Source organism: Notamacropus eugenii, chromosome 3, assembly GCF_028372415.1.
Source record: "Notamacropus eugenii isolate mMacEug1 chromosome 3, mMacEug1.pri_v2, whole genome shotgun sequence".
Lineage (NCBI taxonomy): Eukaryota > Metazoa > Chordata > Mammalia > Diprotodontia > Macropodidae > Notamacropus > Notamacropus eugenii.
The window spans coordinates 101,780,130-101,852,218 of record NC_092874.1 but is presented as its reverse complement, the minus strand read 5'-3'; the positions used below and the strand labels follow the sequence as shown (position 1 = coordinate 101,852,218).

The 72,089-nt window shown below is 37.8% G+C and overlaps 1 pseudogene; it reads left to right on the top strand.

The window, feature by feature from the left end:
- The first annotated feature begins 33,901 nt into the window (after positions 1-33,901).
- LOC140533094 (NEDD4 family-interacting protein 2 pseudogene) lies at positions 33,902-35,266 on the top strand (annotated as a pseudogene).
- The last annotated feature ends 36,823 nt before the right edge of the window (positions 35,267-72,089 follow it).

The window sequence follows — 72,089 nt, the reverse complement described above, 5'->3', positions numbered from 1 at the left end:
TGATAGTTCTATAAGAAAGAAAAAAGAAGGAAAGGATAATGGTTTGATGTCTACCCCTAATATAACTGGTGGCTTATGAATGTTCCATTATCATATATTTTAGGGGTGCAGGTTATGTTCAGGGAGGACCAGTACCTTTGGTGTGATGGCTGCCAAGCACTTTTCAGGGCTCTTTCTACCCTTGGTGTCCACTTGTTCTGCCTCCAAGAAGCTGCAGCATGTTCAGTGGCCACATACTGATAAATCATTTAGGCAGATGGGCCAAACCAGATTGAGGATAACCAAGGGTTCTCAAATGCATTGGTAAATTAGGGGGGTGTCTACCCCAAACATGTGAAGACTTCACCTGGTGGAATGGGTGGATGAAAAAAATTTGTTCTAACATCCATGAAGGTAGATGAAGCAGCTGATGTAGAGCGTTTAGAGCTTGATTAGATACTGAAGATGCCAAGGTCATCTACTGTATCCTGAGCCACCCCAGCCATCTTGACTCTGTCCTGCCACTGTACTATGATGACTCTGGAGGAGAGATTGAGGCTGATGACTTCATGCAACTCTGCCTCACTTAAATCCAATTTATTCACTTAAATCCAATTTACGAACGAATCAAAATACATCACCATTTCACTATTATACCTCAAAGTCCTGTGGCGACAGGCAAGTGATGAAGCAGCAGGTGCAGATACACTGGGAGTTGTAGTCACAGTTCTGCACACAGGCAGCCCATACCATAGGATTGTTTCTCAATGGAAGCAGCAGGGGAACTCAGCAGCCCTCTGGGTGTCTGAGCAGCCTTTTAAGGATCATGCTGCTTACCTCCTGGTGTGAGGAAGGGGCTAGAAAAGGTGCCCTAAACATTGCCTGCTTACCCAATTCTGGCCTGATTACCAAAGCAGGTGGGGAATCCCACTATGTGGTTGAAACACAAAAAAAATGTACAAAACATCTGCAAAGATGATTCCACTCACCATTGTCACATGGAACATGTGCACACTAATAGACAACATAAAATCCAGTAGACCTGAAAGAAGGTCTCTTATTGAAAAAGAATTCAACAAGGTATCACATCCAAATAGCAGCCCTGAGTGAAACAAGGTTAGAAAATGAAGGCCAGCTTACTGAAGCTGGAGCTGGATACACCTTTTTCTGGAGGGGGCACAGTGAAGTGGAGCACCATGAAGCTGGTGTGGGTTTTGCAATCAAGACTAATCTAATCAGCAAGCTGGTATGCCTGCCAAAAGGAGTGAATGACAGGCTCATGACAATGCGATTGCCACTCACAGGAAAATGCCATGCCACCATCATCAGTGCCTATGCTTCCACCATGACAAACCCTGATGAAGTCAAATAAAAATTTTATGAAGACCTAGAGACCCTTATCATCAATGTGCCAAAAGAGGACAAGCTTATCATTTTGGGTGACTTTAATGCTAGAGTACGTTCAGACTACCAGATGTGGCAGGGAGTCCTAGGGAGGAATGGAGTTGGAAACAGCAATAGCAATGGCCATTTACTACTGAAGACTTGTGCATCGCATGACCTTCTCATCACCAACACTGTTTTCCATTTACCTAAACGCAATAACATTTCATAGATGCACCCTGGCAGCAAACACTGGCATCTAAAAGACTATGTGATTTTAAGAAGAAGAGATAGATAAGATGTGAGAATGACAAAGGCAATGTGTGGTGTAGAATGCTGCACTGATCATAGACATCATTTCCAAGATAAATATTCGCATTCATCAAAAGTGCTACCCCCAAGGCAAAATGACTACCAGAAGAATTAATGTCAACAAATTAGAGCTCTTTGAGTGTGAACAGTTTGTTGCTAACTTGGAGGGAAAGTTGAGCCAACACACAGTTGTCAACAGTAGAGCAGAAAAGGAGTGAGCAGCTTTCAGAGATTTGGTGTACAACACTGCATTTGCTCATCTGGGTCAGAACACTCAGAAACACCAAGACTGCTTTGATGAAAATGATGGAGAAATTCAGAAGCTGCTGAATGAAAAAACAGAACTCCACAGGATTGTCCAGCAGGATAGTTCATCCACCTCTAAGAAGGCAGCATTTAATTCCATCAAAAGCAAAGTACAAGCAAAGTTAGAAAGATGCAGGATTCCTGGCTCAGTAAGAAGGCAGATGAAATTAAGTTTTATGCTGATAGTAACAATCCAAAGCTTTTTTATGATTCCCTGAAAGGTACTTATGTACCAGAAACTTATAGTGCTTCACAACTACTCAGTGCTGATGGAGCCACATTGATTAGTGATAAGGACATGATCTTAGAGAGATGGGGTGAACACTTCCATAGTGTTGTCAATAGACCATCATCAATCAATGCTGAGGCCATTGACTGTTTACCTCAGGTTGAAGTCAATCTCTCCTTAGCTGAACTTTCAAATGAAGAAGAGTTTTGAGGGCCATTAGGCTCCTTTCATGTGGCAAAACACCTGGTACTGATTCTATTCCATCTGAGATTTGCAAGATAGGGGGAACTGTTCAGACAAAAGCTGACTGAAATTTTCCAGGTTACATGGCAAGGGGAGGTTATTCCCCAGGAGTTCAAGGATGCCTCCATTGTCCATCTTTATAGGGGTAAAGGGAATAGATTGTCCTGCGACAATCACAGGGGTATCTCTCTCTTACTCACTGCTGGCAAAATTCTTGCTAGAGTCCTCCTTAAGAGACTGATCCTGTACCTGGAAGATGGGCATATACCTGAGAGCCAGTGTGGCTTCAGAAAGGGCCAAAGAATAGTCAACAAGGTGTTTGCTTCCCGACAACTCCAGGAGAAATTCCAGGATCAGAATAGAGGTCTGTACACAATGTTTGTGGATCTGACAAAGGTCTTTGACACTGTTAGTCATGAGGGCTTATGGAAAATTATGTCAATATTTGGTTGACCAGAGAAGTTCATCAATATTGTATGTCAATTTCATGATGGCATGTTTGCCTGGGTTCTGGATAATGGACAAAGCTCTTGTGTCTTCCCAGTCACCAATGGAGTGAAACAGGTCTGTGTGCTTGCTCCCATGCTTTTTAGCATGATGTTTTCAGCTATGCTGACAAATGCTTTCAGTGAGGATGAACATGGCATCAAGGTCAATTGCCATACTGATGGTAAGTTCTTCAATTTGAAAAAATTACAAACCAAGACCAAAGTGGAGGGAGTATTGGTGCATGATTTTCTGTTTGCATATGATTGTGCACTCAATGCAGCCTCTGAAGCTGAGATGTAACAAAGTATGGATCAATTGTCTGCTGCCTGTGCTAATTTTGGCCTAACAATTAACTCCCAAAAAAACACAGGTGCTCCATCAGCCACCACCACACCATCCATATGTATAATCATTGGTTACAACAAATGGAGAAGTTTTGAATGCTGTGATAAGTTCACTTACCTTGGTAGTATACTTTCCAGAGATGTACACATTGACAATGAGGTAGATGCATACATTGCCAGAGGTAGTTCAGTGTTTGGGAGGCTCCGAAGAAAAGTTTGGGAGAGAAGAGGTATTAGATTCACTACCAAACTGAAGGTCTACAGACCTGTTGTGCTAACCTCATTGTTATATTCTTGTGAAACATGGACAGTCTACCAGCACCATGACAGGAAACTGAATCACTTCCATTTGAACTGACTTAGGAAGATTCTGAGGATAACCTGGCATTATAAGGTACCAGACACTGAAGTCCTTACTCAAGCTGAACTGCCAAGTATTCAAACAATGCTTCAGAGAGTGCAACTCCGATGGATTGGACACATTGTTCGAATGCAAAATGTATGCTTGCCAAAAAGACTATTTTATGGAGAACTTGCATGGGGTAGGTGATCATATGGTGGTCAGAAGAAGCAATACAAAGATACTCTCAAGGTCTCTCCCAAGAACTTTGGATTTCACTGCGCAACATGGGAGACATTGGCACAGAACTGCTCAGCATGGCATGCCCACATAAGAAAAGGTGCTGTGCTCTTTGAGCAAAGCAGGGTTGAGACAGCATAAAGTAAATGCAGGATGCTCAGTTTTGGAATATCCACCCCAAATATTCAAATGGACTATTTGTGCTCAACCTGTGGTAGAGCATTCCAAGCTCATATTGGTCTGATCAACTGCAGCTGGACAGTTGATTTCACTTTACAATGTGAAATTTCACTTTACAATGGTGATATCATTTTGGTCCTCTTCAAAGACGCAGGACAAACAACCATTTTAGGGTTCTGAGACTTCCTGTTGCGGCTTTAGAGAAGTTATTGGGACACAGAATATAGCTTACAGAGATAAGGGAAGGGAAAAACAGGGGATTACAAAACGGGACTCCAGTCAAAAGCCTGCCTCACACTCAATATGCATCTACTACTTACAAAAAAAATGAACTACTTTATTAATAAATCCCTAAGTATGAAATGACTGCCCAGCATGTGTTCAACATTGTACATAGATCTGTAAGAGGTACAGAAATAGAAGAAATGACTCCTGACTTCAAGCATTGTACATCTTGTTGGGGAATAAAAGCTAACATGTAAGTAACAAAAAGTGAAGGTATTAATATGCAATTAAAGGCTAAATTATATAGTCTTCTTCCTATCTCTCATACAGGACTCTGCATCTTTCTACTGTCTATCCCACAGGCCTAGAAAGTACTTCCTCTCCTTACTTCCATTGCTCAGAATCCCTACTTCCCTTCTAAGTTCAGTTCAAGCTCTACCTTCTTTATGAGACCTTTCCTGATTCCTCTGAACTGCCAGTACCCCATTCCATCCACTATTGTGTTTCCATTTTACACATTACTGCACGAGTGAAAGCTTTCTCTCCTGCCTAGTCTATAAGCTCTTTGAGAACAGTGACTATTTTCACTTGTCTTTGTTCACCCACTACTTCCTACAGTGCCTGGCCCATAGTAGGTATTTAGTAAATACTTGTTAATTGATAGATTCAATATAGACTGTAAATAATGAAGCAAAGAGAATTGTGCCCATTGCTGAGGTAGTCAGGGAAAGCTTCACAAAGAAAAGAAATAGAAATTAAGTCTCAAAGAAAAGTCTAGATCAATATAGATGGAAGGGCAGATTTCCTTATCTAAAAAATAAAGCAAGAAGAAGACCTCAAAATACACCCTAGATCTCTGATTCTATAGAATTAAATATATATTATATATATATATATACACACACCATATATATATATATATGTGTATATATATATATATATATATATATATATATATATATATATATATACCAGTAGAACTAACTGGTTCTATATATATATATATATGTATATATATATATATATATATATATATATATATATATATATATATATATACCAGTAGAACTAACTGGTTCTATATATATATATATATATATATATATATATATATATATATATCTCTTAAGTTTGGGAAATAGTGTACAATGGTATAAGGAGCTGACATGTTCAGTAAGAAGATGGCATTGAGAAGATGAAATTGACTCTTGTAGGAAATAAGGTTGGAGCAGCCTACCATTTCCTTAATCAGAAGATGACACTAAAAGAGGAAAAGAAAAAAAGAAGCATTTATTTTTAAGAAATAAACAAACTTTAATAATTTAATTAATAAAATAAGTAATAATAAATTTAAAATAATTAATTTAACAAATTATACACCTACTTATTTGTGTGCCAGGTATTGTGCTAAGTGCTTTACAAATATTATCTCGTGTGATCCTCAACAAAAATCCTGGGAGTTAGGTAAATAAAATTATCCTTGTTTTACAGATGGAGAAACTGAGGAAATGGAGGTTAAGTGACTTGCCTAGTGTCACACAACTATTAAGTATTTGAGACCAAATTTGAACTCGTGTTCCTGACTATGGACCCAGCTCTGCCACCTAGTTGCACTTTCTGAATACTTTCAGAATTAGATCCAAAGACTACTCTTAACTAAGAAAATACAGGGCAAAAAGCATCAGGCATAGGATGGGACACATTTATTCTTACTTGTTAGTGATCATAAGTATTCACATGGGCTGGGTGCATGTGGTTAGCAAGTATAGCCCAAAGATCCTGCTTTGCATCCTAATTGGAGAAAAATGGCAATGAGTGTTAAGGCAGATGTTATAGAAAAGGGATTGCTTGTTTACCAGCCCTCGGAGTATGACTGCCTTCTATGGGAGAATGTACCTCTATTCAGGGTACAAGGACAGGTAAATAGGCTGACAGGCTCTGATTGTTTTGTGTTTTTTCTTTTTTCTTTTTCATCTCTTTATGAGCTTCTCAGTCTTCTGTACCTCATACATTTTCTGTGTGATGAAATAAATGTTGTCCCATTTTATATCCATGTAATATCTTGCAAGTCTGTAAAACATTTGGGGATTTTATTTTCCTCATTTGTGGAAACCTGGACAAATTATATTTGGTAATTTTTTTTTAATTTAGGTATTTTCATGTTTTTTTTTTTTGTCTTAGTATTCCAGGTGGAATGTCATAAGGCAAAGAGAGCAAAATGACTCTTTGGAGACAACATCAAGATCAAATCCCCTGTTCATGAGCATACGGTCTTTGGGATGCCCTGGATTGCCAATAATATAATAAATAATACAATAAACTCACTTAAAATATCAATTATGTAATTCATCAAATCCTAAAAAGATTTTCTCATAAATTCATTGATTTTAAATATTTTTAGAAATGTTATATTCTCAATGGAATGAATTCTACTTGCCTGGCAAGAGAAGTGGCATATCTTAGGGGATAGAGAAGTGCCTCAGAGTCAGAAAGACCTGGATTCAGATATCAAATATCTGCTTTCAAATCTCAACATATTTTCCTAATGACCTCAGCAAATCAGTACTCAGCCCCCTTCCCCTACTCTCTAGGACTCTAAGATTAGAAATGATGCTTATGTAGATATGTTAGCACAGTTGTTTTCAACCAGAATTGTTTATGAAATTACTACTTTGGTCCAAAATACATAAAAGTTTACATTTTCTTACAGCTGGCATGATGTTAGTTCTACTGTTAAGAATTAATCATTTGGGGCTCTGTTATTTTGCATTATATTTTTACTTACTTTTAAGAAATGTCTAGTGATAGGGAAACACACATACACACCCCTAGTTTTGCATCAGGCATGAATAAGGCAAGTTAGCAACTAAATATTTTCCCTTGGAACATCTAAAATATACAACCTCCTATGTTCAGATTGTTAGTTATAGCACTTATAAATCAGAAAGATTACTTACTATTTGCTGACATGTATTTTTCTGACATCCAAGTACTTCACAAATCAACTTGCTGTATACAAATCAAAAATTATTGAATTACCATAAAAATATCAGATGCCATACAAAATGTCACTTAATGTCAGTGGGATGAGGAAATAATTTGCCTCATCAATTTAATTAAGGAAGCAGGTAACCAAATCATTTGAATATACTTAGTTCAGTGCTATTTTTAATAATAATTCCATTGGATTTAATGAGAATTCCATCCTCCCAAAAAGAGACGTTTGGGTAATTTTATATCAAATAATGATATCTTTTGCTTTTCACAAATAATTTTTAAAATAAAAGCTTTTATATTTTTTGTCTTTTAGATAACCAGAATTTCTTTGAATATCTCTGCTTCTCCCCTATCTAAGGGCCATCCCATATAGTAAAGAATACTTGTTTAAAAAGAAAAAGAGAAAAGAAAAAAAAGCAAAACTGATCAAAATGTCAAAAAGTCTGAAAACGTAATGTGCCATACCTTTGGACCTCCCACATCTGCAAATGAATGAGAAATGGGTGTCTTCTCTTATATAGACAGTTCTGCTTTATGTACATTTACATTTTGCAAATACTACTTTATGTAAAGAATTCTGAAATAAATCTACATTCCAAAAAATCACCTACGTCAACTTTACTGTAAAGTATTGTGCTTGCTCTCTTTCTCTCTGTCTCTCTGCCTCTCTCTCTGTCTCTGTCTGTCTCTGTCTGTCTCTGTCTGTCTCTCTCTCTCTGTGTCTGTCTCTCTCTGTTTCTCTCTGTGTCTGTCTCTGTCTCCCCCCGCCTTTCTCTCTCTCTCTCTCTCTCTCTCTCTCTCTCTCTCTCTCTCTCTCTCTGTCTCTCTCTGTTCTTGCCTCTCAGTTCAGCTCTAGGACCCTCCCAAACACTACCAAAACCCTAAACATTTTCCTCTAAATTAAAGCAATGTACTCTCTCTGCTGTGGGATACTATGTGTTTGTTTGTCCCTGTCCCCAAAGGTCCTTGAACCCTGTGCGAGGAAACTCTCCCATCGCTTCATGAGACCCCCTTCCTCCCTCCCTCCCTCTTTCCCTTCCCCACTTCCACAGGCAAATCTGCATTACATAAAAATTACTTTAAATACAAGTCTGCAGAATGGTCCACTTAAAGAAAGCAAGAACTGTCTACCTATACTTGGGAGCCATGCTGATTCTTTCCATTTACATTGTTCTGATCATCATGTATAGTTTTTCTTGGGTCTACTTATTTTGTTCTGTATTAGATCACTTAAATCTTTCTTGCTGTAAGATATTTGTCATATCTTACCACAGAGTAGTAATCCATCATCGAGTGATACACCCCAAGTTGTTTAGCTATGCTTTAATCAATGGGCATTTAATTTCCTTTGAATTCTTTGCGACCACAAAAAGTGCCACTATTTTATATATATGTATATATATATATATATATATATATATATATATATATATATATATATATATATATATATATATACACACACACGTGTGGATATGTATATGCATGTATATGCATGTGTACGTGTATATATAATGTATGTATGTACATCTGCAAATGGCTATTACTAAGAGCCATGCACATATACACACACACAGATGCATACACACACACATATATATGTATGCATACATACACATACACATGCATACACACTCACATATACAAACTCTCTTCTTAGTAGTAGCCATTTAGAGATATAAGCTTAGTAATGAAATCATAATGTCTAAGGATATGGGTATTATAGTCATTTTATTTGTATAATACCAAATAGCTTTCCAAACTGATCGCACTGCTGCATAATGCCATTACCAATGTACTAGTGTGCCTATCATCCCTTGACCCATTAACATTGATTACTTGCATCTTTTGTCACCTTTGCTTATTATTAGTGATTTAGAGCATTCTTCCATATGATTGTTAATAGGTTGTAATTCCTTTTTTTGAAAACTCTTTGTTCCTGTCCTTTAACAACTTGTGTATCTACTGGGTTTTGGCTTTTGAGGTGTGTATGTGTCTACACATATGTACATATACATGTACATACATATGTATAGATATATGTTTCTGTCTAAGATTTGTTAATATATCTTGGATTTTAAAATCCTCAGGTGAGAAATGTGATGTAGAAAAAATGCATTTTTTTCCCATTTTGACCACTTCCTTTCTATCCTAGATACATTAATATAGTTTGTGCAGAAGCTTTTGAGTTTCACATAACCAAGATTCTCTATGTTCTTTTTCCTAATTACTTCTATCCCTTGTTTGGTTAAGAATTCAACTCCTATCTATAGCTGTGAAAGGTATGCAATTTGTTTTTCTTCTAAGTTTTTATAGTATGATCTTTAACATTAAGATCAAATATACATGTTTTCTAGTTTATTGAAAATTATGTTAAGTTCCACTGTTTCTGATTCTGTTCTATTCATTTGTTCTATTTTCAGATCAATAGAGAATGGTTTTAATGACTACTGTTTCATTATAGTTTGAAGTCTGAAAGTGCCATTGACCTTTCTTTCCTATCTTTTTTCATCATAGACAATCTTTTGTTTCTCCAGACAAACTTGGTGATTATTTTATCAAGTTCTGGAAAGTAGCACTTGGATAGTTTCTTTGGTATGACACTGAAAGTATAACTTTGAAAATGATTTAATTTTTATAATATTGGCATGTTTCAGCCACTGTTACTGAATATTCCCCAAACAATTTAATTTTTTTTCTTTTTTCCTTAAGTAGGAGTTTCAATTAAATCTGTTCAAACCTTTTGTATGTTTTAGCAGGTGGAATGCCAAATAACATGAATTTTGTACATATTTTGAATGGAAGTTCCTTTTCTATTATTGCCTTTTGATTTTTTTCATTATTACATAGATATACTGTTGATTTTGGGGGTTTATTTTGTAGCCTGTGATGCTGCTGAAGCTATTGTCTCGTTGGTGTCTTTGTTGATTGTCTAGGATTGTATAAATAAGCCAAGCTGTCATCAGTGAATAGTAGTTTTATCTTGTCTTTGCTTTTATTCATACCTCTCATTTCTTTCTCTTGCCTGATTGCTACTGCTATCATTTCTATATTTATATCTATTAATAGGAAGGAGAGTGGGCATCCTTGCTTTAAATGGGAACATTTTACTTTATCTAAATTGAATATGATACTTTTATTTTTTAATGAGATTTTCTATGTTATTACAAAAGGTTATACTTTAAAACATAAATGTTGTATTTTTCCAAAGGTTTTTTTTTTCTGCATCTATTGAAATGATCATGTGCTTTAGATGTTTTTGTCTTTAATATGATTATGCTAATTTTACTCCTAATGTTAGATTATCCTTAAATTTCTCACAAATTCAACTTTGTCGTAATGATTGAATTCTTGCATAAACTATTATGGTTCTTTTAAAAGGATTTTATTTAAATTTTGTTTAATCTATATTCATTAACAATATTGGTCTACAATTCTCTTTCTGGACTTTATCCTTCCTTAATTTTCTGTGTTAGGTCCTCAAAAAAGTAGTAAATAATCTGATAGAATGTTTTCTTTATTTCTGAGATTAATTTATGTCATATTGTTACTAATTATTTTTTTGAAAGTTTAATAAAATTCTTGTGATTTGATCAGAGTGTGGTAGGTGGGGTTTGTTTTTTTCTTTACATACAGCTAGTTCTTTTTCTGAAATTAGATGATTCAAGGAGTTTATTTAGTCTTTTGTGAGCTTGGGTATTTTATATTTTTGAACTCACACTTTCATTCTGTTTTGTGTTCTCACTTCTATTTGGATATACTTGTACATATTAGGTTCTAATAATTCTTTTTTATTTCTTTTTTCTGACTTCATTTTGTTCATGTACTACTTTGTTCATTTGATTTTCTGCTCAATTTTTAATCATGTTGGCTAAAGTTTTATTAATTTCATTAGTCTTCTTAAAGAATTGCCTTTTAGTTTTATCATCTCCATCGTCTTTCTCATTTTTAGGTTATTAATTTCTCCTCTAAATTTCAGCATACCTTATTTTGTACTTCTTTGAATTTGTTTATACGTTATGTTGTTTTTCTACAGTATGGTATTATTGTGTGTTATATTTTGCTCATGTAGGTTATCTGTGTCCACATGGGTCTAACTAGATAAGTAGTTCATAGAAGGGTATGAATAGATATCTCTAGATTCTCCTTTACCTGTGCTTCTCTAAGGCCAGCTTAGGGGATGCATAAGATGATTGTTAAAGATTGGTTACTCTGCTCTCCTCAGACAAAGGATGTCAAGCTGGAATTATATTTGCTGACTTCTCTCCCCAATATTGTGACTGTAAGGAAAAAAAGTCTTGGTTCAAGTTGTGCTCCTGATTGCTATCGCTTAACAGAGGAGTGCCCCCACGATATATATCCAAGACATGAGTCTCTTTCCACAAAATGCCATTTCCACAAAAACATATTTAGCAGATGCCAAATAAACCCTTTATGTCAGTAAAGAGCAAACTGAAATCAGGGAAAATAGAGAGTATAGAACACATTACATAGAGTGAATGACTTCTCCCATTGGGAGCAAGATATTTCAGCTAAATCAAGAAAGAGAATATCTGATTCACCCAAAGGGAAACTCCCATGAATTTCTAGTATAATAAGCTAGGTATAGATACGTGATCAAGTTACTGAGGCTGCTCTACATGTTGGTTTCTCAGAGTCTTTCTCTCCCTGCAGGGCTTCTTCCTAGTCTTTTTCTCCCTCCTGGGTCCTGAAAAGAATCTGAAGCTACATGTTATCACTTCTGAAGACTGATGACCAAGATCTTCTCCCAAGCTCTTGGCAACTCTCCCCTTTTTGTAGGTTAAGAGTAATTAGTAATTAAACTCTATCAATGAAAATAATTGTATGCAAATCTTCTCTGAGCCAAGGATTACACTAATTTTATAAAATGCATACTTGGTTTATTAATTCTTTCCTTTTCTATTTTATTAATGCATATTTTTAGAAATATAATTTCCCCCCAAGTGCTCCTTTAACTACATTCCAAAAATTTTATCTTGTTTCAATATTATCATTTTCTTTCCTCCAGTTTTTTTCTGCTATAATTTGGTCTTTGACATACACACACAATTTTTAGTATGTCGTTAATAAGTTTTCATTTTGTTTGTCTCTCCTATTTGTATTTTCTGAACTGGTGACTGTTTTTATTATATCTTAAAGAAGAATATGTTTTATATTATATAAAACTATCTATTATCTCTGCTATTTTACATTTATTTGCAATATATCTGTCTTTTAATACATAGGAAGTTTTTAAAAGTTCATGTGGATCTGAGAAATTATATGATAATTCTATTTAGAGTAACCCATAAGTCTTTATCTCTAATTTCTCCAGTATTTTAAAAATTTTATATTTTCCATATTGATTTGTCCCTATAGACTCCCTATAAATTTGTCCAAAACTGAAAGAGGTTTATTAAAATCCCTACTATTATTATGTTAGTGTATGTCTTCTTGTTTCAACTGCTTTTTATGAATTTAAATACTAAAGTATTTGGATGATATAAATATAATATTCACATTGATATAGTTATATGGTATATAATATATGGTTCTTGATGTCCTAATTGCAGCTACAGCTTTTTTGGACTCAGCTGCTGAATAGTAAATTTTGTTCCTGCCCCTAATTTTTATCCTGTGTATTTCTTTTTTAGTTGTGCGTTTTTTGCTTGTTTTCAGTAAGCAAAATATGGTAAGGTATTTTTCTTATTCAGTTTGCCACTCTTGGTTTTTTTTATCAAATCGCTTAAACTCTTCACTTTAAATTTTATTTATTAAATGTTATGTTAAGTTTATATTTTCTCCATTTGTTTCCAATTTTTTTTCTGAATTATTACATTTTTTAGTTGACTTACTGACTAAAGAAGACTAGATTGATTCTTGCTAACCTCATCTAGAGAGTTCCAAATGCATATGAAAATTATAAAGTGGGAAAAGAATGTGCCTTGTTCCTATCCTTGCCATCCTGTTTGTCCATTCTTATGGTCATATTAGTGGGGGAGATAGTGAGGAAGAGTACTATTAGGGATGAGTATATTTCTTTGAAACTCTCCTGTTTACTTGACTATTTTTTTTTTCATTTTTCTTTGTATATAACTTCTTTTTATCTACTTTCAAATTCTCTTTAGGACAGCGTAGGGAGTGAAAGACTTGGGGAAGAAGCCAACATGTAAAGGAGTCAGCACCTTGACCGTGTACCTAAATTGTGCCCTTTTTTCCCAACCTCTAATTTAAGTAATTAAGTAAAACTCTCCTTTCTTTCCTCTGCTTTACTGCTTCAACATCTTTTGCGTACTTTTTAAAATTTCCCTTTACCTCAAACTCCTCTGGAGTTGGTAGTAGAAGGAAGAAGTAGAGCATTCTGTGCTTGTTGCAATGTAATGGGGGGTGATGGGATAGGGACAGCAGCTAAAGTTGTGCTATCAAAGACTGCAGCAGTTGCAGGGGACTCTGGTTTCCATTATACAGTATGGGGGTTAGTGTTGCATGTTAGAGATTAGAGATTCCTGTTCTCTGCTCTCAATTCACATTGTATTCTTGGTGTCAGTCTATTAAAACATCTGCAGTTGTTTTAACTCTTTTGAAAAATTAAATTTTGGAGAATTTTGAGAGGATGTGAGAAATGGAGAAAAGGTCTAGTCCACTCCCTACTTGGTTATGTGACCTAGATGTTCTCTGACTCATTGATTAAGGAAGGCTGGATTGCTTCTTGCTAACCCCATCTAGAGAGTTCCGAATGCATATGAAAAATATGAAGTGGGAAAAGAATGTACCTTATTATCGGGGAGATAGGGAAGAGTACAGTCTGAGAGGAGTATATTTCCTTTGAAACTCTCCTGTTGTATGTCGAACCCCAATTTTAATCATGAATCCACAAACCAGAGTTTGTTCTAAGAAAGAGACAAACGATTAGGTGGGGTCTATGTTTTTATTTCTCTCACAAACTGGTGACATGCATTACATGGGAGTTACTGTCCAGAACTAGGTTCCCCCCAAAGGGGCCAGTCCAGACAGCTCAATTTGGGATTTGGGGTTACAGGATTACATGCCCTTTGAAGAGTAGATATTCTGAAGGGGTGCAAATCAACACTGACTGGTCAACACACTGGAAGGTGAGCTGTTTTAAAATGAGGTCTTGAGTATGTGATTTAGGCCACTTAATACCTTTTCAACAGGTCCTGATATCACCTACTCTCCTTCTATTTTCAGAGGAAATACTTATTCTATCAGACCAGCCTCCCCCCCCCCAACATGCTAGACCACTCTCGGTCTTGGGCTATATCTAGGCAGAAGTACCTGTCTCCACCTAAACTTGAGCAGATTAAATCAGTTCAGGCCTGGCTTGGAGTCTGACAGGAATAAGAAGATTCAATACGATCTCATCAGTAATGTCCTTCTAAAGGAGAGATTGAATTTGTAAGGGGGAAAGAGTTGGGGGTAGGGAAACTCTGAGTCTCCAAGACAGTGATTGCTAAGATTTAAAATTGTTTTTCACACTTGTGTCAGACTTATTTTGCTTTTTATAAAGAAATAAAACATATTAATGTCAGACAAAAAAGTTTATATAGGTCAGTTCCAGGGTCAATTGTTGTTGCACCAATGTGATACCCACAGCAGCTGCTATGGATATGCAGGCATATTTCCAGGGTAAATTCACAAAATATATAAACTCTCTTCCTCAAAGATGGAACCAAGATATTTATTCAGATACCAGAAAGCCAATTCCATCAGGGCAACAATGAAGTTTGTACACATTACCAATAAAGGGAGCACTGCCATCTCCAAGCTTTCCCTCTATCAGGCCTCCCCCCAAACAAGCTCCCTTAGGCAAAATACCCCTCTCTCACCTAGGCTAGCTGCTCTGCTCTGCTCTGCCTGCTGCCTCTTGCAAAGTTCCACCTCACTGTCTCTCAGCTGCAACCTTACTGCTCCACCCTTTCAGCAAGCTCTTGTGACTCAGGCTGTAGACTGGGCCAAAACTCAAAGCAGATTACATGGGCCTATTAAGGGGCAAGGAAGATCTTCAAATTACCTTAACATTGCACTTGTCCTAGTTAACATATAATTCATTTTAATAGTTACTTTCTGGGCAATAATATCCCCACCTGTGTTATTTCAAAGTAGTGAATGTCTAATGGTGAAAAATTGATAACAAGTTTCATTATTCCTATAGTAATAGTAGTCCCAATAGTGGATCAGTGGTGTAGATAAAATTGCCAGTACCAGAAAGGAATCAGGGGGTTTATTGAGTTAGTCAGCAAGGAGGCCTTGTCTGCAGGGGCAAAGATTCCTAGAAGGAACAAAAGGGCAAGGATTATACAGGTTTTATTTAGGTATGCAGGTAAATTAGTTACTGAGCACTTCTTGATTGAACTGGCTACTTAATAGGGGATTGGGGATAAAACTGGGGTGAGTAACAGAAAAGGCAATTGTTTGGGTCAGCTATCTCTCATAACCCTGCCAGATAGGATTGTTTGAGTACTTGCTGTTTCAGCATCAAGGAAGATTCCAGATAGGATAGGGATGCAATACAAACACCATGGGAGACAAGATAGAACTTCAGCAAAAATAGATTTGCTTCAGTTTTCTTGGTTAGCTGTAGTAACATAGAATTTTTAAAAGCAGGATGTGCCATATAATTTCTTCAAATTATATCATTTATACATATGGCTTTCTACCCTTCCTACATAAGGAATTATCATTGAACAGATAAATCTACAATGTGGCAGTTGCTTTCCACTTTGATTTGGAATAGTAAGGGGACACTACCCCTTACCCCAAAATAATTTGAATCCCATTTTTCCACAGACTCTGTAAAACCCTACCTTGAACTCTCCTTGAATCTTCCCAGTTGATCTGGATTTTCATGCCCAAATCTACCCTCAATCTAGCCTAGTTCTCCATTGTCTGTTACTTCCAGATTGCCTACTGCTACCTCCCACCCTTGACCCTATCAAAATCCCACTCTCTTGGTTCCTGGAGTCTGACCTCTAGTCACTCCAGTCCCATCAAGATCCTCTTTAGGCTCCTCCTCCAGACCCTCCCTAAACCCCTCCTCTAGTCCCCTCTTTGCAACTCCTAGATCCTTCCCACAGTCTTCCTGTATATAAGATCCATTTTGCCTCCTCCATGAAGGTGCTCAGATTCAATCTAGCTCAGATTCAGTCTGACCTACTGGCATTAGCAATACAAATGCTGAAACTCCTTAAGAGTCAATCCAATATGGTGAATCTTTAATGAACTTTATTTTTCTTTGACTGAAAGGAGGCTTGGATTGAATTCATTTGAGTAGGACTTGATGTGTCACCATTTTGGGGTCCTGAGCACCCCTAAACCTCAACAATAGCACTTTACTATGATTCAGAAGGAAAGATAGTAGCTTTCTTTGTAATCTTGGGAAAGTCATGTTCACTGAGCCAGTTTTCTTTACCCACAGAAAGATCTCTAAGATACTTTCCAGATTTTAAAGATAGAAATGTCTATAGGGGGAATTTCATTTTTATTCTTCTAACCTTAAAGATTTTTGGCAGAATACTTATTAACCTGCTTAATAACCCAAAACTTGCCTTCTCACTTGTTTTCCAATCTGATGCTTCTGACAACCTTTAGGACATCTGAATTTGAGTATCTGGCACTTATCTCAAGCTCAATATGCTGGAAACATTCATCTTTCCTCTCAAACTAGTTCTCTTCCCAAGTATTTTATTTCTCTTAAGTGGCACTGAAAATACCTAATACTAGGAATTTTGTAATCATCTTATATTCTGATCACTCTCCTATATTTGTTTATTGATTTCTCTGTCATTTATCTGTCAATTTATTGAAAAGTTTTTATTAATGCATTTTGTTTTTCATCATAGTCATTTCTAGATTTCGCAGTTTTAACAAAGGAAAAAAAAGTTAAGCAAAAATAACAAATCACAAATAACATATGCATCATTCCATGCCCATAGTTTTCCATCTCTATTAAAACATGGGGTGAATTCTTTAATTTGTTCTTCAAAACCAAGATGGTTCATTACAACTGTTCAAACCTCACAAAATTTAGGTGTTTTCGTTTTTAGTGTTCTTTCCATTTACAGGATTTTAATTGCTATATATGTTTCTCTATATATACAAAGATATCTACATCAATGTATAAAGATACATCTGCATCTATCTCTCTAGTTTTCCTGGCGCTGTTTATTTCACTCTGAAAGTCTATTTATGTTTCTCTGGTTCACTTTTTCATTCATTTTCTTCTTAGCTGCGTTTATCTTTCTCATGTTTCTCTTGGAGCAATTTTAAGTAGGACATCCTGTTTCTTTGATTTCGTTTGGGCAGGTGACCCAAATGCTTTTTTTCTGAAAGAACAATCTTTTCAAATAATAGGCTTAGTTTGATTGGATTGCTATATTCTGATTTTTCCTTTGATTTCTTACAATTATTTATAGTATTAGGCTATTAAAAAGTATTTTTCTTCTTAACCAAAAGTCTTTTCCTTGAATATTTAAAATACATGAACTGAGAAGGGAGACACTGAAATTCTGCACATTGAAACACCATACATTTTGGAGTTTTAAACTGGGGAGTGTCTTTCTCCTAGTGATCTGTGAAGTATATCAATACTTCTGGGTGAATTTCTTCCAATATTTGCTATAGCTTAATTTTCAGGCTTTTTAAATTCATGATTTTTTCTTCCCCAAGACATATGATACTTAAATTATCTTGGTGCATCCTGTCTTTAATATCAGTTGCTTAAACTTATATAGAATTCATATGTTCATCCAGAGCTATTTCCTTTGATGTGTTCGCTACTTTTTTTGTCTTTGTATGTTTTACAGAACTATTAAACTTCTTTTACAAAGTTTCAAATATTTCAGAAAGATTCTGTCATGTATTCTAAATTGTTTACTCTTTTCTTAGTGTCTTCTTTTAAATTTCTCATTCTGAACCTAAGTTGCCTCATAATTTTTGCTTTTAGAAGTTTGGCTTCCTTTTTAAATCATCCCAGAATTGTTTGCCATTATTTAACTATTTCTGGGGAAACTGCAGAATTGATTATCTGTCTTGCACATTACAGGGTTTTGATTCACTTTAAAAAAAAAATGCTTTATATGTTTGTTTTGTAGTGACCTGTTCTAGAATGCCTGCTGATTTACCTATTTGAGCATTAGGATTATACCCTATCTGTCTTGGTCTTTTGTCTTTGAACTTTTCTATCCTTAGTAGCATGGGTAGCATGTACCCAGCCTACTCTCAGTTTGACAACTCCTCTTTCTACTGCCCACTGGTTGGAATGGTTTCCCTCCCTGTTCTTCACACAACATTCCAGCCCTTTGTTTTCTCCCATGGAGGAGTTGATCTCAGAAAAGTAAACAAACAGCAAATAAACAAACAAACAAACAAACAAACCAGAGGAAGACTGGCCCAGCTGCTTTTATAATTCACATTCCCTTAGGCATAGAAACATCTGCCCCCTCTTTCTGTCTTTGCCTCTCTGTGCCTTTATCTTCTGAGAGTTGTTACCCTCTTTCTGTCATATGACTGGGAAGAATCAATGTGTTCTCCCATGTTATGGGTCCTGGGGAATTCTAAGTCAGTACCTTGAAGGTAAAGGATAGGTGACACTCTCTGCCTGAAACCTGAAACACAAGCTTACTGGGTTATTTGCTCTAAGTTCAGAGCATGAAGGAGAACATTAGGCAAGTATATAGGGTAGGATCTTGTTAAGGGCGAAATTTATTCCAGAGCTTTCAGCCTTGTGTTCTAGGCTAGTTCTTTTCCTTAAAATGTATTGAAACTATCCCAGACACTTAATTGAATCCAGGCTAAAAGTTCAATTGGTGCACTCCTGAGTAAAAATGGATGAGGAAGAAGATTCTTAGCTAACGCTAAGTAAGTCTTTTGTTAAATTTTCTACAAGTCTTTCATTTCATTCCAATTATTTAACTTAAGCTGCCAGGGGAGTGGCCTGAATCAGACCTGGCCTGCAACATAGCACTGGGACTCAAGCCTCTTCTATTAGTTTAGAAGTCTTTAATACTCATATTAATGATAACAACTAGCATTGGTGTAGAACTTCTATGTTTGCAAAGCACTTTAGCTATTACCTCATTTAATCTAGGGATGTACACTTACATGATGAGGTTGACTCATTCATTGACAGAGCTAGCTCAGTGATTGGTTGGCTCCAAAGCAAAATGCGGGTGAGAAGAGTTATTAGGCTACCTACCAAACTGAAGGTCTACAGAGGCATGGTGCTGACCTCACTGTATGCCTGTGAAACCTGGACAATCTACTAGTAGCATGGCTGAACTGCTTTCATTTGAGTTGTCTTAGGAAGATTCTGAGGATCACCTGGCAAGATAAGATACCTGACACTGAGGTCCTTTTTTAAGCTAAACTGCCAAGCATTCAAACTCCACTACAGGGAACACAACTCCGATGGGCTGGCTATGGTATATGAATGCCAAATGTACATTTGTCTAAAAGACTATTTTTACAAAGAACTCATACAAGGTAGGTGCTTACATGGTGGTCAGAAGTGACACAAGGACACTCTCAAGGTCACTCTGAAGGATGTTGAAATTGGTGTGCCCACATTAAAGAAGGTGCTGTTGTTCTCTATGAGTGAAGCAGAATTGCAGTAGTTCAGAAGAAATATGAGATGAGCAAATTTAGAGACATCTCCACTCCAAATGTTCATATGGACGATGCCTGACCTGTGGTGGAGCCCTCCAAGCTCATATTACACTGATCAGTCACAGCTGGATACACTATACCTTCAGTCCAACATAGTAATTTCATTTTTGATCCTGTTTGAGAATGGACACTAACCAACCAATGTATAAAACAACTTGGTGAGTTAGGCACTATTATAATTCCCTTTTTACAAATGAGGAAACTGGGGCTAAAAGAGGTTAATTTACCTGCCCAGGGTAACCCTGATATTAAAGATCTGAGGCAAGATTCAAATTCATATCTTTTTTACTTTAAGTTCAACATTCATGCAGACTAGTTGTCTTTGTAGTGTGTGGCTTCTTTTTTTTTCCCTTGTTTTGTTGTGTGTAGTTTGATTTGTCATAGATTTGGTACCCCTACTGATATCTAGAGGTTGTAGGGTGAGGTATTTATGCAGGAAAAATAAAGCAAGCTACTTTTTTCCTAATGTTTTCTATATTTAACTTGTTCCATATTTAGGTGCTCCTATTTTGTCTTATTCATTCTTTTCTCCTTAAATTTGTAGTTACAATATGACTCAGAGGTATATACATTACTGTTTAGTGAAAATAGATTTGAATAGAGAAAACCTGAGGTGGAATTCTGGTTCTTGTATTCTCTACCTGTATGACCTTGGGCAAGCCATTTAACTTCTCTGGACCTCAATTTCCTCACCTGTAAAACAAAAAGACAGACTAGATTGTCTCTAAGGCCTCTTCATCTTTAACTCCTGACTCCTTCTTCCAATCACTCTCTCTCCCCCCCTTCTCTCTCCCCACCTTTCTCTCTCCCCCACTTTCTCTCTCTCTCTCTCTCTCTCTCTCTCTCTCTCTCTCTCTCTCTCTCTCTCTCTCTCTCTTTCTCTCTCTCTCTCTCTCTCCTCCTCTCTCTCTCTTTCATTCTGTCTCTTCCCTCAAATAAAGCCATACAAATCTTCAAGACACCCCATTTTGTGCCTTACTCTAGTACTTTAAGGACCTATAGTGACTCTCATTGCCTATTTCATCAAGTCCAGCATCCTCTCCCTCATAGTAAAGGCCTTCATAATCTAGCTTTCACTTTCTTCTGAACACACTGATCATTTCACTTTTGCATTTTATTCATGTTATTTCTTATGAATGTAACAACCTCCATTCTTGAACCCATTTAAATAAATCTAACTCATCCTTCAATACTGAAATAAAGTCACATTTACTTCCTGAGGCCTTCTTCTGCTATTCTGGTCTATTGCTACCAGTTAAAATAGGGGCAGAGGAATATGGATGAGGCCATTTACCAAAGGTAAGTTCTAAAACTTCTACCCATACATGGGTCAAAGAAGGAAAAATCTTTAAATCAGCAATTTAATAAATACTACTATTATGATGCTCAATCTGACCCAACATGTGGGAAAGTTATGATGTGATGCATGGCAGAATAGAGAGGCAAATGATCAGATAAGATCCTACTGAGATTTTAAGGGCTAAGCCTAAGTGATATGCTACCCCTTTGTATCGTTACTTTTGGAGTTTGACCAGTGTGACTCAAGCTAATGTCCTTAGATTGGGAGGCAAGAGCTGTGTGTCATGCAGTATTTCCCTCAATGCCAAATGAAAATTCCAGTCAGATTCTATGATGCTCCAGACATAAAATAAGCAAAGACTATATGAGTGATAATGATATGTCCCACAGAGTCAGTCTAGAACCATGAATATAATTTATGGACTGAATTCAATCTACCATCCCCAGGAAGATAGATACTAAAGAAGGGCTTATGGAGCTTTGACTTTTCTGAATTCCTTTTATACTATAAGTCATTATCACATAGTTTATCACTTATCTTCTTTCATATTTTCTTGATGCCAAGAAGTATATAGGCTTATTTTGTTTACTCCATAGTATCCAGAAGAATTTGAAATGTACATTGTTGATAATGATTCCCACAGCAATTTGATATTCCTTTTGGTTGACTGATTAAAGATCAAAATTCTAAGCTGTTTTTGTGAAGAGATGCATCTTCTTTCTAGGGATCACTGTCAGAAAAGCCTCAAAGCTTAAATTACTTTCTATAAAAATTATTTATTAGGATATTTTCCCAGGTTCCTATTTTGCCTTGATGGCTTTGGTTTGAGTAGTACTTTTTTAATCCCACTTCTAGTTATTTTACCAGCAGAGATATAGTTTGTATTTAATTAACTCTATATAGTTCCCTATCATGTTAAATATTAAAAATTACGATGTAATTATAGATTTCAGAAGACTACCCTAAAGTGGCAATGAATTACTCTTTATTTAGACTAACAGGGATGTCCACATTGAGCTCCAGTGAAGGTTAATTTAGTGAATATACTTTGTATTTGATAAATATTTGTTGAATTGGAATGCAAGATCCCTGAGCACAAAAACAACGTTGTGTTTATACTTAACCAAGCTTACAAGGGTCTAGGCAGTGCTTTTCACATAGATGGTGCTCAAAAAACTTGCTAAATTACATAGGTATATTTTGAACTTCATGGATGATCATCCTTGTCAAGAGATTCACCAAGTATTCCTTGGAATGTTACCTGCAGAATTAAGGAAGGCAAATGCTAAAGTTAAGTGGAATGCAGGTCCCCGTTGAAATTACACACTCATCCTGTTTCATTGAATGTCACTAAGTCACTGAGGTAGAAAATGAAAACATCTCACTCTAGACCACCTTAGGAGGCCAGGTCTTCAGAATACTGAATTTCCCAGTTGATGTATTTCCAAATATACTATGGTTTAGAGGGAGAAACTGAAAAAAAAGATGAATGCTTGCTGTGGATTCTGAAATTTCCCCCAGTCCTTTAGATGCATCCAATGAGCATGCAGCATGCCTCACTAAGCAGCAAAGTGCTTGTAGGTTAGTGAATAATTCATTCCTTACAGAGAAAAGGTCACAAAGCAGTGGAAATAAACTTGTCAGATTTTCCTTGACTGAATATCAGTCAAATAAACTTCAGAAGAAAATATAGGCTAAATAGTGGCACTAAAAGAAACTGCAACGATGCCATCACATCATCTAAATAATAAATAGGGAAAAGACAAGTAAAATCTTCAAGGAGCAGAAAGTCTCCAGGTGTGCGAATGTCTTAATTGATCTTCCATTTTATTCTTTAGAATTCTGCACAGAGTGGAAAAGAGCATCCAGTTTACACTTGCACTAGTAGCAGTTTGGCAAAGAAACATGTTGTTGACAAGAGAAAAGATTTTACATATAGAAATCTAAAATCACTGAAATAGGTCAATATCCAAACAGGTTCTTACCTATTTTCCCAAGTATCATTGGAAACATTCCTTCAAATCCGGCAAGGCAAGGCTGATTTGTCACTAAATCTAGTTCTGACATATAGATAGCACAAAGTAGTGGGAAGAGTGCTAGGGTTGAATTTGGAAAGCCTAAATCAAATCCTAATATTATCACTTAAGAGATTTATGACTTGGAACTAATCATTTAACCTCTCTAGGCCTCATTTTCTTCACCTGAAAATTGTGAGGGGCGAGTTAGATGAACTTTTATGTTCCCTCATAGCCTATGATCTATATTTTTTTAGCATTACAGATAGCATACAAGAGGAAACACAATATAGCTGTTTGAAAATCTCTTTATACCAAGTCCCCACCCAAAATACAATCAGAATCACAAACCTTCTCTTGTAGTTGTTGCGTAACTAACATTCCTTTTAATAATTTTGTTGCTTCATAACTCCTTACCTTAAATGAAACAAATGGAAATACTACATTTCTTTTCAGTTATGTATGAATAATCAATAAAAAAGTGCTAGGATGACAAAAAGTCAGGCATCTCCTAGCTAATATGGTTCAAAACACCTGGTCAACCAATCATGCCTTGAGTCAGTATTTTGAATCAACATAGTAGTAATAGATTATCAGTTGAGACAAAGGATTTAATCTGAAATTAAGGACTGTCATAAGAAAATAACAGACAAAAACTATGATAACACAGCTGTCAATATCACATGAATTTAAGCTTATGTAGGACAAATTGAAACCCTGGAAAAATTATATGTGAAAAAGTCTAATATATTTAGTTTGTAATGTAGAGTTAGTGCTATCCCCCACCACACTTACTTGAATGGATCTGTTATTTTATGCATGTGGCTATGCACTCTACCAATAAAGATTATAGACCCTTGTAGCACCAATGTGATATTCACAGTGCCTATGGCAGTCATGAATATCCCAACACAATTCTCAATCTCAAAATATAACAGACTCTGCACACTGAAGACAGAACCAAAACATTTATTCAGATACCAGAAAGCCAAATCCATCATAGTAACAAAAATTTATATACAAAAACAATGCAGAGAATAACACCATCCCCAAGCCTTCCCCCTGCTAGGTTTCCCACAAACCAATATCTTCAAATAAATCACAAGCAGGCCCCCTTAAGTAAAATCACCATACAAATCAGCTCTTTCACTCATGCCAGCCAGCTGCCTGCTTGCCGGCATCCTTCCTAGCTCTGACTGCTCTCTAACTAATGTCCTTTCAGCTCTGCTCTAGCTCCACCTCTTTCTGTTCCACCCTTCTGTTCTACCCATGCAGCAAATTCCACCCACCACAACTTCCATATGACAGAGACTCATATGACTCAGGCTTCTGTATGACTCAAGCTTCTGTGTGACCCAGGCAAGTCACATGGACCTATTAATGAATGGGAAAGATCTTCCCATTTAAGTTACTATTTCAACTTTCCACCCTGTCTCCTGTGCAATTCATGTTCATGGTAAGTCCTCTATAGACAATTCATCTACCTAACACAGTGTACACCTTGCAATTGTATTTCTTGATTTCTAATAAGGTATTGAAGGTATCCATCTGCTACCCTACTTCCTTTTCTGGTCATACACATCCTTGGTCATTGATTTCATGTCACTCCTTCCATGTAAGTCATCACTGATAATATGCTTTGTCCAACCTATATCCACCATGCATTGTTTCATTGCTTTTAATCTGTATTATTCTGAGATAATTGTGTTTCATGATTACTACCATTGAATATCACCAGGAGAGTAGATGTTTAAAAAAATTAGTTTTGTCCCATCTTAAACCAACTGTCATGGCTGTACCAGAGGGAGTAAATCGAACTCAGACTGAAGCCCCTAAGGCATACTAATACAAAGAAAAATGTAAGGAGTCCCCCAAAAGATGTAAGCTTTGGCAAGGCGGATCTATTCAATTCTTCTGACAATATATAGTGTAGTGGATTAAGTAGGGGACACAAGTAGGATGACCACTTCATCATATCTCTTAAATTTACTAGCAAAGTGAGTCATTTACTCTCTTCTCAATTTCAGTTTCCTTATATGTAAAATGGGGCTAATACCTTACTTATTAGGGTTGCTGAGAAGCTTACACTAATCTATCAGTGTTATTATGAAGCTAAAATTATATAATCAATGTAAAGAGTTCTGTAAAACATCAAGCTGGATATAACTGTGAGTTGTTATGATGTTTTACTCCTTGCTTCCTAATAGAGAATCAACCAAAACCTTTACTGGGGCAACTGATTTTCCCATTTATCTCTCCCTGATCTTCTTTGACTTCAGGGTTCTGAAGATGCCCAAACCAATTTTTACTAAAGAGGTTATCAAGTATTCTGGGAATTTATGTGATATCAATAATATAAAGTGGTTGTGTGTGTGTGTGTGTGTGTGTGTGTATGGCACCATATATATATATATATATATATATATATATATATATATATATATATATATATATATATATATATATATATATATATATATATATATATATATATATATATATGTTATTATTCACATCAGATTGCCGAATAATCACTATCTGGCAATCTGATGTGAACAATAACAATAACAAGAAATATCAAGAGGATAGTATCTTTTGGATCCAATTATGAATAGTTGCTGGGGATGGAAGCTCAATTCCAGGTGGACAGTCTCGGGCGGGTAAAGGTGGGAACTTCTAAATCTTAGAGTTCTCACGAGACCCCCCCAGGAAACGACTGGGAATCGAGGTGAACCGAGCTATCTCGTGTATTTCCGCCTCTTCCCGTGAGAGACGTGATGGGAGAGAGCTCTCCCCGCCCTCGAGATTGTCCCGGATCTGGGCACACTATTGTTATCTACAGCACGGTATTCAGATGCAAACTATGCTGCTGGAGAGTTTAAGTAGGATCAGGAAAGCCTGAAAGCTCTCTTGGGCAGAGGGGCGTGGAGCGGACAGGACAACAAGGCTCCGCTTTTCCTCTCTCCTCTCTCCCCTCCCCTTCTCTCCCCACTTACACTTCTACTTCCAATCTCTTATTGTAAGATCTTTGCCTCCTTGGGAGATTCTTCGCTCCCTCCTAAGGAAGAATTCCCCTGCACTTGTAACTAGACCCTGAAATAAAGCTCAACCCTTGTTCGACTCTGGAACGTCCTTTCTCTCATACGAGCATCCGGTTTGGCCAACCGAAGACCTCCGATAGAGGTAAGGGAAGACTCGGGTAGCCCTCAGGCCTCTAGGCCTGGCAAATAGTAGCTCTATAATTCAAAATCTCACTTAGGTGCCAAGTTATAACTACTGATAAGATATTATCCAGTGAGATTTAAGGGTAGACTATTCATTTTTTTTCTTGTTAAATGAACTATATGTTCTTTTATTTACAAGGTTCAAAAACCTCTCTTTTGCCCTCTAATAGTAACAGACTTGGATTCCTTGATAGCAAATTTAGGCTTTGACTACATGGCATGTAGCAAATTTGAACCTATCTAGAGGTTTGGAGTCTTCCAGATAAAACAGCTAGTGACTTTGACTTTCATTTGTTTGATTTTGATGTTACAGTCAAGTATCATGACTGGAAAAATAATATTTTACCTTGAGGAAAGGAAGAGGTGAAGGTGGTACCTCAGTATTTGAATGTATATTGTTTGTTAATGTCTAGATAGTGCTTTCCTCCAGTTGACTCTGATCCATGGGCTATTTACTGATGTCCTCCTGGACAGGTGGAACAATGCACATAACCCCTTATCTAAAACTCTAAAGGAATGAAGTATCAGTGGAGGAAACAGGAGCAGAAACACCCAGAAAGGTCAAGCTCCTGAGGAAATTTCCCTACACAAGGTTAATGTGAAGATAATGAACATGACAGATTTGCCTTGCAAGCTATTCCACTACTACTAATTTATAATTAGTTTTCTCTGTGTGAAAATTTTGTGTCCAGTCAACTCATCTGTATCTATGTAGCTTACATGGTTTGGGGTAATTTATTTTTGTTTTCTTTTGTTTTTCTTCTAATTTTTACTAAAATTATTACTATTATTTTAAAATTCAAATTGTTTCTTGGCTGAACAAATGAGAAAAGAGACTTGCTCATATGCTAGGCCAAGACAGGAAGATCAGAATGACTCCGCAGACCATACAAAGTGATGACTATCGTTGTTCCATTTCTGTTGACAGATCAGGTGCAAATGGGCAGAGAGAGAGAGGTATAAACAATAGATAGGGTCAGGAAACAGTAATGATTGTTGGTAATAATGGAGATTTCTATAGTTCTTGGAAGTTTGCAAAGTGCAACTTTATTCATCATTTCATTTGTCCTATATAACAGTTCTATGAGAGGAATGTGCTAACAGCTGTTATCATTCTAGTTTTACAGATGGAGAAGCTGAGGCTCAGGCTAGTTAAGTGACTTGTCCTTGTTCACAAAACTAGGAAGGGATCAGAGGAGGGGCATGAACCCCTAACTCCAGGTCTTATACTCTTTCCACAATACCATATGGCCCCAATACACGTGGAGAGATAAGGCCATGAACACTGTCCCTTCTTAAAATAAATTCATTATTGATTTTAGAAAAAAAAAAATCAAATATTTTGTGTTTTTCAGTTGTAAGTGAAAAAAGCATTCCAATGCCATCTCACAAAAGTGACAGAAGAATAATGCAAATCATACATAAATGTACTGAGGACTTGTGGCATTGTCAATAGTCTATTAACTCAGGTCAGGAAGAAATTAGTTCAAATCCTGCCTCATACATTAGCTCTGTGATCTTGGACAAGTCAAAACTTCTCTCAGCCTTAGTTTTATCATTTGTAAAATGGTGAAAATAAATAACAGCATGTACCTCACAGGGTTTTCATGATCATCAAATAAGATAACATATATAAGAATTTTGCAAACTCTGATGTGCTTTTATTACTAAAGTTTATTAATTGAATATCTGAAGATCCTTTTGAGCTTAAATCATTCTGAGAGGCACCTCTTTATTCTGAAGCAAAATAAAACATTTCCCTCTGTCTACAAGCATAAGGTCATTTGTCCCAGGGCTTATCAGTTATGTAATTATGTATGTATTAGAATGGGGGTCCTTGTGTGATTTTCATTATCATTTATAAAATTTTAAGCATCTAGTGATGCCAGTTCTATAAAGCCAAGCATGACTGATCCAGACCAAGATTTTATTTTCTCAGTTTCCATAAAGGGTTGCCATTGAATTGCAATGTACTAAAACTTGATCTCTTTCAGAACAGCAGGTGAACACTTTCCCCATCTTATTCTTGTGAAATTGATTTTTGTTTGACTACATTTATTCTTACTGAATTTCTTCTTAATAGATTCTGTCCAATGACCTAGTTGTCAAGATTTTTTATATCCTTACTATCATCCAATGTATGCAATAGTCTTCCTAGTTTGGGCTATCTGAAAATTTTATGAGCATAACATCTATACCTTTATAAAGGTTTCTGGTAAAAAATACTAAACAGCACAGTGCCAATAACAGCTTGTTGGGATACTGCAGTCCTCCCGTCACTTTGAAACTTGAATCATTAACAGCTACTCTTTGAGTCTGACCAGCCAACCAGTTTTCACTCCACCCGATTACACTGTCTAATCCATATCTCTCCATAATCTCTACTAGAATGAGGTATTTTATCAAAAGTTTTTCTAAAATATTGGTAAATTCTCTCAATAGTATTCCCTTCATTTATTAATTTAGTAATCCTATTTTTTAAAAAGGAAATTAAATTAGTTTAGCATATCTTCTTTTCAGTGAAGCCATACTGGCTCTTTGTAATCACTACATGTTCACCATCACTTCAATGATTCAAGCATGAACCTCTCCAGTAACAGAAGTCAAGCTCATTGGCGTGGCGCATTATTCTTTCCTCTTTTGAAAACTGATCGTGTGGTACCTCTCCAATTTTCCACTATCTTTCATATATCACTGACAATGGCTCAGCAAGTACATCGGCCATCTTTTAGGACTTAAGGATATAGTTTATCTGGGCCAGGTGATTTTAATTTATCAAGGACACCTAGGTGCTAGCTTCCTATCTCCTTATTTATCTTGGGTATTAACTCCTTGTTAGTCGTTTTGTCTGTGATTTTCACTGCAAAGAACTTTCAATAGAGAAAAAATAAAAATAAAACTATCTCTACCTCTTCTTATGTTATCTTTTTGCAAAACATAACTGAGCATTCTAAGCAAAAGTCCTGCCACTTCTTTCTCATTTTTTTCTTGCAATATAGCTCTAAAAATCTACTCTTTTGGTTGCTCTTGGCTTGTTCATTCTGAGCCTTAATGGTCCTGATGTTAAAATTTCAGAACTCTGTAACACTCTTATATTCATCTTTGGTACTTGGCCTTGCTTCCCTTTCTGTACCTTTCTTTTTAACATATAAGTTGGCTGATGAATTCCCTGTGCATCCTCATCGATCTCTTTAGACATATCCCATTTTTTTCTCCCCATTAGAACTGTTTCTCTTGGTGTCCTCAGAAGTTCATTCTTGAATATCTTCCATCCCTAGTTGTCTGATTTCTCCTGAGGCATTTTGCTCCTTGAAATACATCCTATCATACCTCTGAACTCTGAAATCTGCTCTTCCATAGTCTTGTGGGAATGTCATACTATGTGCGGGTTTCCTTCCCTTCTCTATGACAAATTCTTGAATGAAGCCATCACTTTCCCTTCAAGGTTAACATCATCTTCTCCTTTCCCCACAGCAGCTACTTAATTCCTTTGTAATTCTTGGGTTTCTCTGAATTCCATATATCCCTTTTTTCTTACCTTACAATAATATTCCATTAGAAAATTCATATAGACCATCCCAAAAAATAGGTGCTCACTCTTTCAAATTATGTTACCACAAAAAACAGACACTTTTCTTAATAACTTCACTAATCTGACAGTTGTTCCTCTATTAACCTATTTCCCATCTCTTGCTACCATCCTGAATGATAGGCCTCCATACTAATAACCCATCTAAAAGCCTGATGAAAAGGCTTTTATCTTTCTTATATTTTTCTGCATCTCCATTCCATGTTATCATCATAGTCACACTATAGAAGTCTTGATTAGTTACATTTGACCTCTAAGATCAATTTGCTGTGCCCCATCTCTGAACATGGCCTTTTTACGTGGTAGGCCTTCCACTTCCACATTCATTAAACCATCTATTTGCCTTTATTAGGATTTCTAATTGCGTAGCATCTATTAATTATTTGCCTTCTGACTACACTGGATTCCCTGTAAGGCTTGGATTCCAGAGTAAGTCATTCAGTTCTTCCCTCACTAACATTCCAGATTCCACAGGAGTTCTATGGCACACATCCCCAAGCTCAGATCCTCCTGACATTACTTTTATCATTGCTTTTTACAGGAAGAAGACAATTTGAAATTAGGTTATCTCCAGTCTCCTCCAACTCTGATGGTAACACTTTAGTAAATCACTGAGCCACACAGATTTGGCCCTCTAAATTCATGCTTCCCAATTATTTATTGTTTTCTTGTGATTCTCTAGCACAACTTGTACACCATTGTTCCAAATATTCACTCTTTTTCTAAAAAGAATGCCTCTACTCTTTACTGAGAAATCATAGGATCATGGATTTAGAGTGATAAAGCAACTCAGAGGTAATCTGGTCAGAAACGCTCACACATACCCAATTTATGGATGAAGACTGTCTCTTCTTGACTTCAATGAATTGCACCATCAATAATGCTGCATTTCATTCTCTCCCATCTCTGGCCTCTCTCTAAAGGACACAATCTCTATAGATTATAAACTTGATTGAAGGGAGGGGTCATGATTTATTAATCCTTGTACTTACCTGATAGAAAAATGCCTGGAGTGGTAAGTACTCAGTAAATGTTGTTTAATTGAAGTGATCCCAACATCCTTTCCTCCTCAATCATCACCTAATCACAGTTAATCTTCCCTGTTCCATAAGATCCTCCTCTTTGCTTTCAAACCTTCCTCCACACAAAAAACACTACTATATGATATTATGTAGCTATCAGAATACTTATTTTCATCTTTCCATTTCACTTCCAAACTCATCAAACATGGGTTGTACATCCATACAAACTGCATTTTCTAAGTCTACCTGCTAAGGCTGAGGGGTGCTCAGGACTCCAAAATACCAAAATGCTAGATCCTGCCTGAATGAATTCAACTCAAGTCTTCTTTCAGCCAAAGAAAAACAAAGTTTATGTAAGATTCACCATATTGGCCAGACTCTTAAGAAATCTGAGCATATGTATTGACAAGCTGGCCAGAAAGAATTTGAGTTAGATTGAATCTGAGTATTTTCATGGAGGCAAGATGGATCTTACACAGGGAAAGATTGTGGGGGGGATCTAGGGTTGGCTAAGTAGTCTGGGGTAACTAGAGGAGGGGTTTAGGGAGAGTCTTGATGGGAGTGGCCAGTAGCTGAGGGGACTAGAGGTCAGATACGAGGAACCAAGAAAATGTGATTTTGATGGGATCAAGGGTGGGAAACAACCAGAGGCAATCAGCATGTAACAGACAATGCAAGGCTAAGCTAGGTTAAGGTAACAGATTTGGGTATGAAAAGTCAAATCAAGTGGGAAGATTCAAGGAGAGTTCAAGGTGGGGTTTTCCAGGGTCTGTACCCCATAATAATCTTTTTATTATGAAGCAACTTAGCTTCTAGCCTCATTAAAGTGAATAAATTGCACTTACACAATCATCAATGATTTTTTCAACAACTTGCCTAATATAGTGGTCATTCTTTTTGCACCCATCCCTTGAATCCTTTAAATTCTTACTATCACATCCTAGATAGTTTGACACAGTGGTTCTCAAATTTTTCCAGTGATAAAACTCTTTTAAAAAAACTTTGACAGAACTCTTGTAGTAAAATCTTCTATTCTTTTTCCTCAAGTTTAGTGGCTATTAACAAATAATATAAAGTTCACTGAAACAAATAAACCTTGGGGTGTGTCAGGGTTTCTCGCAGTGCAGTTCAAGAAAATTGGTCTAGCCTCTGCCTAGACAGTAGTTAATAGTCTCTTCACTAATCTCCCCACCTTGGATATCTCTTTTTCTTTTCCAAATCATTTCCCAATTGCTCATGTTCACCACATCTTGCATTATTACATGATGATTGTGTTATTTTATAACTTTGCATGCATGTCTTTTCTGCGTAATTATACTTTAAGGTCCTTATAGAAGAGAGATATCGTGCTTATTTTTAATTGACTTAACAATAGGTGACAAAGTAGTTCTCTGAATTCTGAGGTTGGTAGTCTACTACTACCTTCATTTGACAGAAGAAAACAAGGCCGAGAGTAATGACATAATTGTATAACCTGTGTGACTAAACTGAGGATCAAAAGCAGTTTCCTCATTTATAAAAGAGATAGTAGTTCTCCCTTAAGATGGTAGTTTTAAGGATGAAATAATGGTAACATTTGTAAAATCCCTTGCAAAATTTAGCTAAATGTCAGCTTTGTTGTTGTCAATTATGTAACTTGTTCAGTCACACAGACTGAAGTGATACAGTTGGGGAAGGACAAGCATTTTGTACCTTTCGACTAAAATTCAAGGTTTTTCTTTCCACTAAACTATACTGCAACACTAGGAGAATCCTCAATATGTCAATCAATCAACTGACCCCAAAGCATTTTGTCATGCCATATGCCAGGGCTCTGTCCTAAGCTCTGGGGATACTGATACTAAAATGTCAAAAACTTCTACTTTCAAGAAACCTTATATTCTCTCAAGAACAAAACGTTGGAAAAATCTTCTCATAGGTTTTTTGAGTTGTAGCCTGAAAGCACCAATATTGCTTCCTGGGCTGTCTCCAGTCATCCTGATGAATATTAGGCCGCTGGACCCAGATGGCTCAGGAGAAGAAAGGGAGGTTGGTGACCTTGCACAGCCCTCCCTCACTCACATCAAAGTCAACTGCAAGTCATGTCCTCATCTTGATGTCATGGTCTTCTTTGAGAAGGAAGGACAAACACAACTAAAACAGCCTTAGAGATCACATGAACCAACTTTCTCCTTTCACAAGGGAGGACAGAGAATAGGAAAAGTGACTTCTTCTAGGTCCCTTGGCCACTTCTGGTCTTGGACAGCACAGGTATAGTGAAAAACGCCCTGGTTTTTCCAGAAGACTAAGGTTCAGGTCCCCTCTCTTAGAGCTCACCATCTGTGTGACCCTGCTGCAAGTCACTTCACGCCTGGCTCTGTTTCCCCCAACGTAACTTTAGGACGTTGGACCACATGGCTTTGTGGCGCGTTTGGGGTCATTCTTCTATGCCAGAATTTTTTTTTAAGCTAGATACCTGTCTTTCGGAGTAACTGGGTTCCTCTGAAATCCTCTTTATTTTATGCATTTCCCAATATTATTCTGAAAAGGAATCCATGGGCTTCAGAAGTCCAATAAACACATACACCAAGCCTCACCATCTAAATTTATGCTTTAAAACTGATTTAAAAAACGCGCCCACGTCTGAGAAGTCTTCCAACATCCCCTCTCCTCTCATGCGGAGCGCACTGAACGTGGCATTATCATTACGCTCACGTGGGGCCGCATTAAATAGTTCTGGTGCGGAAGGACCGCCGCCCGGGTCTCTGCACGCCTCTCGGACAAAGGGCGCCCACGTGACGGCCTCGTAGTTCACCAGAGCGCTGGGCGTGGGCTGCGCGGAGGGATCCGCAGAGGGAGCGGCGGAGGGTGAGGCGTCCATCCCCCGGCGGCAGCATCCACCGAGGCGAGGCTGGGCGCTGAGAAGCGTGAGGCGCCCGAGGTGTAACCGGCGCTGAGCGCCCCGGGAGAAGGCCCCTCGGGCTCCTGCCTCGCCGCCTACCGCGGAGCCTCGCGGGCCGGGCAGGATGGACCTTCACCATCCCGTGACCAGCCGCTACCAAGTGCTTCGCAACGAAGAGAATGACGGGGGTCCTCCCGCGGTGGAGCCGCCCTCCACGGCCACGCAGATCGACGCCCCGACGGCCCCTCCGACGCCCAGCGCTTCGCCTCCTGCCCCCGGGCTGGCCTTCCCGGAATGGAGCCCCTCCCCTCCACCCTACTGCCCGATGCCCGCCGAGGCCGAGACCACGTCGGAAGCCGAAGGCCCCCGCGAGGCCCTCCCGGGGCCGCCCCCCTACAGCGTGGCCACGTCCCTTCCCACGTACGACGAGGCGGAGAGGGCCAAAGCTGCGGCCCTGGCCGCGGCCTCCGGGCAGCCCGCCCCGGGGGACGACGACCTTCCCCCGAGAGAGGCCTCCACCGCCTCGGACCCTGACCCGCTGCTGGTGGGCAACGACGGCATCTTCTTGATGGCCTTCGTCATGGCCTTCATCTTCAACTGGCTTGGGTTCTGCTTGTCCTTCTGCACCACCAGCTCCATCGCGGGGAGGTGCGGTGCCCTCTGTGGCTTTGGCCTGTCCCTGACCAAGTGGATCCTCATCGTCCGCTTCTCGGATTACTTCACTGGATACTTCAACGGACAGTACTGGCTTTGGTGGATGTTTCTGTTGCTCGGCCTCCTGCTTTTCTTCAGGGGATTTTACAGTTACCTTAAAGTCAGGAACATGTCCGAAAGGTTGGCCACTGCCAATAGAACAAGATATATCTTCCGGAATTAAGAGATGCATGGGGCCAGTCGTTTGTTTCCTCTACCACTGAAATCTCCAGATGATCTGTAATTCTCCAACTTAATGGGATGAAAGACTACTAATAATAGAAGATGGAAGAAGTAGAGGATTCAAAATAAATGACAGGGTGGTTTATGCTTAAATTTCAGTTTAGTTAATTGCCTTAAACAGATGTTTTCGTTTTTGCTTTGTTTGGCATATTTGCCTAGTTTAAAGGGACACCTGATGTTTAATACCATGCTATAAATGATGGAGGAAAAAAATGCAGTAAGGCTTTGTTAACGAAGTCTTTCAGTTATACTAAAATGAATGTTAAGCCCTTGTGATATGTATAATTAGTTAGTCTTATAAAGGAATGATAATCATATCTATAATATAAAATACTTATTAATGCAAAACTTGTCATTTTTTTCCTAAATTACCAGATGAATTAAGATTAGTTAGGTCAACTAAATATGCTCATTTTGATGGCTAGTGGTAAGTATGCATATTTTAAAAATGGTTTAAAGAAACCTGCAATACTAATTAAAGGAAGGTTTTTGGGTTTTCAAATTTAATCCAGGGTGTTGTCATTCTCCAAAATCACTTCCATGCAGAATTCCTCTACTTGTTTTCCAAAGAATTTTATCTAGTTCTCAATTTCAAATTTGATTCATGTTTTTAATAAAAAGGCATATAGCTATATTTGTATCGCTAAAAATTGGGTTATTTAAAGATTGTTTTGAGCAAATTTTGTGAGATAATAAAGGTACTATCAAATGGTCTTTGGAGGAAAATTTCTTTTGTGTTACAGTGTTCTGTAAAAGAGGAACTTGGGTTCTAACTTGGCCCATCTTATTTAAAGAAAGGGTTTTTGAGAGTAACACCAAATGTTTAATGAATTCTTTGCAAAATTATTTTTCCAAGTTTGCTTTTTAAAAGTTTTAACATTTTTTGTTTAAAGTTTTGAGTTGTAAATTCTATCCTCCCCTTACCTCTCCCAACTCTGAGACTGTAAGCAACTACGTATAGGTTACACTTGTGCAATTTTGTAAAACACACGGATCATTTTGTACAAGAAGACTCGAAAGAAAGTGAAGAATAGCATGCTTCATTCTGTATTCAAACAGTATCAGTTATTTCTCTGGAGTCTGATAGTTTGCTTCATTAATGGTCCTTTGGGATTGTCTTGGATTATTGTATTTCTGAGAATAGCTAAGTCCTTCACAATTTTTCATCAAACAATATGGCTGTTACTGTATACAACTTTCTCCTGGTTCTGTTCACTTCACTATGCATCAGTTCATATAAGTCTTGGTTTTCCTGAAATCATCCTGCTTGTCATTTTTTATAGCACAATAATATTCCATTAAAATCGTGTACCACAGCTTGTTTAGTCATTCTCCAGTTTTTGAGCATCTCTTCATTTCCAGTTCTTAGCCATCACAAAAAGAGCTGCTATAAGTTAATTCTCTCTTAAGAATTTTTTTTTTTTTAAAAAACAGCCTCTTGGATAGACTTTACTACAGACTTTTCTTCTGCTTTGGTAGTTTAGATTTTTTTTTTAAGTTAGCCAGGAACAGCGTTGTTAATATCTTATTGCTTTACAGTGATGCAGTTTTACACGCACACGCACACATGCACATATGTGCACGAAAGCTATCTCAAGAAGTGTGAAATTTCTGGGTTTGGTATGATTTACTCATAGACTGCCACATTTTAAACATAAATCCCTTCAACCACTGTTTTTGTAAATGAAATTAAGAAACTAATGCGCTTTGTAGCTTCTTCATGGACTTCATATTTCTAACCAATAAACCAATTTTTTGCTCTCCATACTTGGTCTTCTATCATGAATTTCTTTTAAAATGACATTTTTACCTGACATTAAAAAAAAATTAAGTGATCTAGTTTGAGTCTTTTAAAATTGACTACATAAAATGGTAACAAAATGGTAAAATTTGGCCACAGTTTATTTGCTGAAGAAAAATACTAATTAACCATAGACAAATGCTGTATGAAAAAAATAAAACTTTTACATATTTTTGTGAGTTAAATCTTTTTCTAGTTTTTTTCCCTATCTTTATAAATGAAGAGTATCATTGTAAGAGTTGGAAAGCATCAAATTTTTAGAACCTACATTTATGAGACTTGGGGTACCTTTTAACATTATGCCTTCTGGGGAGAGAAAAGTTTTAGAAGGTTTTGCTAGAAATACCATTTCCAGACAAACAACATCCTTGAAAGTTTGATGTTTGCTTTGTTTCCACAACCGTGTGAGCTTTAATCACACATACCCAGGATAGTCCAGAGGTGATGACAGATATATGAGCATTCAAAGGCATAAGTCCTGAAAGCTTGATAAATTTCTGAGATGGTCAGGAGCTTATCTTTTTGTGATTGACATGGAATGACTACTGGTGTTAAGGTTTGGGAGGGGGTTTGGCAGCTGAGGTGTCAGCTTATGAGATACAACTTGATCAATCACAGCATCTTTCTTCTGTAGATAATCAGTGTTACCTGGATTAGTTGGCAACCCTAAATGCCAATTAGGCCTTTAGATGGGCCTAGTTTAATTAACCGTTCCATGAGTGGAGTTGAACAATTCAATAAATATAAATGCCCACTGAAATTTGAAGGCAAAAGTGAAACTGTGCCTGCCTTCAAGGAGTTTAGGTGGTTGGGAGTAAGGGATGAGAAGAATGAAGTACATCACAAAATGATTTGAGGAAGGATAAAGCAGTAGCAAAGAAGGGATAGGGGGAGAAAGTATTCATAAAAGTTTGGAGAAATAGGTGACATCTGGGTTTATTGAGACTTTAAGGGGCAAAAGTGAAGAAGGAATAGCATTCCAGGCACATGTAAGGGCCATGTCACCTCTTGAAGGTAAAGAGAGGTGAGATGGAAGCCTAAGTACGGAGAGCAAGAAATAGGTTTATTGGTTAGAAATATATATTTTATTCAAAAGTCATTAGGGAACTTCTGAACATTTCTGCTTAGAAGACCTGGGGTTTAAGAAAATTGTTTTGCAGCTGTATGGAGCAGGAATTGCAGAGGCAAAAGATTGTAATGGGGGCAAGGCCAATTAGGCAATAATAATAATCTAGTAGGAGGAGATGAAGAAATGAGCTAAAGGCATGGCCATGTAAGGGAAGAGAAGGATTTGGATAAGGTATGTTATTAGGGTAGGTTACTTACTAAATATGCAACCAAAAAGAATGACTATGCATGTAAAAACTTGGAAGATGGTGTTCTTAACACAAATCAGAAAGTTTTGAGGAGGGAAAGGTTTGAGTTCCATTTTGTACATGTGAGGTAAAAAGTGCTAGATTGGGAATAGGAGTATATGAATTCAAATCTTCGCTCTACCACTTGACACCCGTATTAATCTGAGCAAGCCTCATTTTCATCATCTATAAAATGAGAGTAAGATTAGTTTATGTCTAAGGCACCTTCCCACTCAAAATCTAAATTTGATATCTTGTGTTGTTTGAGATACTCAGCAAATAAATTGGTAATACTTTTTGTGGAGTTCAAGAAATCAGGACTGACCATATAAATAAATTTGGAAGACAGTTGGTGTGGAGAAAATAAGCTGATGAAAGGACAGAAAGAGAAAACAGAAAGAGGATCTTTGAGAAAGCAGTTTCAGAGAAACACTGGGTCTAGACGTTATAAGTTTCAAGCAGTTGAAAAAAGAGTGGGTGTTGAAGAAGTAGAAATTAATCTTTCTAAGAGCTTGGCAGTAAAATGAATATAAATTATAGGATAATGGCTTGAGGGGGTGACAAGGTCTAGTGAAAAAATTTTAAAGACAAGTGAGACCTGAACATTTTTGCAGACAGTAGAGAAGAATCATGGGGTGTTGTCTTGACTCATGCATAAATTGGATTTAAGTGAGGCAGAGTTGCATGAAGTCATCAGCCTCACTCTCCACTAGTCCTTAAAGTCCTGTGGCAAGACAAAAGTCAGAGCAACTTGGAAAGACTTGGAATATAGTGGATGACCTTGGCATCTTCAGTGTCTGACCAGGCTTTAAGCATTCTGCATCACCTGCTTGCTGTTGGAACAAATTGTTCTAATTTGCCCATTCTGCCAGGGAATGTCTTCATATGCTTGAGGTTAACACCCTCCCCCCACCCAACTCACTGAGGCTTTGAGGCCTGTCAGTTGTCCTCAACCTGCCAGTCTGGCAAATTTACTAGGATGTGACCACTGCATGTGCTACAATTTATTGGAACCAAAGGTGAGAGTTGGGTGAAAGGTAGACGCCAAAGGTGGATGAGCAGCCTTGAAAAGGCCTTGGCAGGCCCTCACAGAAGTGCTTATTCTCCCTGAACACCCCATATACCACAAGAAAAATCCAGTAGAGAATAGGTTGAAAATGAAAGAGAGAGAAGGAATAATTGAAGGGACAGTATTCAGCAGTGAAGAAGAGAGAATATAACCAATCAATAGCACGAGTTGACCAGTAGTGAAAAACTTCCATTTTGGTTGGATGAGTCATCTTTTAGAGTCTCTTCCAGGGATTTGCTGGAGTCCGTTTGTACTAGCATTCAAAAAAGAGTTGTTAAAATTTCAATGCAAGCATTTACACCTTAGAAATGAGCAGTTCCTGCAACTCAGGACCTGATTTATCATTTTGTAAATTATCTAGACTTAAGAAGTGATGGAAAAAATGTTAATAAGGCAAATTAAACTTAAAAGTATGTATTTTTTCCTATATGGATTTTTAAGTCTACCCATGGATTTCATGGAATAAGCCATAAAATATTTAGGTGCATGTTGTAAGCAGCATTGCCCACAAACAAGATTATCTAGAGAATCTCATAGTCTATAGAGCTATGTTGTTTTCATTTGGATATTATTTAGAACATCCTCCATGACAGTGGTCTTTATGAACATATATCCCTCTATTTCTGAAGTTGATGATCTGAGGGTTGTATAAGACAGGAATTGATTACATTTAGTAAAGAATTGTTAGGGTATTTAAATGCTATTTTCTTACCAATAAAATATAAACACATTGGAATCTTATGTTCTCTGTATCTATCATTTAATTGTGATTATAAATGTATAGATTATTATTTAAAATCATTAGGAAAATCTGCCTGTTCCCTTCTACATTTTTCATTTCAGAGATTATGTCATTATCATAAAGTTAAGTAGATACATAGGTTAGTAGTACTTGAATTTCCTGCAATTCCCCCCCCTTTTTTTTTTTTTAGAAATTATCAGTCATGATTTTTTTCCCTATTTTTTTTTAACATCTCTTCTATGAGCTCTCTCACAAAAGAACATCTCAATTCTTTCAAGTGTGCATCATTTTCAGTATGGCTTTCTTGGTATGTCCTCAGTCTTGTCCATTTGCTGTTCCTGATTAAATCTTTTTAGCTGTAGTTTTGACTTCTTATAACATATGAAAGACTGAGATATTCAGATTCAAATATAGTAGTTCCTCATATCACTTTCACTCATAAAAATAAAGCATCATAGAAATATCAGAAAATTTGTTTCATTTTTTTTTTTCGCTTCATTTTGTTCTGCAACCATTTTCATTGAGGAATTTTCATGGAATGAGGTGACTTAGTGTAGTACCAATGTGATATTCACAGTGCCTCCGCAGCCATGAATTTGCCAGGCATAATTCTGAATTGAGAAATACAACAGACTCTCCACTTGGAAGACAGAACCAAAACTTTTATTCAGATGCCAGAAAGCCAAATCCATCATAGTAACAAAGAAATCAATGCACAATAACAATGCAGAAGGCAACACCATCCTTAAGCCTGTCCTCTCCTAGGGCCTTCCCACCAACCAGCTCCCTTAAAGAAATCCCAAACAAGCTCTCTCACCCACAGTAGCCAGATGCCTGCTTTCTCTCTCTCCCCCTCTGATAAATTTCCTCTAAGCTCTACTCTAGATTTGCCTTTTCTTATTCCATGTGATTTTACTCATGTGACTCAGGCGTCCATGTGTAAACAGATCACATGGGACTATTAATAGATAGGAAACATCTTCACATTAAGAAGCATTATTCTATTAACAATAAGCAAAAATATATTATCAATACAGTTAGATCTCAGACTAGGTTTCTGCCAATTTCATTTCATTTACCACCACTTCTTTATTTTATATGCATACATACATGCATACATATATGTGTATATACATATATATATATTTTTGACACTCATAATCTCCCCATATTACTTCTATTACATTCTAAAATAGAATTTGTTTCTTAAGTCATTGTTGTCATTGACTGCCTTGTCTCTCAGCCTGTCAAGAAAATGTCATGTTTGCTGGTTAAGTTTCTAGGCTTGTTTATTCTCTTTCTTGTGCTGATAGGTTAACAGCAGTTAGTAATTGTAGTCAGTCAAGGTCTTTTTAAAAGCCTGAAGTTTAACTGGGGTCAGTGTTCTCAATTTTCTGCAAGTTTTAGAATCTGTTTGATGAATACACTCAGATACTTTAAGATATGTAAATTTTTGAAGGTAAAACACTAGCAACAATGCCTTTTTAGTTCCTAGAGAGATTGTATAATGTTTGATGAACTATATGAGTACCTCTTTGGAGACTTGTGCTTTCATGCCTTACTTTTTTTGGCTTATTTCTGGAAAACTCCATCATTAAACTCTATGTACTTTCAAGCTTCTTTTTTGTTCTTCAAATTCTGCACACTATTAACCTCTGGTAAAATGAGGTGCTTGCTGTCTTTATTTAGAGAGGCTGTCTTTGCAAAGATAACTTTAGCTTCTATATAATACAGTCCAAACAAGTTCTAATTTAAGTGTATTATGCATCTACACTAATTGATGTGTTGTGTGAAGTGGGATGCCAGGCTGAGAGTCACGTTCTCTACTATTAGAGAAGTACAGGTAAGTTTGGTTGGCCAGTACAGGAATTAGTAATAAACAGGTTTGTTTCAGTGGTAACTAGGGAAAGGGATAATATAGAATTCTAAGATTCATAGAATCTCAGTTTGAAGCAATCACAGAGATTTTCTAGTGTAAACCATAATTGACCAGGAATCTCTTTTGTAACATACCAACATGCAGTCATTTAATCTTCATTTGAAGATCTTTAATGATGAGGGGTGTACCATTTAGAGATACAATCCATTCCACTTTTAGACAGTGTAGCACCAATGCTATATTTACAGTACCTATGGCAGCCATAAATATCCCCGTACAACTCTAAATTGCAAAACACAATAAGCTGTCCACTTGCAAGACAGAACCAAAATATTCAGACATCAGAAAGCTAAATCCTTCATGGTAACAAAAATCTATAGCCAGTAACAATGCAGAGGACAACACCATCCCCAAGTCTTCCCCCTGCTAGGCTTCCCAAAACAAATCACAAGAAGGCTCCCTTAAACAAAATCACAAGTAAGCTTTTTCACTCACTCTAGCCAGTTCCTGTTAGGAAAATTTCTCTCATTATATTAATAATTAAGGGAATCTTTGATGTTATTAATATAGGCATTTCTTATTATTCTTTATCCTCATTGCAATGTTTCAAAGTCACTAGTGCCATCAAATCAACCTTCTTCTCTCATAGCAAATGACCTCACTTCCTACTTTTTTTAGATTATTTTTTAATTAATTAAGTTGTTTTTAGTTTTCAACATTCATTTCCACAAGATTTTGAGTTCCAAATTTTCTGCCCATCTTTCTCCTCCTCCCTGCCCCAAGATGGCATGCATTGTGATTACTGCTTGCCCCAGTCTGCCCTCCCTTTTATCGTCCCCCACTCTTATTTCCTTCCCTTTTAGTTTCTTGAAGGGCAAGATAGATTTCTATACCTAATTGCCTATATATCTTATTTTCCAGTTGCGTGTAAAAACAATTTCTTTTAACATTTATTTTTAAAATTTGAGTTCCAGATTTTTTCCCTTCTTCCCTCCCCACCCATGCTCATTGAGAAGGCAAGCAATTCAGTTTAAGTGATACATGCATAGTTATACAAAACACTTCCATATTAATCATGTTGTGAAAGACTAACATATTTCTCTCCATCTTATTTGGCCCCCCACTTATTCTATTTTCTCCTTTTACCCTGCCCCTTTTCAAAAGTGCTTGCTTCTGACTACCCTCTTCTACAATCTCCCCACCCTTCCATCATATCCTCCCCCATACTTTCCTGTAGGATAAGATACCCAATTGAGTGTGTATCTTATTCCCTCTTTAAACTAAATCTGATGAGAGTAAGGTTCACTCATTGCTTCTCAACTCCCCTCTCTATCGCTCCATTGTGAAACCTTTTTCTTGACTCTTTTATGTGAGATGATTTACCCCATTCTATCTCTCCCTTTCTCCTTCTCCCAATATATTCCTCTCTCACCTCTTAATTTTGTTTTTTTAGATACCATTCCTTACTATTCAATTCACCCTGTACCATCTATCTATCTATCTATCTATCTATCTATCTATCTATCTATCTATCTATCTATCTATCTATCTATCCAGCCATCTATTTCTTACAACTACCCTAATACTGAGAAAGCTTTCATGAGTTACAAATGTCGACTTTTCATGTATTAATGTAAACAGTTCAACTTTAATAAGTCTCTTGTGATTGTCCTTTCCTGTTTACCTTTTCATGCTTCTCTTGATTCTTGTATTTAAAGTCAAATTACTTATTCAGCTCTGCTGTTTTTATCGAGTGCTTGAACATTCTCTATTTCATTGAATTTCCATTTTTTCCCCTGAAGGATTATACTCAGTTTTTCTGGATAGGTGATTCTTGGTTTTAATTCTAGCTCCTCACACCTCCCCAATATCATATTGCAAGTCCTCTGATCCCTTAATAAAGAAGCTGTTAGACCTTGTGTTATCCTGATTGTATTTCCACAATACTCGAATTGTTTCTTCCTGGCTGCTTGCAATATTTTCTCCTTGACCTGGGGACTCAGAAATTTGGCTATAATATTCCTAGGAGATTTCCTTTTGGTGTCTCTTTCTAGAGATGATTGGTGGATTCTTTCAATTTCTATTTTACTCTCTGGTTCTAGAATATCAGGATAATTTTCCTGGATAATTTCTTGACAGATGAGGTCTAGCTTCTTTTTTTGATCATGGCTTTCAAATAGTCTCAAAAAATTTTAAATTGTCTCTTGTGGATCTCCTATTTTCTGGGTCAGTGGTTTTTCCAATGAGATATTTCATATTGTCTTCGATTTTTCATTCTTTTGGTTCTGTTGTAGAATTTCTTGATCTCTCATAAAAGTATTACCTTTGACTTTGTTGTTTTCTTCTGGTTGTATATTTTGATCTTCTATGTCCCAAAGTAAGATTCTGTAGTCTGAGTTTTTGTTTTTGTTTTTTTTCATACTGTTTACTTATTTTTCCAGCTAAATACTTGAATTTTTAATTCTTTGACAAGGTAGAAATCTGCTACCAGTGGGTGTGGGTGTACTGTCCCAGGCTTCAGGGGTTTTGTATGAACTTCTCGATCCTGCACTGTCTGTGGGCCCAGAGCTCTGGAAGCAGCCTTTGCCACCACTGCTGCTGCTGCCATTGCCACCAGCATCCCTTCCCTCCGCACCCCAACTGTCCAGGGACTGGGGACAGACACAGGGCCAGGCTGCAAGTTCCTCTTTCACCCAGGTCCCACAGAGTTTTCCAACTTAACTTCTGTGTTCTCTTTGTTGTTTGTGAGGTGAAAAGTCTGGAAACTGCCTCAGCTGTCAATGGTTCAGGCCCCTGAGGCCTGCTCTGTGTGGAGAAACCTATGCTGGATTGTGTTCTACTTCCTATCTGGCACAAAATATTCTTCCTGACAACTTTCCTGGTTGTCTTGGGCTCGAGGTTTGTTTCACTGTCATTTTCTAGAATTTGTTTAGAGACATTTCTTACATGTATTTGGAGGACTTTGTAGGAGAGCTCAAGTAGGTCCCTGCTTTTCCTCTGCCATTTTGGCTCCACCCCTCTCTACTTCCTTCTTTTCTTAGGAGGTCAAGGACAACTGTTTTGAGTGCCTTCATTGATAATCCAGTAGAAAGAATGTTACATTTAGAGTCCAGAATCTTGGTTTTACATCGTGAATTTGCCACTTAATACTTTTGTAATCTTGGAAAATTCACTTTAACCTCTCTAGACCTTAGTTTTCCACCTATAAAATAAGGAACACATGACTTCTAAGATCTCTTCTAGTTTTAAACCTATGATTCTGTGTTCTCCCATAATCTATACCTAAAGACTTTGTTTTATAGTTTTCCCTATCCTCTGCTCCCTTGCTTTAGCTTCTGAGAAAGAGATATGGCTACTCCTTGTCAAGAATGAATCCTAGACTTGTGCCCTTGATTTTATCCCCTTTCTTCTCTCACAGTTTGCCCCACTGATCATTCTCTCTCTTTCTCAACTTTACTTTCCCCCTGTCTATTGGACCCTTTCCCAACATTAACAAATAGACAAAAATATAAAATGCAAAATTTTGAACTGGTCACGATCTGGATCCAGACAGTACTTTAAGACTATATTCCAGCCAAATTAGGCCAGCCCTTAGCCCTTTATGAATTTGTACAAGGTATATCCCATGTCTATAATTCTCTCACCCCTGTCTATCACAATACTTTCTTTCCTTTAAGATTCTGATGACACATTTTAGGATAAGATCTCTTTTATCTTCCTATGTGTTCCAAAATTATGAAGTATTGTTATTTTCTCTAATACATGTTGTAGCCTATCCTTACAATATAAGCTACTTGAGGATAGAGATTATTTCATTTTTTTTTTAAATCCCACCTTCTCTGGTGCCTTTTATTTACTGGGCACTTAATAAATACATGTGTATTGAATTAAACTGAACTGAATTAATGCATTAGTTGTGGGTAGTTGCAGTTGCTAGAGTGTTCTCAGAGATGAAACTAAGGGCAACCACTTAGCATATAAGTTACAGAGAGACAAAATGGGGAATTTTATAATATAATCATACATAAAATAATATAAATATATTTATATGTAAATAAATTGATATATAATACAATACAATTTTATAAGAGTTTACTTTATATGCATATACATCTTAATGTCAGCAAAATTAGCTCTCCCAAATAAACCTCTTTATTTTTAATAAATCAAGTCATATGTGTTAGGGGAATTTTATAATGTGATCATATGTATGTTTACATGTAATTAAATTAATATATAATACAATACAATATTATTTTATAAGGTTTTATTTTATATATATACTTATATTAATGTCAGAAAAATCTGCTTTCCCAGGTATACCTCTTTATATTTAATGTCACATGGGTTCACAGTGCCTAGTGGTGAGAAATGTATGAGACACAATTTTTGATTCCAGGGAATTTGATTTTTACATTTTTCTTAGGGCTCACTACTATAGATTAGCCATGGTTCTTCTTTTTATCAATTAGAATCTAAATTCTTATTAACTATCATTCAAATTCTATCATCTAAAACAAAAGATAATAAACCATTTTCCATATGACTTATTACCTCCTTCCATGAAAACAAGCAAAAAAAAGGAAACACACTCTAACAAATATACATGGTTAAGCAAAACCAATGTCCATATTGGCTATGTCTGAAACTAACATTCTGCATTTTGAGTCCATCACCTCTCAGGCAGAAGGTGAATAACATAGTTCTTTATCAGTGCCCTGAACTTGTCATTGGTCATTAATTTTTTTGTGTTCATAAATCTTTCAAAGCTATTTTACTTTACAATTTTGTTGTGATTACATGACTTATTCTTCTGGTTCTGCTTCTCTTCTTTCTTATATACATTTTCTCAGGTTTCTCTAAAACTATCTCTTAATAGCACAACAATATTCCATTCCATATATATATACATATTTTTTTTCAGGTCATTGTCCAGTTGAGGGGCACTCCCATAATTTTCATTTTAGACACAAGAGAAAGGGTGGTGATAAATATTTATGTATATATGGGCCCTCCCTTTAGAAAAAAAAAATTTCTTCAGGGTCAATTTTCTTTTCTCTGGAATAATTTCTGCCCATGATTGTACACACCTTTCCAACTCCTCTACTTTTTTTGGATGCCATAATTACTTAGTACTGATTCTGTTATCTAATTTGAGTTAAGAAGTGTATTAATATTTTAAAAACAACTTCAAGCATTTATTTGTTAGTCATGGCAAATATCTTACGTAAATTTTATATTCTGTCCCTAATTTTAATCCCACTTTATCATACTGCACCACTTTTACCCTTACCTTGTGTGTGATTTCCACAAGGCTGTGCCATTGCCTAGTTATTAAATAATCCAACTAACTAAATTTTCTAATTGTTTCCTTATTGTGTATATTTGGATTTTGATGAGATTCTTGAAGTTTATAACCAGAAGTGTGCTAGTAAATATTTAATAACAACTGAAAAAATGTACCTAGAACACAGTTAGGTTTGATCATCATTAGTGAAACATTTTCTCCATCATTCTCTTAAATCTAGAAATTTACAAGTCAAGTTTTGAGTTGTTTGTTGATTTCTGAGGTGTAAGGGCTTGCAAATAAAAATTTAACTCTTCTGAGCCAGTTAAGATGGCTTCTGCATCCTCTTGTTTATAACCTTTTAATGATCCTATGACTCGTCAAGAGAGAAACTAATGAAGTTCTCATGGTGGAATAACAGTCACTGAGACTTATATTTTTGGACATATTTCCTGTATCTCTTCAAATCACAAGACAGAGATCTGCCTGCATGGATGTCTAACTCTGAATATTTGTGTACCTTACTTTAAATACTTAATTGATTCACATAAGACCAAGTGAATGGCAGACATACCACTCCAGGTTGTGATTCTGTCAGGTTTAATGTGCAAAGCAGAATAAGAGACAACTACTTAATGATTAAGAGATCTTTCCAAAAGAACTGCTTTGGACTATCAGTTCTCTCTCAATTTAATCTAGGTTATAGACAGAGCCTGAAGCTTGAGGCTGCTATGCTTTTTCTAAGATGGAACACATGTGGTGTTATTCAACACCAAGGTTATGGTAGTGGGAAGGAATCAAAAACCCAAAGCACTTTAAAACTTGTAGAGATATTTAATCTGTCAGAGTCTACCAGAGTGCCAGAAGGTATGGGTAAGAATCACTTGAAGTCAGGGAGAGTCTTTAAAAACAGGTTGAAAAAATTTAAGTTTAAAATGAAATTATTTTAATTAAACTTATCTAATGATTCCTGTCTAGTTTTTCTATAATTATTTCGTTTAAGAACTAAATTAGGTATTGATGTTAGTACTAAGAAATAAGTTAATTTCAATGTACAGATCATTAAGATATAAATACATATACATACATGTACATACATACATGTATATGTACATGTATGTATATGGGTGTGTATGTCTTTAAAGACAGGATCATCCTATCTCAGACTGGAAATGCAGATCAGTACAAATCATTGACCTCCATTTTTCAAACCTGAGCTAGTTTTTCCTCCTTAGTCAATCTTAATGCCTCTCAACCTCATTTCCCCCTGTTTATCCCCTGCCCTCCCTTCCCACAATGGTTTATAATATTGGTACCAGACTTAGAGCAGACACTTAATCAGTTTTAATACTGAACTCTCTCATTCAAGAAATCTGCTAAGCCTCAGCCTCCCTAACAGTGGGAATGTTCTACCACAGCCACAACCCACATGGGTCATAATATTCAAAGACATAAAGATCTACTTGTGTCTTCCTTTCATGTTTCTATGGATAGAGACTCTTAAAGAAAGCTATTTTTTTCTCAACCCAGTTTAGTTAGAGAAACTAAATCCACTTGTTATACTGTAAAGGTTCTTATTTTATTTAATACAAAGAGAACCATAGATTTTTGCCACCTTTTTCTTCATAATCTCAAGACCCTTATTTATGGCATTTAAGAGGATAAACGCTGTCCAAATTTTACACATGATAAAGCTGCTGAAGTATGGAAAATTAATAAATACCAAGGAAGAAAGTCAGTTGTAGAATCAGTACTAATTCTGGGGACATTTATCTTTCACTAGTCCAGAACTGCTAATGTCATGCATTTCTATCTCATGAGATCACCGAATTATAGAAATTAGAATTATAAGATACCACTAGGGTCTTATATAGTCAATTGCTCTTAGATAAATCTCTAAAAGTCTATATCCCTTTAGCAATTGGCTTTTATTAGTAGTAACTATATATATATATATATATATATATATATATATATATATATATATATATATATATAAATATATAAATACTATCTGGATAATTCCCCTTCTATCTATTTAACCTAGATAACCATATTATGGATGGTCCTAACTGAAAATAGATCAATAGCTGCACTGATGAAAACATTGGAAGAGTTTTTACCCAAAATAGTTTCCTCATTTGAGAAAGGGATGAGGCCTAATCAACCTCACATTCCAAATTCCTGTGGGGAGAGCTCCAGGTAATTTGGAAAGCTCAATGTAGACCAGGTTTCTGTTCCAGATGGAAGCCAGTTTTGTTTGTCTTTGCTCTTTCTTTTGTTTGTGGGTTAAGAAAGGCCCTGTAAGGCTAAGCAAGCAGAAATATTTTGTAAACTTTGAAATGCCTCTTTTATTTAATCTGTAAAATTTTGTACTTGGAGATAATTGTGATTTTCCTTTGTACATGGGAAATTATGTGTAATCATGCAAAAATGGCTGTTTTGAGACTTTCCTGTATGGCCTTGGGGAATCACTGCTTATGCTTCACCAGAGGTCTCTTGACAACTATTCTGAATTTGGGACAAGGACTATGATAATAGTGATAAGAGAGGAATATCTGAAGATATATTTATCTATAGAATTTGAAAGAGCAACATACTACAGATATATAGTGGTCTTGGACAATCTGGCATCCAGTACTTAACAATGTATTTTCCAAATTTAGTATATTGATAAATGATATATTTATCAAGCTATCTTCTGAATAGCATGTTAGTAAATTGAGTTTCTCTCTCTCTCTCTCTCTCTCTTTCTTTCTCTCTCTCTCTCTCTCTCTGTCTCTCTCTCTCTCTCTCTATCTCTCTCTCTTCCTCAACATGCTGCCTAATTTATAGATAGATAGATATGTATGCATACCTATGCATTTTTTAGAGAGATACATTAATTATACAGCTATATTTATATTATATTTGTGTATCTCTTCAAGTTCAAGGTAAAATCTACCTTATAAAGGAAGTTTTTGCTAATCCCCTTAATTCTAATGCCTGCCTTCTCTTGGTCTTTTCCCAATGTATCATATATATATATATATATATATACATATATATATATATATATATACATATATATATATATACATATATATATGTATATCTTGTTTATACATGATTTTTTGCATGTAGTCTCCCTTGTTAGACTGTGAGTTCCTTCACTGAGAGCAGGGACTTCTTTGTGCCTCTTTTTGTACCCTCAGTAATTAGCACAGTGCCTGCCACATACTAGATACTTAATAACTGTTTATCAGCCAACTCACTCTAGGAATCCAGTCTTATAGTTTCATTGGCATATAGAATCCTCAGTGAGTAAATGCTTTCTATCACCATGTTACAAATGTATGTTATCCATGTTGACAAATACTGTATATGATGCAAATTTAGGGAGGTAAGGGATTTTAACAGACTCAGAACTGTGATTTTCAAAGATAGATTCATGACAAAGATACATTTTCCCTATTTTAGGCATGTCTGAGCCTACACATGTACATTGATACATTTGGTTCAGTGTCCACAGCTCTAAGAAGTCTACTGTTCCTGGCTCACATAATATTTTATTAGACTCCTTAAAACTGACTTTTGGGAAAGGATTCTGGGAAGATGACAGAGTAGGTCAGAAAATCCCATGTTCTTCAGATTTTCCCCACAAACAAGATAAAATCGTTCCCCAGGGTGAATATAGAACAATAAAAATAAATAAAAGTAGGGGTACAACAGTGGTCTTCCTGAGACATTTAGTGAAGATCTGAAGAAAAATCCCAGAAAGAAAGTTTGGTCCCTGAGAAAATAGATCCAGGTTAGGTCCACTTAAACATCAAGCAGCAAACCCTGGGGTTAGCTGGGTGGGGAGGCTGCCTCAGGCCCAGCAACAAGAACTTTTAGAGTTGTGTTGGGTAAGATGAAGGGAACTTCTGCTGACAAGGAATGCCAGAACCAATTGTGCTGTGGAGATATGGTGGGAGAGGGGAGTGAGCATGGGTGGTGGAGAAGTAACCAAGGAAGCAGCACATTCCCAGTGAGTTCAGAAGCAGTAGGGTGAGGACACGACTCACTGTGGGCACTTACAGGAGGCTGGAGGTCTTGGTTTTGGTTCCAGATCAGGGGAGGAGCTGAAGGAGAACCTGAGACCAGAGGCACCATCCTACATCCCCCAGGACTAGAGGTGATTACAAAAACTAAGCTGCTACCAAAAAAAAAAAAAATGAAGAGGCAAAGGAGATATAATTCAACTATAGAGAGTTACTATGGGCATAGAGAAGAAGACCAAGGTTCTTCTTTAGAGGATGATACTGAAGCAAAGAAACCCTCTCCTACCTCAAAAAGTAATGTCTAATGGTCACTCACCCAAAAATAATTCATAGAAGAACTTTTAAAAGCCTTTAAAAATCAAATGAAAGAGACTAGGGAAAACTAAAAAAATAAAAACATTCCAAGAAAAACAAGATTAGTGAAAGTAAAGTCAATCAATTTGAAAAGGAGATCCAGAAACTTAAGGAAGAAAATGAGTCCTTGAAAAATCAGAATTGGTCAAGGATAAGCCACTGAAGTTATAAGAGATAAAAAAATGAAACAAAATATAAAGAATGAAAAAAATAGAAGAGAATGTGAAGCATCTCATCAGAAAAACAGCTGAGTTGGAGAAGAGATCCAAAAGAGAATACAAAAGAATAATTGAACTACATGAAAGCTATGATCAAAAAAAGAATCATAATGCAATAATAGAAGAAATAATTAAAGAAAATTATATTGAAGCATTAAAACAAGATAGAAAAGTAGAAATAGAAATAAATCCAGCGATCGCCACCTGAAAGAGATCCTACAAGGAAAATGAGAGGAATGTTAGAGTCAAATTCTGAAACCTTCAGCTCAAGGATAAAATATTATGAACAACAAGAAAAAACAATTAAATATGACAGTGCCACAATTAGAGTCACACAAGACCTAACAATGTTGATACTAAAAGACCACAGGTCTTGGAATGCTATATATCAAAGAGCAAAAGAACTGGAGTTCTAGCTGAAAATATACCCACAAAAGCTAAACATAATACTGAATTTTTTAAAAAAAAAATGGATTTTTAATGAACTGTCAGACTTTCAAGATTTTGTTTTAAAGAAAAAACAACCTGAACTTAATAGAAGATTTGAAATCTAGAAACCAAGAGAAATATAAGGAATATACAGAAGATTAATTGCCAGGGACTCAAGAAGGATAGACCCTTTATCTTTTATGCAAATAAATACATTTGGCAGCTAGGTGGTGCAGCAGATAGAGCACCCGTGCAGGAGTCAGGAGGACCTGAGCTCAAATCTCATTTCAGATACTTGACACTCACTAGCTGTGTGACCTTGGGCAAGTCACTTAACCCCAATTGCCTCATCCTAGATCATCTCTAGTCATGATGAATATCTGGTCACTGGATTCAGATGGCTTTGAAGGAGAAGTGAGGCTGGTGACCTGCACAACCCTCCCTCACTCAAAACAAAGTCAAGTGCAAGTCATGTCATCACTTCTCTGATGGCAAGGTCTTCTTCAGCAATGAAAAACAAACACATACATAAATAAATACGTTTATGTAAATAAATGCATGTACAATGTAAAATATGTCGAAGATTGTTATTACTAATTGGGGACCTGAGAATGATATGATTTTTAAAAATGAAACCATTTGAAAACAGCTAAAAAGAGCAATTATCTCATACAAATGATTTGTGAGAAGAACAGAAACAGAGAAATTAGATGGGGAAGGAGGGCTGGTAGTTTTGGAAACCTACTGTCTTCCAGAATTGGTTCAAGAGGGAACAATACATTTATATCCAGAAGAGTATAAAAATCTTTTAAATTCAGAAAGAAATAAAACACTAATGTGATAGTGAGCAGGGTGATGATAAGGGAAGAATCTTTAGAGGGGACGGTGAGGGAGTAGGTTGAAAGGAGAATATAGAAGGGTATCTAGATTAATGGGAATAGGAGAGAAAAAGGGAGGAATTCTTGGAGATAGGGTAGGTTAAGTAAAAGGAGAGCAAAGTACCAGGTAGAAGTCAAGTAGAGGAGTCAGGACAGATAGGAAATAAGAGATACACACAAACATAAAACAAAGATCAGGATAATTTGTTAGGAAAAAAGGAGCAGGGGTGGTAATCATGATCTCTGACAAAGTTAAGGCTAAAGTAGATTTACTCAAAAGAGAAAAATAGGGAAATTACACTAGATGTCAGATATATTTATCAATGTTGTTTTGGACTATTTAAAACAACTAGATAGTATAAGGTTGGAATATTGCTGTGGTGTGGGAAATGACGAATTGGTAGACTTGGAAAAATATGGAAAGAAGTGGGCTTATGAAGGAAGAGGTTATTGTCTCAGAGAAACAGAGATAAATAAGCATAATATGTTCTTACATAGATGTACATGAATGTATATGTCTATATATGATTATGATCATCCATATCTAATATTTGTAGGTATAAGTAAGTGTATGGGCTTATGTGTGTATATGTATACATGTATATCTTTGTATGTATATGTCTATGTATGTGTGTATATATGCATATATGTTTGTGTGTGTGTGTGTGTGTGTGTGCCCTTAATTGTAGCTTTCTGTGGGGGAAGGGAAGAAGAGGGGAAAAGAATGAAATAAAAAGTGCACAGCAGAAAACAAAAGAAAACTTATAAGGAAGCAAAGAAAAGACAGACAGCTTTCAACACAGTGCATAGTATTTATTATATAAGATTTCTTGAAATGGAAATTTATTGCTGTAAATTTTGGATCCTCTTATTCTGCTACGTGCATGACTTGTTTTTTCCTTTCTTTATTTTGTATTATTTTAGTTTTAATGTTTAAGTCTGTTTCTCTTTTCTTATTTTGTATTTAAATTAAAAAAAATACAAACGCAAAACAAAACAAAATTGACTTTCATTGTGGTAATTTATATGTTATACAGCCTAGATCACTATGCCTGGATTAATATGTGGGAGAAGGCCATGCCCCAATTTCTATAGAAACTTTATTCAGTATCATTAACATGCTAAAGTTAGCTGCAGGAGCTGAGTTTATCACTATTCCTTTTAAAAGGCTCCATGGAGATTGGTTTATCACCTGGGCAACTTATAACCCAGAAGAGAATTTTGTTTAGTTTTTATTTCAATTTGAGTTGTTATATCAACCTATATACACCTATGCATGCGCATACCCACCCCCACACACATGCAAACACATATATGATTCTTAAAAGCTCAGCCCAATTCCTTAAAGGCAATAATGTTTCCAGTAAGCAACATTTTAAAAGGCTGTCTTTGTTCTAACAGTTGAATATTATTTTCTGCCAATTAAGGTCAGATTAGAATTGGTATTAAGAAAGTGACAAAGTCAAAAAAAATAACAATCTATAATATTAATAAAAAAGTTTGAAGTTTGCAAAACATTTTATGTAATATTTCATTTGAACATCATAATAGCTATGAATTATGTGCAGTAGGTACAATTATCTTCTTTTTACCAATTATAAAACAGGCTCAAGAAAACTTGTTCATGATTACATATTGTCAGAGGCCATATTTCAACTCAGGTCTTCCTGACACTGAGGTCTATTAGCTAGAACATGCTACAAAGTATTTAATAAGAAATCAGAAGGAATAGCTCTAGGGTAAATCATAGAGAATTCCAGTTTTCAAGAATATGATAATCACAAAGTTTACTCTGTCTTATACACAGATGCATAATGTAAGTTAGTTAAGCACTAAACATTTATTAAGTACCTCTGACGTGTCAGAAACTGTGCTAAGGACTGGGGAACCAAAGAAAACCAAAAATAGTCCCTGTTCTCAAGGAGTTCAGATTCTAATGGGAGAGACAAGATGAAAATAATTGTGTACAAACAAGATATAGACAGGATATACTGAAGATAATCAACAGAGATTGGGGCAGGGGGGTTCAAGAAAAAAGGGTTTTTTTAGAAGGTAGGATTTTAATCAGACTTGAAAGAAGTAAGGAGGTAGATACAAGGAGGGAGAAAATTCCAGGTCTCGGAAACAAAATAGTAAAATGTCTAGAATTCAGGACATGGAGTGCCCTTTATGAACAATAGTAAGAACGCCAATGTCCTTGGATAACAGAGTACATGAAGATGAGTAAGATGTAAATGACTAAGAAGGCATGATGGTCCTGAGTTATAAAGGACTTTGAATACCAATAATAATGTTGTTTTGTAATCTATGTTTTCCATTAGCTGATTAATCCATGTCTGAAAAACCAGCCCAGAGAAACTGAGATGATACAGTTTCTTTGGAAAGATTTATTTCCTCAGATCTCTAGATGGACTCAAAAGTGACTTTCTTTCCCTCTTCAGGTGAATGTTTTGTTATGCTGACCCAAGAATTTCCCATTAGCGTGATTCTACTATATCTGACCTCAATTTGTCGCCATTTGTCTTCTTAGCATATTGGATCAATTCCCAACAATTAGAATTTACTTGACCTTAGTAGAACATTCTTGAAGGTTGACCTCTGCAGTCTTTTGGACAATTATATTTTTCTTGAACCAATATATTAGCCCTGACTTTACCTGATAATGTCCATAGAATGTTCACTAAGACTGATAACCATAAATAGCTTTTGAACATACATTCATGCCAACTCAACTAAGATGCTATTGTAACATTCTATTGATACAAATCAAACAGCTTGCTATTTCCATTTCTTGACTGATCCCTTAATAGAAAATCAATTTTAATTTATCCTCATAGTTTCAGTCTACATTAATAGCTACCAATCCAGTTATCTCATTTTAGACCCTACAGACCCATGATTAAATGCAAAATAGTAATTTAGCACCACTGACTAAGTTAGAGCCAATAATCTGTTGAAGGTGCAAGGGTGAGAATAGAGGGAGTAAGTTCTTATTATGTAATCACGGTAAACAAGTATTTGAATGACAAAGCTCATTGAGTGAGAGGCACCATAGTTAAATGGAATGACATTCATCAGTCAATTAGTCAACATCAACAAGGATTTATTAAGCATTTGCTATATCCCAGGCATTCTTGGAGGTTTTGTGCATATAAAGACAAAAAGGAAACTTTCTCCACCCTCAAGAAGCTTGTATTATATTGATGAAAATGGCATGTATTTGTATAAGTAAATGCAAATTATAAGCAATGCAAATACAAGATAATTTGGGAGGGGGCACTAGGAGTAAGAGGGTTAAGTAAAGCCATCACATAGGAGGTGGCATTTGAACAGCACTTTGAAGGAAGCTGAAGGGTCTAAGAGGTGGAGTTGAGGAGGTACAGGGATGAGGAACTTGTGGCCTTCTCAATCCTTGGGTGTGGCTTTTTGACTGACTCCAAGTTTTACAAAACAAATCCTTTTGTTAAGGGAATTTGTTCTCTGAAGTTTGCATCAGTCAAAGGGCTGCACTTGAGGACCTAGAGGGCCACATGTAGCCTTGAAGCCACAGGTTCCCCCACTCTGGGGTAAGAGAATAAGGGATAGTTCATGCAAGGTTATGTAGGAAAAAGATGTATCAGATGTTAATTTTCTTAAAAGATATAAAGAAGTAATATGTAATAATAATACTACTGCAATAATATAGTCTGCAAACAGGTTTCAAAGTGTTTCAAATGACAAACAAAAAAGTTTGTGTTTTATCCAAGAGGCAGTTGTCAACTGATGTAGCTTTCTTGAGCAGGGAAGTGATATAATCAGCCTTGTGCTTTAGGAAAATCATAATTTTATGAGACATAGGTTCTAATCCTGTCATATACTATCATATACTATCATGTACTGTGGGACTTTGTATCATTTTCTTACTCTGGCTCTCAATTTCCTTATCTGTGACATGGCAGGCTTCCACTAAATTCCGTTTCAATCCAAACTTCCTTTGGAAACAGCAGTTTCTCTTGTTCATTTAATGCTTTTCCTCCTAAAGGACATGATCAAAGAAATGCAGTAACATCTTCACATGTAGGTATCTATGGTTGCACTGATAGCTTTCTGCTGTGGTCTTCTACTATACTTAAGAGCAAACATTCTGCAACATGGTGACTATAAATAAATAATTTTAAAATGAGAGATTAAAAGTTTTGAGATTTAGAAATAAACTGTTCTTGTAAATTTAAAGCATGGAAAAATCATTAATGTCACAACATACATAAAATATAATTCTACATAGTGATAACAAGTGATGGCACCTCTGTGAGCCAAAGTTTATCATTTACAAAATGGAACTCTATCAAGAACCTGAGCATCACACAGAATACAGTTTGAAAACTCTGATGCCTGGCTAGGAAAATTTTTTCTTTTGTAATCTCTGGTGAGTGCAGACATTTATTTATCATATTTTAAGTTTCTTAATGGGCATTTCCTATTCTTAGCTGGGCCATCTAGATGGCATAATGAATAGACTCTTTAGCCTGGATTCAGGACGACCTGTGTTGAAATCTGGTCCCAGATATTTACTACTTGTGTGACCCTGGACAAGTCTCTTTTTCTGTTTCTTCATTGTAAAATAGAGATAATGATAGCGCCTACCTCCCAGGGTTGTTATGAGGATTAAATGAGGTAACATATGTAAAGTGCTTAGCACATTGCTTGGTATGTAATAGCATTCATTTTAATGACGATGATGATGATGATGATGATGATGATGATGATGATGATGATGATGATGAATAATGGCCCTTTCCAAGTCTTGCATAAGGCCTTATGCACTGGACTTGCTCAATCACTATTTGTTGAATTCAATTATAATAGTCTATAGTGGGTGAAAGATCTACATATTTCCATTGACCACTGAAAACAATAAACTAGATACCAAACTAGATGACTTTAGATCAGCTTAAAGTGCAATAATATATTCACATATATCTTTTACTGAAATCCAAAGCAATTATCATTACTATTATTTCATCTCAACTTTTGGAACTATACAGCAACGTTATTTTATTCATATTATGTAGATTTGAAAACAAAGCAAAAGGGACTATAGAGATGTAGGCCCAACAAAATGCTTCATTTGTAAACAGAATATTTTAAGTGGAAAAATACAGATGTGTACCAACAGGAACAGCCTCATTTTCCTTTGCTTTGTTTTGCATGATGGCAGTATAGCAGGCTACTACTATCCAATGGACCTGATTTGGACCTAGGAGACCTATATTTGAGTACCAGTTACTTATTAGCAATCAGACTATGGACAAATCCTATAACCTTTAAGGGGAAATGAAGATAATAATGCTTCCAGTAGATGCCTGATAAGAGAACCAAACGAGAATGGAGGGTTATAGATTAAGAATTGGAAAAGACCTTATATGTCATTTATGCCAAAACCCCTCCTTATGCAGATGAGGAAACTCACACTTGGAGAGGTGGTTTAGTTAAGATGACACAGGTAGTAAGGGCAGAGGACGATGATGTATCTAAAGTACACTGTAACTTTCAAATGATCCATAAGTGTGAATTATTGTGAAACAGTAAATGATTAAAGCATCTTAAGTGCTGGCAAGGGGAGAACTCTGTGAATAAAGGTTGTATTATCTTTCTTCCTAAGTATTTCTGGCATGCTTTTTTCAAATAAGAAGCTTAAAGAGTTTTCTAAGTTTTAATTCATGAGCTTTCATGTATCTCTGAGAAGGAAGGTACAAAGTGTTATCAAGATTTAAAGCTGGCTCTAAGGAAAAGGCCAACTTATTCCTGGTAAAAGGATGACTTAATTTGGTGTTTCACAATTGCCGGACATCATAAACACTTGAACATCTGAGCATACTATGAAATAGCCATACTGTCACAAATCACATACTGAACATAATTGTGGGGGAAAACAAATTGTTGTTTTCTTGGAGGTTGGTTATTAAGACTTTCATTTGCCTGAAATCACAGAAGACTGAATTAAAGTTAGCAAATCATAAAAGTAAGAAGAAAATAAAAGTACAATGAAGAAGGAAATAGATGATATAAATTGACAATATAATTGATTTTTTTCTATAAAAAAATGCATATAACTCAGGTGAAGAAAAGGGTCAGTGACTATTATTGCAGATACACATCAAGTGAAATGAGATCTTTGGGGAGTGGAGAAATATCAAGGACTTTTACTTCTGTGTTCTATATAGAGGACATCTACACAATGCACCCTGAATTCAATGAAATAAAAGCATAGGCAATGAAAATATGTATTTCTCAAAAACTAGTTTTTTTTTTTAATTTTTTTATTTAACTTTTAACATTTATTTTCACACAATTTTGGGTTACAAATTTTCTCCCCTTTTATCCCCTCCCCCCCCCAGACCCCAGCTTTCTAATTGCCCCTGTGACCTATCTGCTGTCTCCTCTATCCTCCCTCCCTGCCCTTGTCTCCATCTTCTCTTTTGTCCTGTAGGGCCGGATAGCTTTCTTGACCCCTTAACCTGTATTTCTTGTTACCCAGTGGTAAGAACATTACATTTGGTCCTAACACTTTGAGTTCCAACTTCTTTAGCTCCCTCCCTGTCCACCCCTTCCCCCTGGAAGACAGGCAGTTCAATATAGGCCATATCTGTTTAGTTTTGCAAATGATTTCCATACTAGTTGTGTTGTATAGGACTAACTATATTTCCCTCCATCTTGTCCTGTCCCCCATTACTTCTATTTTCTTATGGTCCTTTCCCTCCCCATGAGTGTCGACCTCGTATTGCATTCTCCTCCCCATACCCTCCCCTCTATCCTCCCCCCCACCCTGCTTGTGCCCCTGCCCCCACTCTCCTGTATTATGAGATAAGTTTTCCTATCAAAATGAGTGTGCATTATATTCTTTCCTTTAATGGAATGTGATGAGAGTAGACCTCATGTTTTTCTCTTGCCTCCCCTCTTTATCCCACCACTGATAAGTCTTTTGCTTGCCTCTTTTATGAGAGATATTTTGCCCCATATAACTTCTCCCTTTCTCCTCCCAATATTTCTCTCTCACTGCTTGATTTCATTTTTTTTTAAAGATATGATCCCATCCTCTTCAATTCACTCTGTGTACTCTGTCTCTATGTATGTGTGCGTGTGTGCATGTGTGTGTGTGTGTACTCCCACCCAGTACCCAGATACTGAAATGTTTCAAGAGTTACAAATATTGTCTTTCCATGTAGGAATGTAAACAGTCCAACTTTAGTAAGTCCCTTATGACTTCTCTTTGCTGTTCACCTTTTCATGGTTCTCTTCATTCTTGTGTTAGAAAGTCAAATTTTCTTTCCATCTCTGGTCTTTTCATCAGGAAAATTTGAAAGTCCTCTACTTCATTGAAAGGCCATTTTTTCTCCTGAAGTATTATACTCAGTTTTGCTGGGTAGGTGATTCTTGGCTTCAGTCCTAGTTCCTTTGACTTCTGGAATATCCTATTCCATTCCCTTCTATCTCTCAATGTAGAGGGTGCCATGCCAGGCCTAGAGGCCTGTATTGGGCTACCCGAGTCTTTCTTACCTGTCCCAGGTCTTCGGTTGGCCAAACTGGATAAACGTATGAGAGAAAGGTCGTTCCAGAGTCGAACAAGGGTTGAGATTTATTACAGGGTCTAGTTACAAGTGCAGGGGGGTCTTCCTTAGGAGGAAGAGGGGGAGATTTCCTAAGGAGGCTAAGCTTAAGGGATTGGAAGTAGAAGTACAAACGGGGAGAGAGGGGGAGGGGAGAGAGGAAAGAAGAGGAGCGGAGCCTACTGTCCTCTTGGCTCCACACGTGCTAAGAGAGAGCTTTCAGGCTTCCTCAATCCTACTTAACCTTCAGCCGCACAGTTTGCATCTCAATACCGTGCTGTTAGGTAACTAGGTGTGCTCCAATCCGGGACAATCTCGAGGGCAGGGAGACTCCACCCATCATGTATCTCCCGGGGAGAGGCGGAAATACCCGAGCTAGCCGAGCTAGCTCAGTCTGACCTTCTCGAACCCCCGCTGTTCATGGAGGGCCTCGTAAGACTCTAAGATTTAGAAGTCCCACTTTTACCCGCCTGAGACCATCCACACGGATTAGAGCTTCCAATCCCAACATATCCCCTTCTTTGTTTTGTGCCGAGCACACCTGGCTCTAGAGCAAACAGTGGCTGGAGGCTGAGTGGATTAGGAAGGCCTTTAGCATATGAGTACCCTACAACAAGACTTCATTCACACAGAAATCTGCAGCTAGCACAACTGACAAAGGGAGGCATCAAATAAAACAAAGATGAAACTAAATGGCTGAGTTACAACAGGGGAAGTGCAATCAACTAATCCTAAAGCATATTTTAAGAGGAGCAGCTGGTGTAGGCGCCTTACATCACCACTCCCTCAGTCATGCAAATGGATCTCAACGGCCAAGCCTGAATGGCCAAGCCTGTGGTATTCAGGTGAAAAGTTGGTCACCCCTTCCCCCCCCAATGTCCTGGGTTTGTGATATCAAAGTCCTCCTTCAGCCGCTGAAAAAGATGCCTAGATGGAATGGGCAGCAATGTTGGGATGAGTGCTGCTTCCTCTCTGGGCAGTAGGGTTAAAGCTGTTAGCAGCAGACTCAGGTGGTGCATGATCCTTCTCCCGGATCTCCGGGCTCTCCGACATCGGTTCCCACTTACGGATCCTTCTAATGGGAATCCACGCATGACCTTTTCCTATGGAGACACAAACATACCCTGGACCCCATATTAGTATCTTATACGGACCTTTCCATTTCCCTGAGGCCATATCCTTTACCATGGCCCATGTGTCTTTATATCCAGCCTGGGTATTACTTTCCTTGCGGGGTTGTCTTGGAAAAGTCACAAAATGTCTCATAGCTGGAGTAGTATGTGAGTTTCTTGAGATATGCAAAAAATTGTGTGTATACACAGCTGTATCAAGCTCTGATTGTGTTAGGCGACCTTTTCCCCTTCTTTGTTTAGCGAGGATCGCCTTCAAGGTGAGATTGGCCCTTTCCACTATGGCCTGGCCTTGTGGATTGTAGGGGATTCCTGTAACATGTCGAATCCCTAGATCGCGGAGGAAGTGTGTAAGGGTTTGAGAAGTATAGGCAGGACCGTTATCTGTCTTTATTTCTAAGGGTAAGCCTGAAACAGAAAAACAGTGCCAAAGATGTTGAATTACTTTAGCACTTGATTCACCTGGCTGTAAAGTCACCATAAGGAATCCGGACCATGTGTCAACTGTCACATGTATGCACTGGCCCTTAAGATGGGTGACATCCATTTGCCAAATTTCATTGGGTGCCAAGCCACAAGGATTGACACCCTGGTCTAGAGATGGGTGGGATGGGATACATTGGAGACAGCTCTTAACAATTTTTCTGGCCTGTTCCTGAGTTATCCCATATAATTTGCAGAGGGCTTCTGTGGCTAGGTGGAACCTATCATGAACCTTTTGGGCCCTTTCTTGTGGTTCCACAGTGTGCCCTACCAGGTATAGTGAATTGTCTGCTATTTGATTTCCTTCAAAAATTGGTCCTGTGCCATTTGTATGTGAGCGCACATGTAAAACATAAAAAGGGTGTGTACTGTTATTAATGGTGGTCAATAGCCGCTCACACTGTGAAAAAATATTGGACCGATAATCTACAATAGAGTCCTCAATCTGTGAAATTAATAAAGATGCATACTGACTATCAGTGATAATATTAATGGGTATGTCACTATATATTTGGAGAGCTTGGATTATAGCTTCCAATTCGTTCTGTTGAGTAGAGGTGTAGGGTGTGTTAACTATATATATCTCTTGGGAGGCCGAATTATAAATAGATGCCTTGTGATGTTTCGTGGCATCTGTAAAAATGTTAGGCCCTTCTACTGGGTTTGGTGAGTACCTTTTCACTGGTGCTGGGGCCCACTGTAATAATTCTTTGAATAGGAAAGTCGAATTTGGTTTCATCTGGGCCCAGTGGAGTATAGTGGCCCAAGAAACATGATTCTGAGCTAACTCTTCTACATCCTGAGAGGTGAGTGTAGCATAAAGAATTGGCTGTTTTTGGTATATGTGGGTAGCTCTTCTTACTGCCTCTAGTGCTAACCGTCCTAGAAATTCCCACTTGTTTAGTAAACTGCTTCCTGTTTTACTTAAATATACCCACTCTAGGGGCTTCTCTTTTTGGTGTATGATGGCATAGGGAGGTGTGGTGGAGATAATAGATACCTCCAGATCTCCTCCTGGATCCCACCGAAATGTGGTGGACTCTAAAAATTGTTTTTTTATTGCCTCTATGGCCTTGGCTGCTTCAGGAGTCAATGTTCGTGGGGAATTTAAAGCAGAGTCTCCTGTCAATAGTGAATATAAAGGTTGCATGAGAGGTAAAGGTATAGGCACCTTTGATCTTATCCATTGGATAGCTCCTACTAGTTTCTGAGCATCATTGAGTGTTTGGATCTTTATATCCCATTTTGGGGGTTCCGGCCGAATGATGGTGCCCTGTATCTGATATCCCAAATATTTGTAATTGGGTCCTCTCTGTATCTTTTCAGGAGCAATAACTAATCCTAGTCCTAAAAGGTTCCTTTCTACTGCTTGGAAACACTTCTCCAGTTCCTTGAGCTGAGGTGCAGCTATAAGGATGTCATCCATATAATGGATGATTTTGCATTGGTATTGCTGTCTGGGGCTTTCTAAGGCTTGATTAACATACCACTGGCAGATGGTGGGGCTGCAACTCATACCTTGGGGCAATACCTTCCACTGATACCTCTTTGCAGGTCCTTCGTTATTGGGGTGAGGTATTGTAAAAGCAAACCGAGGACAATCTACTTTGTTTAAAGGAATGGAAAAAAAACAATCCTGAATATCAATGATTATAAGTGACCAACCCTCCGGGATGGCATTAGGAGAAGGGAGACCTGGTTGCAGGGCTCCCATAGGCATGAGAGACTGATTTACCTTCCTTAGATCTGTAAGGAACCTGAATTTCACGGATTTTTTCTTTATAACAAACACAGGAGCATTCCAGGGTGACTTTGATGGTTCTATATTTCCTTTTTCTAATTGCTCCTTAACCAATAGTTGTAGTGCCTGGAGTTTTTCTGGAGTCAGGGGCCATTGCTCCACCCAAATCAGGGTGTCTGACTTCCAATTCAAGGGTGGGGACTCCAGAGCAACAGCAATGGCCCTTACTAAAAATTTGATAGCTTCATCCCGAGGCGGCTCATAATGTCCCTGCCCCAGATGTTAAAACTAAGTTCTGGAATCACCAACGGCCATACGGTCCCTTGGCGATCCTCTGCCTCCCACTTTACTGGGTGCATTGTCTCTAAGGTATTTTGGCACCCTCCTATTCCCCACACTGGTCTCTGGCTTTCTTTAAGCTTCCAGTGCCGGGGTACTGAGCGACCGCTAAGGCAGGTCCTATCCGCTCCAGTATCAAGGAGGCCAGTCATGGGAATTCCATTGAGCCAGATTGTACACTCGGGTCTATTCTGTCCTATTTCCTTTAGTAACTGGATTTGAACTGAGTGCTTTAAAGGAAGGGCAATAGCTATGGGAAGCTGATTGTCTATATGAGCTGGCTCGGCTACTACATTGGAGCATGGAAGTGCTGTGGTGCCGGTGGGATAAACTCCTGTATATATAACTACGGGTGCATGAGAGGGGTTCTGTAATATCAGGGATTCCTCCTGTATGGGGTCTCTCAGGGGGATCATGGCAAACTGATGAGCTGCAAGCTGGCACTTCTCTAAGCTGTAAAGGTGTTGCATTCCTTCCTCTGGCCCCATAATCTCCTGTATTCTCCCTCCAAGGGGCCATCCCGATTCTCTGCCAAAGGGTACACTTTCGGGGCCCTCGAGGGGCCCCTCACCCCGTTTCCCGACTTCCTACATTGTTTAGCTAAGTGACCTGGCTTTCCACATGAAAAACAAGGGTCCTGGCCCCTCCCTGTACTTATTTCTTTCCTACACTCTTTCTTAAGGTGTCCCGGTTTTCCACAGTTAAAACATTTTTTCTCCAAAGAGATATTACTTAAGGCGGCGGCCAGGTACTTCCCTTGCACCTGTGCCAAGTAGACCTGACTTCCTACCCTTTCACATCTCTGTATCATTTCTTCAACAGATGCATTCTTTGGCAGTCCCAGCATTGCCTTTTTGCAGTCATGATTACAATTCTGCCGCAGCAATGTCCTCAACACTATCTCTGTCCCTTGGTTTTCCTCTCCCATATCTCGACCTACTGCCTTCTGCAGCCTGGCCACAAAATTAGTAAATGGCTCATTGTTTCCTTGCGTAATCCTAGTCATGGGAAACTCTCTCTCTTTCTTAGAGGCTATAACCTTCCAGGCGGCTATAGCCATTCCGGCAATCAAAACATAATCGGAGGCTGAGTACTGTAATTGATTTCCTGTAGCCTCAAACTGCCCTGTTCCTGTAAATTGCTGATAAGCCTGGGGGGCCTGAGCCCCTAGCCCACCGGTAGTGCTCTTTACTCTCTGAGAAAATTCTGATACCCAAATCACATTCTGCCTGGGGGTAAGGCAGGCTCTAGCTAAGCTCTTCCAGTCATTAGGAGTCAGAACGAACTGACCACTGAGAGTTTCAAGCATGGCTATGACAAAGGGTGAATTAGGGCCATGCTTGGTACAAGCCTCTTTAAGAGTCGCCACTCTCTTCCACTCTATGGGTATGTGGCTCCTTCGAACGCCACCGGGGACACTGGGGTCCGCTATTTCTAGCACAGGAAATGTCCCTACATCTTCTCCATTCTCTATAGCCTTTCTTATTCCTTTTTCCAAACTGGACTGTGGCCCTGGACTGTCTGACCAATGGAGCAGGTTATAAGGAGGCGCAGAGGGAAGGCACGGCGTATTCTCCCCTGCCTCGCCTTTTCCATCCGCTAGATGGAGCTCCGAGTCTATTGTTTTCTTTACGCTCCTTAACTTTCCGCTTAACTTTCTGCTTGCCTGGACTCTCCGTCCCTCCCGTGTTCTCCCCTCCCCTCTCTCCGCTTCCACTCTCATTCCAATCCTGCCCTCGCCTCTCCGGCCCTTCCAGCAGGCTCTTAATTACACTGAATATTAGGAAATCTAAATCCTCCAGCTCCCCAGGGTATTGTTGCTCATAAGCAGTCATTTGCTCTCCGACCGCTCCCCATTTTTCTCTTGATATTCCTGCCTGCTTGAGCCAAGGAGAAACTTTCCAAATCCTTTTACAAAATTCTCGGAGGTCATCTAACTCTATTGTGACCCCCGCCTTCCTGCATTCCCTGTGAAGTTTCTCAGCCCAGACCTCCTGTTCCTCTGACTTTATTACTGGCAATAGATTCCCCATCTCCGCCCTTTTCCCAGGGGTTTGGGAAGCTTCTCTCCACTTTCTCTCCTTCCGAATCTAGGATTCGGGACTCGCTTCTTTCACAGCCCCTTCCGGGTGTACCCCAAAAGCACCCAGGATTATCTATGCTCCCAATCCCTGTTGGGGCGCCAACTGCCAGGCCTAGAGGCCTGTGTAGGCTACCCGAGTCTTTCTTACCTCACCTCCCGAGGTCTTCGGCTAGCCATGCCGGATGCACATATGAGAGAAAGGACGTTCCAGAGTCGAACAAGGGTTGAGCTTTATTTCAGGGTCTAGTTACAAGTGCAGGGGGGTCTTCCTTAGGAGGAAGAGGGGGAGATTTCCTAAGGAGGCTAGGATCTTAAGGGCTTGGAAATAGAAGTACAAGCGGGGAGAGAGGGGGAGGGGAGAGAGGAAAGAAGAAAGTGGAGCCTACTGTCCTCTTGGCTCCACACGTGCTAAGAGAGAGCTTTCAGGCTTCCTCAATCCTACTTAACCTTCAGCTGCACAGTTTGCATCTCAATACCGTGCTGTTAGGTAACTAGGTGTGCTCCAATCCGGGACAATCTCGAGGGCAGGGAGACTCCACCCATCACGTATCTCCCGGGGAGAGGCGGAAATACCCGAGCTAGCCGAGCTAGCTCAGTCTGACCTTCTCGAACCCCCGCTGTTCATGGAGGGCCTCGTAAGACTCTAAGATTTAGAAGTCCCACTTTTACCCGCCCGAGACCATCCACACGGATTTGAGCTTCCAATCCCAACAGTGCCAGATCTTGTACTATCCTGATTATATTTCCACAATACTTGAATTGTTTCTTTCTAGCTGCTTGCAATATTTTCTCTTTCACCTGGGAATTCTGGAATTTGGCCACAATGCTCCTAGGAGTTTCTCTTTTTGGATCTCTTTCGTGTGGTATTCTGCGGATTCCTTGAATATTTATTTTGCCTTCTGGTTCTAGAATCTCAGGGCAGTTTTCCTTGATAATTTCATGGAAGATGATGTCTAGGCTCTTCTTTTGATCATGGTTTTCAGGTAGTCCCAGAATTTTTACGTTGTCTCTCCTGATTCTATTTTCCAGGTCAGTTGTTTTTCCAATAAGATATTTCACATTATCTTCCATTTTTCGAATCTGCGCGGTATGTTCTGAGATATCTGTCTTTCTTATAAAGTCCTTAGCGTCCATCTGTACCATTCCAGTTTTGAAAGATCTATTTTCTTCAGTGAGCTTTTGAATCTCCTTTTCCATTTGGTTGATTCTGCTTTTGAAAGCATTCTTCTCCTCATTGGCCCCTTGCACCTCCCTTGCCAACTGAGTTAGGCTAGTTCTCAAGGTGCCAATTTCTTCAAGATTTTTTTGGTTCTCCTTTAGCAGGGAGCTGATCTGCTTTTCATGCTTCTCCCTCATCCCTCTCATTTCCCTTCCCAGTCTTTCCTCCACCTCTCTAAATTGATTTTCAAAATTCTTCTTGAGCTCTTCCATGGCCCGAGCCCATTGGGTGGGCTGGGACACAGAATCCTCGATTTCTGTGTCTGCCTGATGGCAAGCATTGTTCCTCCCCATCAGAAAGGAAGGGAGGAAGTGTTTTTTCTCCGAGAAAATACCCTTCAATAGTTTTACTTCTTTTCCCTTTTCTTGGCATTCTCGCCAACCAGTAACCTGACCTCTGAATGTTCTCCTCACACCTACCTCGCCTCCTGGTCCTCCCAGCCAGCGTTTGGGGACTGAGATTCAAATGCTGCTTCCCGCCTTAGGGTTTTTGGCGGGGGCAGGGCTGATATTCAGTGTGAAAATTAAGATCAGGTGGTCAGGGGCAGGGCTGCCTCCCTGGCTCAGTTCCCTCCAGGGGTTTATGCATAAACCTTCCACAATGGATCCAGGTTCCCGCCCGTTTGGGGAGCCCCTGTCTGTAGCCGCCTCTCAGCTTCTATCTCCTGGGGGGCCCGAGCCACGGGGGCACCCCACTCCCCTCTCAACCCGCCAAAGGGACTCTCTCACCTACCCCCGTCAGTCCCCTGTTGGTGGGGGGGCTTGTAACGTCTCTGGAGATCTCGTCTCTGGAGCCTTCTCGGATCTGTACCTCTCGGAGCCGTGGCCGCCGCCGCCACCGCAGGTCCGGGCTGAGCACCGTGTCTGCAGAGCGATGGACCTTTTGCAAGAGGTTTGCAGGTCCCTCTGTGGGTGGGGGGACCCGCGTGGCCGCTGGAGATCCCATCCCCATAGCCCTCTCGGATCTTTTTCTCACGGTGTCGCTGCCGCGGTAGGGCTGCTCTCTGCTCCCCGCCCCGGCGCCCAGTCCACAGAGCGAAGGACCCCCCGCGAGAGGTTTGCAGGTCTCTCCGGAACAGAAATCTCCCTCGCTCCAATATTCCATGGTCTTTGGGTGCAGAATTCTCCCTCGGTTAGTCCCCTCTGCCGTTCTGTGGTTTGTGGGTTCGGAGCTATGTGTATGTGCGTCTTTCTACTTCGCCATCTTGGCTCCGCCCCCCTCAAAAACTAGTCTTTACATTAGATTTTTACATTGGGGAAAGAGAGAAGGACTGGACCCATATATTTTCTTAAGAAGACTTTATACTGTTCTGGAGCGATGTAATTAAGATGACTTCATTTGTGAAATGAGTATTTCAAAAGTCTTCCCATCAATAAAAAAGTCTTTCTTTTGTCTGTACCTCATCCATTATATCTCTAATGACACTGACAAACATCTAGCTCTCTGTTTAGGACCTCACTTGTTTTATATATTGTTGATTCTCCTGAACAGCCTTTTTTTCACTATGGGAAAATAGGAGTGAACTCAGATGGAAGCATTCAGATAAAAAGTGCTAAGCTGTATTTAATTATACACGATCATTGCTTATCATCCTAGTATGAATTGTGAATAGGCATAGCTATACAGAGTAACCTGGAGAAACAAAAACACCTATGGACATCTCTAAGAATGTCCTCATAGAAGAACTACAGTGTCTGGGACCTTGCCACTGGCAGTGAACATTTTGTTGCCTTATTCCATAAGTGATATCTGAACCTCCATCAGTACAATTAAGCACCCAAATACTAGAGATAAAAAAGTCATATATTATCTATCCAAACAAACTTTTAGTATATACAGAGTAATCTCACATAAAACAATATCAATATTTCATATAATGTGCTTTCTGTCTCAAAAATATGTAACACTGACATATATGAAAGTGAGACTTTGATCATCCTCAATAATCTAGGACCTAGCAATGAATTGAGGAATAAGTGAGGGGAAACAGAAGATTAGAAAAATAGTTTTTTAGGCAGTAAAATGTTACCTCTATGTAAAGGTGAAGCCAACCACTCAGTTACTTAATAAGTACTGATTAAGTACCTACTGAGTGCTAGGCACTTTGCTAGACATATATGATACAAATAGAAAAGTGAGATAGTCACTGTGCTCAGAGTTCACATTCTACTAAGGGTATAAAACATGGTGACAAAAACAGAATATGTTCAAAATGAATACACAGGTAGTGAAGATTTCCATTTCTGGAAAGGCCTAGGTTGAAGTATTATCTTCTGGAAAAAAAAGAGAAAGGGAAAGAGGACTAAAATGAAATAGTTTATTAATTATAAAATGTGAGTTACAAAGGTCACAAATGATAAGAGAGGTCATAGATCAAGCAGAACATGGTGGAGTATGGTTAAGGTGGTTGGGAATGAAGAAGCAGGCAGTGGAGATTGGAGAGGGGCAGTTATTCTTCCATAGTCTGGGATTTAACATCACAGTGTTTGGAAGACTAAGACTGTTTGAGGAGCAACTCCACATAGCATGTCAGTGGATTGAGAGGAACTTCTTTGTAGAAGATAAATGAATGGAATATCTCTATCTGGTCTTGCCACCATCAGACCTCCTCACCTTAATGCCTGCTCTATTAGACTTCTTTCATCCCCAAATAGGGTAACGTGAAGGTCTTAGAATCCCACAACATTTCTCTATACACAAATTATTTGCTGTATTTTTAGAAATATTAAAAGTTTCTGGAAAGACTTCTTGCTAACACTTCTCTGTCTAGTATAAATAAAACCTCTTTATCTCCATCCTTTGGTTTCACTTTCTAGATCAGATTCTTATCCACAAGACAGTGATAATATCATTCCTATCTCATAAGAGTATTGGTAGGATGGAATAAGATAATGGATGTAAAGCTAACATTATCTATGAGCACATCTGAGCATCAAATAGTCCTCTTTATTCTCTAGGTGATTGTCACCAGGTCACAGCAGCTCTGATCTTCTTACCTCATTAGTACTCTCTGTTCCTGGGGCCCCTCTAACTGGAGGTTAAAGAGGGAAAGCTCCTCCATTAAAGAGGGTGCCCAGGGCAGCCATTTGTATTTATATTACCAGAGCTAGCATAGTGAAGGGTCCATAGTAGGTACTTAATAAATGTTAATTAATTGACATTTAAAGAACTAATTGGTATTTAAACCACTTAACTTTTCTGGGCCTCAATTTCTTTATTTGTCAAATAAGGTAGTTAAACCAGATGAACTGTAAGGTTCCCTTCCAACTCTTATATGCTATGGTTCGATGAAATTAGTAATGACATTTTGAAGCATTTTTTTTCCAACTTAAAGAACTAACAGGAGCCTCCAGATTATTTTTTTTTATTAATAGTTTACTATGGGAAATTTGATCAAGCTTCTTAGAGAACTATTTTATAATTTTAGAAAAGCTAAAACAAATCTGTGGAAGAAAAATGGAGCTTTCCTAGAGTTTTCATTCCCTGACTCAATATTTAAAACATCTCTAGACAAACAATAGATAAGATTAGTATTTTGATTTCAAGTTTTTAAAATGCTCATTATCCAAACCCTTTTTTTGAAATCAAGAAACCTCATTTTTTATTCTCTTCCATGAAAAGTATTCCATATTAAGAAGTCAATAAAGATAAATGAATTATTTACTGAAGAAAATCATATAGCTCTAGCCATATGGCATTTAATTAAATTAATCAGGGCAAGAAAATATTGAAATATCAAATAGAAATTCATCTTCTTTTCCCAATAAGTGAAAATTTGATTTGCTTGACAGTGAGCCACTCCTCCTTCCTACGTTCTCTATGTCCTTTTCGCTATGGGCTATGGTGACTTTCACCTATATATTAGTTATCAAAGGCTCCTAGAAAGAGACAGATTTAAGGTAATTAAAATAGTTTTTTTTTTTTATGAAAGTAGGTTTTCTCATTAAGGGTCTTTTTTAAAAATTTTAGTGATAAAGCAAAATAATTCCTAGATATGGAGAACCTGGGTTCAAATCTCCCCTTGGCTATTTGCCAAGTAACTTCCCCTCTTCTGGGTTTCAGTTTCCTTATCTATAAAATAAAGGGGTTGGGCTATATAGCCCCCAAGGCATCATCCTATCATCAGTCTAGTATTCTGTGATAAGACATAGAAGCATTTGGAATCTGGCAAAGGCTACCCAAAACAATATAGTGGGAAAACATTCTAGGTGTGATTATTGGCCCCAGAATGATGGGACATGGATTTTCATGGAGGTTTATCACTAAGTAGCTAGCCCTTGTGAAAATAATGTGATGAAACCTTCAAAATTCAAAGAGATTCATCTCCTGAATTTATATTCCAGTAATAACTCTTATCACAGCATTTTGAAACCAAACTTAAGAAATACTAATTCATTAGTCCTTCTGTGAAGCAGTAGTATACTTTTAGTGACACTATTAATCAACTTTCCATGCTTCCAACATTCTTATTCTCTCCTCCCTGTCTCCCTCCCACCCTCTTCCCCCCACCTCTCTCCACCACCACCACCATTATACATTTATTCTCTTACCTTTCA